Source organism: Hordeum vulgare, chromosome 7H (genome assembly GCF_904849725.1).
Source record: "Hordeum vulgare subsp. vulgare chromosome 7H, MorexV3_pseudomolecules_assembly, whole genome shotgun sequence".
NCBI lineage: Eukaryota > Viridiplantae > Streptophyta > Magnoliopsida > Poales > Poaceae > Hordeum > Hordeum vulgare.
The window spans coordinates 312980699-313052787 of NC_058524.1; the positions used below are offsets into that span (position 1 = coordinate 312980699).

Genomic DNA, 72089 nt, shown 5'->3' on the forward strand with positions numbered 1-72089 from the left:
TCATATTTACTATCCCTCTGGGTACTCGAGTAATGTCAGGATGCTTTATTTCTCCTCGTTTAACTCATACCCTACTAAACTATAGAGGTGTTCATCAAAATAGTTTTCATAGCGAAACTTATGATGACAACAAAGAGGACTAATTTCTCTTGACCATATGCAAAGGATATGGCAAGCACATTCTCTATGTATCATTTGGATTGTACTACACATACTACAAACTCGTAGCACATGTTGCGTACGAGATAGTTTTCCAGAGTGTCTTGTACATGACAAACTTGGCATACTCGCCTTGATCATCGAGACATTGGGTTGAAACCGAAACTATCAGCAATTCCAATAGTTTATGATTATTTTCATGCTAAATTCTAACAATATTTGGATTTTGTGTGCACTACATGTGACACAGGGAAGCTAATTTTAAGGCCCGCACACCTTAAAGTCTATGTTGAACCACTCAGACTCCTTGAATGCACCAAGTCAAGGTAAGTGGCTCTTCCCATCCATATTGACTAGACTATTCAGGTATTCCATGGCTCTCAAAGACATATCTACATGATGGTCTTGAGTGTGTGCTTTATTCACACGAAACCATTGACTCATTATCCTGACATCGATTTTAAGCAAATCAAATGGATAACATTGCCGAATTCTCCTTGAGTGCCTTCTATATGGCGCTTGGATTGAAGTTTAGCAATTTGTCCTAATGTCTAGAGCCAAAATGGTTTGGTAGAATCCTTTATCCAAAGAGTTAAGCTGATTGCATTATCTTTACTTTGGAATTGCAACTTACCAACTTTACGTTGGAGTCATGCAATTTTACACGCTCATGACGGAACTGCATAATATTATTCCCCTCTATCTTTGATACGTGGAAATCTACCAAGTATTTCCCATCTACGATAATTCGTTTGCATACCGATATCACCACCTGACATACATCATTGGCCCCTCAATATATAGTTGGGATCTATGTGAGGAATAACTTTATTTCCGTCAATACATCAAGCCCCTCACAAGGGGAGTTATTCAAGGCCAGTATGTTGATTTAATGGAGAATATTTCCAGGCATTAGGGGGAGAATTCAAGTACCATGAAGAATGCCAGGAAATTAGTGGAATGTTCAACACATTTCTGCCTCAAATCCACGTACTCAAAGATGTGAACCATGCATTCATAAGGTTTGCAACACATTGCAAATAACCTGCCAGACTCATTTACTGACTATAAAGGTGTCACGCAATCCTAGCGCAATCCTACAATCCTACAAAAATACATTGGAAAGAGTGGAGGTACCAATTAAAACCACTCAACTCCCCGTTCAAAGCAAAAGGGGGAGAAGTACGATGATGGTATGTCAGGATTCAGCTTCTCGCAAGCAAGGATATCAAGGCCTGTGAATCAGTAAATGCAAGTCAACTTCACGTTGAGAGACACCTAATGGGTAGTATATACCCAGTGGATGGGAAACCTCCACAAACCCAGGTCATAGTGCACACAATGACCGGGACATCGGAATACCTGACTCAATCGCATTGGGAACTCGCGAGTAGTCACCATGGGTAACGATATTTCCATCAACTATATATTGATATATAGATTCCGGAGAATCATATAACCAGAAGTCTACAATTGTCGACATACATTTCTCAACTAGATTGCAAAACCTTTCACATGATTCAGGTCCAAAGACCATGGCCATGGCAAAGTGTGAACAACACTCGGACTGAACTCAAGCAAAGGGTATAATCTAGGTAGAAATAATCTTGCCCAATAATGGAAAGGTATTCAGAAATACCTACACCAGTTTTCTTCTCGAAACAGAATTGAGAACAACAAGGTGGTGAAACATAGAGCAATTATTGTAGCACAAGGGTTCACGCAGATACCCAACTATTCTCCACAGGTGGAAACTCTTTCCGATAAATTATATCATTGGCAGTGCAAAATCATCTACCTATGTAGTGGATAGATGTAGTGATCGCATATCCATGTGGATCACTAGATTCGGACATATATGATGGTTTCCCGATGGAATCTCACTTCTGAATCGAAATGCAAAATGCAACATACATTGTGTAAAAATCAGTTAGTCACCATACGACTTATTGTTGTCGGTACATATGGTACAACCGACGTAGTGAGTTCCTTATACACAAGGATTACTCCTACAATGATGATTATCCATGTTTGTGTGACTGCAATGATGACGCATGTAATCATCTAAATGACGGAGTTTAAAATGAAGGATTTTGGTAAACCAGAATATCGCTCATTAGTACAACTTGAGCACCTTCATTCATACATTGTGGTATACTATGTTGTCTATTTCCAAAATATATTGGAGAAATTCATTGTGGACAAATCTTATCCATCCTTATTCTCATGGTAGTTCATTCTCTAGATGTAGAGAAAGATCTATTTAGACCAAGAGGCGATGGAAATGAGATATTGGGACTCAACGTTCCATAATGCCATTGAATCCAACCAATGCAATTGGTTGAGACTCAAGAATATCTATCGATATCTCCATGAGAATCAAACATCTTGTCCTCGTTTTTCAAGTTTCAGAGAAATCTGAATGTCAATACCATTGGATACATTGATCAGATCCCCACTATGTGAGATCATAGACAAGCTTAGTATTCCTACTAGGTGTGGTAGCCCTCTCATGAAGAGTCTTCAAAATATACCTCATGGCTAATCCACTAACCATTATCTCAACGATAATGTTTCTTGTGTTGCCCAGATGCAAATAGGTTATGTAATAAGCAACATCGCTATATTGCATATCTTGCAAATCAAATCATGTGACCGATTTTCTCACGAAGTCTCTACCAACTTTTACATTCTAGAAATATGTTCATGGAATTGGTATGTGACGACTTCGAAATTTGCAAAAATCAGGGGGAGTATCTTCCCGAATTATTCCTGTTCAATGCATCATATTATACTATTTTTCCCTTCATGAGTTTACTATATAGGTTCTCATAAAGCTTTTTAACGAGGGTTTTTGGAGGAGTTTCTATCAAGATGATGACGCTCACGAAATACAAGCCGTGATTAGGGGGAGTGTTAGAATTAATTATGGGTTAATCCCTGCTTTATACGAACTGCCGGCGGTTGTCTTTTGACAACAGTCGCGACAGTTGCTCGCATCTTTTGGTGTGGACGTCTATTGAGAAGCGTTCCTTGGCATTGTATATATATTAGCAGTCTCATCAATAAAGATTAAGGATTTTCATTATCACTTCCGTTTTCATCTTCGAACAGGCACCACCCTCTTGGCCCGATCCATCCCGGTTACGATCTGCTTCCCCTGCTCTTCTTTATTGGGTATCTATCGACAACAACGAGGCGACAGATGCACCGCCACCTCAAGCGGCTCAACGGACAGACAGAAAGGAGGACATGTTCAGCGATAACTATTTTGAAGGTGGGAACCCATTTAATCCCACATAAGTTTTATTTGATTGTTGGCTATCGTCCACCAAAGTGTTGGGATTAAGTGGAATGTGATGGGACGCCCGCTACGAGTCCCACCTGCAGCCTGAAGCGCCCTCCAGTCTCAATCGCTGCGGCGCTGCCTCGTCAACCTGCAAGAGCCGCCTCTAGACTCCATGGGGTTGAAGACACGTGAGAGTCGCTCCGCTTTCTGTTACAGGAGATTTTGAGCGGTATCGAAATTGCACTGAACCGGTAACTGATACCATGTTATCTGATTACAACCCATACAAACCAAACAGGATTTAGCGTCATCGGATACCGCTGTAAACAGGTTACGTTACAAACTCACAGACCAAACACCTCATAAAGTTTAGTACGGTTACTTATTCGTATGTACCCCGTGGTTGATAAAGTGGCTCACGAACTCGCTGCTGTGGGGAGTCGTGACCCTGCCATAAGCCGGCTATGGCTGTACGAAGTACCATGTGATGTAAGTGACCTGGTGGCCACTGTTCTCCCTGTGCCAGATTAAGCAGTTGAACCCCAGTGTTCCCAGTTCAAAGGGGGGGGGGGGGGGGGGGGGAACTTGTTATCCTGGCAGTGGCACCTCCAAAAAAATCCTCATTTGTAATTTCTGCCAGCTTGACTGATTGTTTGCCACTATATAATTTTTTTTAAAGATTTTACTCCCTCCGTTCCTTCCTAAATATAAGACCTTTTAGACATTTCACTATAAACTACATACGGAGCAAAATGAGTGAACCTATACTCTAAAATGTGTCTATATACATCCGTATGTAGTTTATAGTGAAATCTCTAAAATATCTTATATTTAGGAACCGAAGAAGTACTAGGGAACTACATGCGTATGTATATAGTCACTCATTTTGAGTTGTACGTAGTCTCCTGGTGAAATCTCTAAAAAAACTTATATTTAAAAACGGAGGGAGTAGAATGGATAGGGGAAAAGTTCCTGACAACAGCTAATCGTTCAATTGGCACATAAAAAAAAAGACAACAGCCCAGAGGGCAATGACACATACATATAAAATTTCCTAAGTTGAAGCAAGAAAGATGTACTTTATGACTAGCTGCAGCCCAAGAACCACATACTGCCCTTTCCCTTCTATTCCCTCACTCTGAAGAACCTCGGTATGTGTCCATCTTGCCAGCTCCAGGGTTAAAAATAGCAAGAATAACAAGAGCTCCTAGTAGTATCAGCATCATCCCCAGTGTGTTCATCAACATCGCTTCTGTGGAGAAGCGCCCGATCATTTTCGCACTCTGCATGAAGATTGATTTCTCCAGAAGTCCTGTCACGCTTGTGGCGATGGCAAGAACATAGAGAAATACACCCAAGAACACATGCCAGGGGAGTAGGGATGATCTGTCGCTTCTAGATCCTCCAGGGTACCAGAAGGTCAAAAATCCAGCAGCCCACTGTGGAGATTCAATGACGAGGAGGAGAATAAATTATAAAAGACCTCTTTATATCTCTATACAATTTAATAACGAAAACAGCATGACTGCACATGAGATACCATCTCTTCTCTACCTGCAAGCTGAAGATGATGATGCAAGAAAGGCCCAACCAGGAGTGAAGTGTGTACAAGTGGTCAATTTCTTTTTCATCGTGGAACTTCCAGACAGCCCAGAGGCCAACTAGACTCATGAACATGGCAAGGAACTGCAACGTAAGGTGTACTAACTTCTTCAGTTTCTTGGTTCCTGGAACTGTCTTGTACGCCAAAAGAGCTGCATGAAGCACCATAACTGAATTCAACGCTAACAAGAATTTATAAGATATATACCCACACAAACAAAATAACTGAATTCAACGCTTATGGTCTGATCCTCAAACCTCGTTTTGGGGTTGTATCTGCTAGGTCTCAGTTCAGATTTTACTACTCAAACAAACAAACCTGGTGTCATGTGAGGCCGAACTTACAGGCGCAAGGGCCGTGCTGTGCCAAGACTGCCCTAGTTCATGTCCAACTCGGTGCTTGCTGAGTCCATCTAGAGTTAGAGTAGGAGTCAGGTTTCTAAGTCGGAAAGGTTTAGTCCCAAAGAAGGTTACCCTGCCGATTGGATCCAAGTTCAATTAGAGTCCAAGTCTGTTAATCTAAATTAGAGTCCCAGTCTGTTTCTTCAATTGTAATTGGCTATTTATAGCCACCCCCGCATGAGGTAATAAGGCGAACAGAAAAGTTTATCTTTTCTCAGCTCTTGCTCCTGCTGTGTTCCTCTCTCACCCTTGCTACACCCACAGGCCACCGGGACTACCATCCCCGGCCACCGGTATCTCACGACTACCCCTTACACTCAAGGTCCCAGCATGCTGATTCCCAAGCACGTGACATCTTGGTATCAGATTCATCCATGATCCCGGCGGCCACCATGAATCAGCCTCCGGCTGGGGATGGTAGTCCCGGTGTGGTTACCACCCTCCACAGCCTCACCGATGACTTCCAAACCACCGACAACGAGCGGCGCACCAACCGCACCAACCTGGACACAGTGCTACAGCAACTCTCCACCATGCTATAATCTGTCCAGGACCAAATTACCAAGACTTCGCGGGAACAACGCACCCAGCACCTCACTATCCTTTGCCTCGAGCAGGGCGGCTCGATGCCGCGCCTCGGTGGCTTCGGCATCTTGTCATCACTAGTAACGGACAGAAACAAGGGGTTGCCAATGGCAGCCCGTACGGACGAATCTGATCTGAGCGGGCTCTGTGCCTCTAAAAGATCGTTTTTCCCACGTTCGATGGGGAGAGTGATCAACGTCTATGGTTGACCAGATGCAATCTATTCTTCCTTGGTCAGCTCATACAAGAGTCAGACAGGACATGGTTGGCTTCCTACCACTTAACTGGCATCGCCGTGCTGTGCTACGGCCACTTGGAAGAGAAGATGGGTCGACCATCATGGGGAGAGTTTCAGCAACTCATCTCGAACCACTTCGGACCACCGACACGCACAAATCCCTTCGGTGAATTGATATCGGTTCACAGCTACAGCATTGTCGCAGACTACAACAAGCGCTTCCTCGAGCACCTGACGTGGAGGAGCGGGGCATCTTCACCAACAAGCTCACCGATACAACATTGTCGCAGACTACACCAAGCGCTTCCACGAGCACCTAACGCGGAGGAGCGGGACATCTTCACCAACAACCTAGGCGAGCCCGTGAGACGTAGGTTGAGATGGCCGGCCTCTTTGGAACCAGCCATGGATCTAGCTGTCTCCTTTGAGCACCTCCACAACGTCCCTACAGCTGCGTTGACCGCTCAGGCTCGTCCGGTCCGCCAGCCGTGGTCATCGTTAGGACCGGGCCGGGCGCCATCTGACGTCACCGGATCAGCTCCGGCACTTGCCTTCAAGAAGCTCACCGGCGCCGAGATGGACGATCGGCATGCTAAGGGGCTATGCTTCAATTGTGATGAGAAATTCATGTGCGGGCATCATTGCAAACGCCTCTTCTACATCCAAACTGTCAATAATGACAACGAGTCCATTGAGGATTGCGAGGACATTCAGATCTCCCTCTTAGCCGTCACTGGCGTTCCTATGAGCGACACCATGCAGGTCGTTATGTGCATCGGCGGCCGCAAACTCGTCCTTCGATTGACTCTAGTAGCACCCATAACTTCATCAACGAGGATCTTGTCGTGTCTGGCAGAGCACTCTTCTCAGATACATGCCAAAGGAGACCCCTGGATGGCCTCCTGAGCCTCCTTTGCAAACACTTTCACTAAGCCCAAGGGGCTTCCTCCACCGCGCGCACACAACCACCACATACGATTTTTGCCATGGTCTCAACTGGTGGCCATCCGGCCATACCGATACCCGACCATCCAGATGGACGAGCTTGAAAAGTAGTGTGTCGAGATGCTCGAACGTGGCCTCGTCCGCCGTAGCTCATCGGATTTCTACTCGCCAATGCTCCAGGTGAAGAAACACGATAGCACTTGGCGATTTTGCATGACTTTCGGGGACTAAATAGTGTCACCATCAAGGACAAGTACCCCATTCCCGTCGTTGATGAGCTTTTGGACGAGCTAAAGGGCGCTCGCTTCTTCACAAGACTAGACCTTCGCTCCGGCTACCATCCGTAGCATGGCTCCGGAAGATATCACAAGACGGGCATTCCACACTCACGAAGGCCTTTTGAGTTTGTGGTTATGGCATTCGGTCTAACCAATGCTCCGATGACATAATAGGCGTTGATGAACGATGTGCTTCGGTCCTTCTTACGTTGATTTGTGCTTGTATTATTTGATGACATTTTGATCTGCAACGCCTACTAGTCGGACAAACTTCATCACGTCAAGCTCGTAGCACATAAGCTTTTCCTTCAAGTGCTCCAAGTGTTCCTTTGGTGAGCAGTCAGTGGCATACCGCGGCCACGTTATCTCCGCCCATTGCATCGCCATGGACAGCGACAAGATACTCGTAGTAATTGACTAGCCTGTTCCACGGACAGTTTGTGCGGTGCGCAGCTTCCTGGGACTATTAGGCTACTATCGGAAGTTCATCCAGGATTGCGGTGTCATCGCGGCACCGCTCACGGCACTTCTGAAGGAGGTTTTTCTATGGTCCGAGGACATAGGCCGCACCTTTGATGCCCTGAAGACCGCCCTCACCACTGCACCAGTCTTGCAGCTTTCTGACTTCACCATATTGTTCATATTGGACTGCGACGCGTCAGGCTCAGGGTTCGGTGCAATGCTCCACCAAGGTAGCGGCCAATCGCTTACTTCAGTCAGGCAGTCGCTCCTCGACACGCCTCCTTGGCAGCTTACGAGCGGAAGCTTATCGGGTTGGTCCAGGCAGTACAACATTGGCGGCCATACCTCTGGGGGCGCGCTTTTGTTGTCAAGACCGACCACTACAACCTCAAGTTCATCCTCAACCAGCGGCTTGCGACCATCCCCCAACATCATTGAGTCGGCAAGTTGTTGGGTTTCGACTTTACTGTGGAGTACAAGTCGGGACACCAGAATGTCATGGCCAACGCCCTCTCTCGACGCGGCGTGTCAGGTGCCCACATGTGTGTTATCACAAGGCCAGCTTTCGACCTCTTGCAAGACCTCCGGCATGCTACGTACACCGACCCAGCCTTGGTGGGCATTTTGGGGGCAGCTAGAGTCCAGCGAGCACCCTGGGCCCTTGTCGATGGCATCGTCACATTTAAGCACCAGGCATATGTGCCACCGACATCCCCGCTAGTGGCCGACCTATTGGTTTCTGTCCATGATGGGGGCCATGAGGGTGTTCAGAAGTTGTTGCATCACCATCGCCAGGATTTTCACCTTCCCGAGGCTAGGGTGCACCTTCACCGGGATTTTCACCTTCCCGAGGGCCGAGGCTAGGGTGGCGCTCCAAAACTACATCCGCTCCTGCACCGTGTGCCAGCACAACAAAACAGAGCAGCTTCACCCAACAGGCTTGCTTTAACCACTGATGGTGCCATGAATATTGCCATGGACTTTACTGAAGGGTTGCCTAAGGTGGGTGGCATGTGTATAGTACTCACGATCATCGACCAATTTTCTAAGTATGCACACTTCATTCCCTTGGTGCAACCTTATACGGCAGAGTCAGTGGCCAAGTCGTTCTTGTCCAACATTGTGCGCCTACATGGGTTCCAGCTTCCATAGTCTCCGACCGGGAAGCGTTTTCACCTCGACATTTTGGAAGGCCTTATTCGTTGCTGCTGCACCCCCCCCCCCCCAAAATAAATCAGGTGATCGGCGTGTACTTGCGATGCCTCACGGACGATCGTCCTCGCCAGTGGCTCCACTGGCTTCCTTGGGCCGTGTGCTGCTACAACACCTCCTATCTCTCGGCGCTCAAGGATACTTCCTTCCGGGTGGGGTATGGTCATGATCCTTCTTTCACGCCTAAACTTCAAGGGAGATTCACAATCAAACGGTGGAGCGACAGATTGTTGATCGTGGCCAGTTCCTCGGTGACTTCCACGAGCGGCTTCTTCAGGTGACATAGCACTACAAACACTACTACGACAACAAACATCATCATCTGTCCTTTGACGTTGGTCAGTGGGCTTGGCTACGCCTTCATCACCGGCCAGCAACATTCTAAGGCTCTAGTGCAAAAGGCAAGTTGGCGCCTAAGTACTATGGGTCGTTCAAGATTGTTGCCAAGATTGACTCAGAGGCTTAGGCATTCAAGATTGACTCTAGTGCAAAGTGGTGGAAGCTGAAGGGGGAGGTAGCTCAGGCGTTCAAGGAAAGAGTCATTAAGGAGGGCAATTGGGAGGAAGGAGGTAATGCAGACAACACGTGGATGAAGATGGCGACTTGCATTCGTAAGGTGGCCTCAGAGGAGTTTAGAGTGTCCAAGGGAAGTGGAAGCGAAGCTAAAGATACCTGATGGTGGAACAATGATGTCCAGAAGGCAATTAAGGAGAAGAACGATTATTTCAGACGACTATACCTGGATAGGAGTGCAGACAACATAAAGAAGTACTAGATGGCAAAGAAGGCTGCAAAGTGAGCTGTGAGTGAAGCAAGGGGTTAGGCGCGACCTCTACCAACGGTTAGACACAAAGGAAAGTGGAAGGAACATCCAATAAGATGGCCAAGATCCGAGAGAGGAACATGAGGGACGTTGACAAAATATGAAGAACGAGGAGATTAAGCATAGGTGGCCGGAGTACTTTGACAAGCTGTTCAACGGGGAGACTGAGAGCTCTACCATTGAAATGGACCACTCCTTTGACAGTACTAGCAGACGTTTTGTGCGGGGAATCCAAGAGTCGAAGGTAAAGGGTTCCTCTTTACCCAGAAAAAAAAAGAACCACTTAGAATAGCCAAACAGATTATATTTGTCAAGAAATGCAAATTGATATGGCGATGATTCACATTATTTATTTTGGCCCTGATTGTATCCACATTGAGGTGTGGAGAGGCCTCGGGGACATAGTGATAGTATGGCTAACCAAGCTTTTCAACCTCATTTTTCGGGCAAACAAAATGCCAAAAGAACGGAGACGAAGTATATTAGTACCAATCTTCAAGAACAAGGGGGATGTTTAGAGTCGTACTCATTACCGTGGAATTAAGCTGATGAGCCATACTATGTGTTAAGCTTCATCCACTAGCCAACGCAACCAAAAGTCCAAACTAATGGAAAGGGCTAGTGCAATCCGCATATACTGTAACACCCCCTCTCACGTGTGATGGGAAGACAAGTCAACACGTGCAACCGAAAGAGAGCGACAGTGCGCGAAACTCACGTATGACTCAAGAGGCCTCTACGTGGACTCAAAGGGTGTGATTGCACTAGCCCTTTCCATCAGTTCGGACTTTTGGTTGTGTTGGCTACTGCATGAAGCTTGACATGGTATCGGAGCTAAGATCTTGAGTTCAAGTCATGGCTTTCACAATTTGTCCAAAAATTGTTGATAGCCCCCTTTGTGTCCACGTACAGGCCTCTCGAGTCATACATGAGTTTCGCGCGTCGTCGCTCTCTTCCGATTGCACGTGTTGACTTGTCTTCCCCGTCACACGTGAGGGGTGTTACGGTATATGTGGATTGCACTAGCCCTTTCCATTAGTTCGGACTTTCGGTTGCGTTGGCTAGTGCATGAAGCTTAACATGGTATCAGAGCTAAGGTCTTGAGTTCAAGTCCTGGCTTTCGCAATTTATCCAAAAACTGTTGATGCCCCCTTTGTGTATAGGCCTCTTGAGCCATACCTCTGAGTCTATCCACGTGTTGACTTTCCGCGTCACACGTGAGAGGGGTTGTTCAAGTGTATATGTGGATTGCCTAGCCCTTTCCATCAGTTCGGACTTTTGGCTGCGTTGGCTAGTGCATGAAGCTTAACACAATGAAGCTATGGGAGTCATTGAGCACCGCTTAAGAAGAATGAAAAGCATGACCAAAAATCAATTTGGTTTCATGCTTGGGAGGTCGACCGTGGAAGCCATTTTCTTGGTACGACAACTTATGAAGAGATACAGGGAGCAAAAGAAGGACCTGCATATGGTGTTTATTGACTTGGAGAAGGCCTATGATAAGATACCGCGATATGTCATGTGGTGGGCCGTGGAGAAACACAAAGTCCCAGCAAAGTATATTACCCTATCAAGCACATGTACAATAATGTTGTGACAAGTGTTCGAACAAGTGATGGTGACACTGATGACTTCCCGATTAAAATAGGACTGCACTAGGTGTTAGCTTTGAGCCCTTATCTTTTTGCCTTGGTGATGGATGAGGTCACAAGGGATATACAAGGAGATATCCCATGGTGTATGCTCTTTGCGGACGATGTGGTGCTAGTCGAAAGGTTTTAGACTTAGTAGAACCAAAACCGAATACATGAGGTGCGGTTTCAGTACTACTAGGCACGAGGAGGAGATTAGCCTTGATGGGCAGGTGGCGCCTCAGAAGGACACCTTCGATATTTGGGGTCAATGCTACAGAAGGATGGGGATATCGATGAACATGTGAACCATCAAATTAAAGCTGGATGGATGAAGTGACGCCAAGCTTCTAGCATTCTCTGACAAGAGAGTACCACAATAGCTAAAAGGCAAGTTCTATAGGACGGCAATTCGACTCGCAATGTTGTATGGTGCTAAGTGTTGACCGACTAGAAGGCGACATGTGCAGGAGTTAGGTGTGGCGAAGATGCGCATGTTGAGATAGATGTGTGGCCACACAAGGAAGGACAGAGTCAGGACTGATGATATACGAGATAGAGTTGGGGTAGCGCCGATTGAAGAGAAGCTTGTCCAACATCGTCTGAGATGGTTTGGGCATATTCAACGTAGGCCTCCAAAAGCTCCAATCCATAACGGATGGCTAAAGCGTGACGATAATGTCAAAAGAGGTTGGGGGTATACCGAACTTGACATGGAAGGAGTCTGTAAAGAGGATTGGAGTATCACCAAAGAACTAGCCATGGACAGGGGTGCATGGAAGCTTTGCTATCCATGTGCCAGAACCATGAGTCTCTAGCCTACCCCAACTTGTTTGGGACTAAAGGCTTTGTTGTTGTTGTATTGACTAAGTGGCTTACCGTCTAGAACTTCCAGCTCGCGCTCGCATTCATCGTGTTTTTCATGTTGGCCTGTTGAAGAAGTATCATGGGTTACCGCCTGAGGGTCCTCCGGTTATGCCTTTGATGTTCCAGGGGCGAGTCCATCCCACTCCGGGCATAGCGATGTGTGCTCGCATATCTCGTGGTCTTTAGCGAGTGTTGATTCAATAGGAAAGCCAGTAAGCGCCTGATGCCTCTTGGGAGGATGTTCCTGCTTTCCGAGATCGTTATCCGAGCTTCCAGCTCAAGGATGAGTTGTTTCATAATGGAGGCGAAGATGTCATGTAGGGCCGAACTTCAAGGGTCGTGTTGTGCAAGACTGCCCTAGTTCATGTCCAAGTCTAGTGCTTGCTGAGTCCATCTAGAGTTAGAATAGGAGTCAGGTTACTAAGTCGGAAAGGTTTAGTCCTGAAGAAGGTTACCCTGCCGACTGGATCCAAGTTCAGTTAGAGTTCTAGTCTCTTGATCTAAATTAGAGTTGATCTAAATTAGAGTCCCAATCTGTTTCTTCAATTGTAATTGGCTATTTATAGCCACCCCCACGTGAGGCAATAAGTCAAGCAGCAAAGTTGATCTATTTTCTCACCTCTTTCTCCTGCACTGTGCGCCTCTCTCACCCTTGCTACAGCCACGGGTCGCCGGAACTGCCATCCCCGGCCACGGGTATCTCACGACTACCCCTTATGCTCAATGTCCAAGTACGATGATTCCCAAGCACGTGACACCTGGTCTTGGGGTTTTATCTGCTAGGTGTTCGCACACGAACACGTCACCATGTACCCTTGACGCCGGGATGATGCACTGCAGCTCACGTCGAAGGAGACCCGTCCGACAGTGCGGTACGCAGGCAATCCAGCGGGCGTTTTTGTACACCCGAAACCCCACACGCCCGGGAGGGACCCCGTCAAGGAGGGCGGCGGCTATGGACTACCCTAGGTCGACCTAATCGCCCCTAGGGCCTCGTGGATCGCTGCCCTCCAAGAGAAGAACAAACGAAGAACGAGGAAGAAGATACAAGGGAGAGGGATAAAAAATAGATGAACACGAAAAAGTAGTAGATAGATTGGTTCAATTGTGTGTTGTTTCAATCGGCCATCACCTCCAATATATATAAGAGGCGGCTGGACTTCCCGTACAAGAAAATGATTCATCTAGGCTTTCCTTCCAAGAAAATTACACCAAATCACGTCCTAGAATCCTAATTCTAGTCTAACTCGGATTCAACCCGAATCTGGCCCAAACTCCTGTCTTGCTCCTTGCGCGGGCCACATAATCTGCATACGATCTCCGATTGAGACGATTTATATATCAAAATCGACCGGCTCGACGGTACGAACAATTCTTCTGTTGATCACTTTTCCAAATAAGGCCATCTTGAATACTCCACGAGGTCATCTTTAACTTCCAATCAGATTCGTTCCTGTAGTTGACTACGCTGTCCGAGTTTTGTAGAGATTTTACCGGCCGTATATTATCTTCAAATGATGATGACACCAAAAGCAAAGTTGACCGCTTCGATAATATACACAACTTTCATGTAGAACACTTTTGCATATAAGGTCATCCAGATAGTCGTTTGAGCCCGTCTTTAGCTTTTGGCCCAGCAAGCAATCGATGGGGTTACCTATCAACATGTGTCTGATTGGGCGCGCCACTTTTGGCTTCATGATAGGGTCACACTCCGATGGCTCTAACCTTTGCATACGAACTCGGATTGAGATGATTTTTATATCAAAATCGATTGTTTCGACGAGACGACAATCTGTGATGAACATTTTTCCATACGAGGCTTACTTGTGGGCTTAATCGGCCGAACAATACTCTAAATATGAAATCTCAGCACTTTGAACACAGTTTCGGCCTTCAAGATGAGGTCGGACAGTGATGGCCCAAACTTCTAAGATGTTCATGTCAACACCACGAAACTTTTCATGTAGATCACTTCTTCATTTGAATCCATCTTAATAAGGTTTTCTTCCGTGTCAAAATCTGGTGTCAACACTAGGTGCCAATCGGAAAGAGACTACTTTGGAGTTTCAATCTATCTAAATCTGGCTACGAGTTGGATTGGGTTTCACAGACATATAAATAGGTATGTATGTTATTAGTTTTGCTTTGTCGTCTTTCCCTATATTTCCAAAGTATACTACGTGAATAATAATAATAATAACAACAATAACAACAACAACAATAATAATAACTAGCAAAGGTTACCCGCGCTTTTGCGCGGCTAGATTCAGTATGTATTATTATAATTGACACTTATCCTTTTATTGTATTATATCTAATACCATTATATTGCATATTGTGTTTGTGACCATAGTTATATTTTTGTGCATCTTTAACATGACTATAAGTCTCATGACATACGTATTGCTAAAAGAATCTCACTTCATCATACTCGGGTATGGAGTGAATTCTCAATGTTATTACCTTGATTGAATCACTTTCTCGTGGAGTCAAATTTATGTTCCTAGTTCTTATAAATATAAGCGCCCTCACTATATATTCCTTCGAAAAATAGCAAAGAGACAAATTATAAATTCCAATACATCACCTTTCTCTATGTAAAATTGATAATTCTCCTATGCATATATTCCTAAATTGTGCTAAGATTATGGAATCTACATGGACATGGTATAGAAACCAATGCCATACTTTCCTTATATTTCTTGTTTCAAGTCAATATAAAAAACCACTTTATTGTATCCATGTAAAAAAATTCACTACAAACTTAAATATCAGTGTTTTTATGCTAGCTATATGATTTCAGAGGTACTGAGTTCAAATTTTTGTGGCATACAAAATAGAGTTATGTTCTTATTCACCATATAAGAATATTTTGCAAATATTTTTTTTGAACTTTGTTATTTATGATATCGTATGGAGCACATACAATGTTTTTTAATCATTTCAGTTTGTAATTTTGATTGCGCTATACGAAAGTCATGGGTTGCTTACCCGGAAAATAAAAGTTCTATTCCGGTAAATAATGTGGATTTAAAATAATAATTTCGTACAAATAACAATTTCTTTCCTCCATTATAATATGTCCCGCATAGTCATTGCCTCGTCGACTTAGATATTGAGCCTATATGGGTTTAGGCATTATTAGGCCATTAATTTTTTATTATTGTTTAATAGTTACATTTGCTTGCCCCACCTCAGCTATTGCTACTTTGGATGCTATCCCTTGTAGCCGTCATGTATATGGCCGTTCGGTCTTTGCAAGCTTGTATGTACAAAGTGGTCATCATGATTACTTATAATATTACTGGCTTACTTGCTTGCGAGAGATTAAACACGCACATGCGTGTTTATATTAGTAGGATGGCATAACAGTGAGTTGTTAGTTCAATTTTCTATATTTTAACTTTGAGCATATATAGAAAATATTAATTTAATTCATATTTGAAAATTGTTTATTCTATATAAATCCTGCAAAAAAAATTGGCATATGTAAGATGTTCTCTATTTACGAAAGGATGTGTACTTAATATTGATGTACTAACATATTGTGATGCAATATTTTCACAATTGATCAGCTTTATACAGGCTCATTTGGTGCGACCTAGCATGGTGCATGTTGAGTCAAAGGGAAAAAAAGAAATCTAATTTTATGTCCGTTAGTTTATCCAATTCAAAGAGAGATGGTGAGAAAATACGTATCTGGCCTGGATTCTTTCCCACTAAAGTTCTTTCTCTTGTAGCACGTACGGGGCAACACTTAATTTTTTTCTTTCCTTATTTTCTGTCCGACCACATGTGTAGCCGTTCCTTCTCCTACGTGTATTGGATTCATAGATGTGTATTTTTTTTTTCGAGAAAACGCAGAGAGTGCGTTTCTTTGTATTGAAAAGGTAGAAAGTCAATCTCAGAGGAGACGGTTACAACAGATTACACTCAATTCAGTGGACATCCCAGGATGGGGGCAAAACTACCCTAAACCCCTTGTCCCCAGCTCTAGCCCAACATCTCATCTCATCTTTGATCCCCTCCGCGAGCTCGGGGAGCGACGGAGTGGCATGATCAAATACACACGCATTCCTATGTTTCCAGATCATCCATGGGACTAGCAGTGTGGTGGACCTCAGCGCCTTGCGGAGTGATGGTGGTGTTGCATCTCTCGCCCTGATCCACCAGTCCTGAATGGAGATATCCTGCTCCGGTGCGGGGGCTGGTAGGCGCAGCCAGGAAAGAGCCTCATGCCAGGCTTGCCGCGAGAAGGGGCATGCCAGTAGCAGGTGGTGAATGGTCTCTGGCTCCTGATCGCAAAGCAGGCATCGAGTGTGGTGAGGTAGGCCGCGGCGGGCGAGTCTGTCCACGGTCCAGCATCGGTCTAGGCTCACCAGCCAGTGGAAAAACTTGACCGTCGGCGGAGCCCATCCCTTCCAGATTAGCTTCCAGGAGTGGCAAGCGAGGGATCCGTGGAAGGTGGCCTGATAGCATGATCGCGCCGAGTAGTCTCCATTAGCAGTCCATTTCCAGACGAGCCTGTCTGGCTCGGCGGGCAAGGCGGTGTGCGTGACGTGCTGCCATGTCGTCAAGTATTGGTCAATCTCTTGCAGCCCCACTACACCGCGGATGTCTCGAGCCCACGCGTTGCCGGCGAGGCCATCCGCCACCGTCCGCACCCTCCTCCTGTTCTTGGGAATGCATCGGTACAGCATGGGAGCTAGCTCGCGGATCGACTACCCATGCAGCCATCTGTCTTCCCAGAACAGCGTCGTGCGGCCATCGCCTAGCACCATGAAGGTGGAGGCATAGAAGAGGCCGAGCTCCTCACTGGAGAACTGCAGGTCCATACCTTTCCAGGCCTTGTCGGCGTCCGTCTTAGATAGCCAGAGCCACCGCAGCCTAAGTGCTAGCCCAGTCCGCTCCAAATCTCGGATGCCCAGCCCTCCCAGAGCGAGAGGCCGGCTGACCGTGCGCCAGTTAACATGACAGTGCCCTCCCTGAGCAGCCGCACGGCCAGCCCAGAGGAAGCCGCGCTGTATCTTCTCTAGTTGTTTCAGGGTCTTCTTCGGTGGTGTCAGGGTGAGCATCTGGTGGATTGGGATCGCGCTGAGGACCGATCTGACCAATGCCAACCTCCCAGCTTTGTTCATGAGCCATGTTTTCCATGTCGGGAGGCGGCCAGCCACAGCATCGACTAGCGGCTGCATCTGAGCTGGCGTGGGTCGTCGGGTGGTGAGCGGTATGCCCAGGTAGGAGATGGGCAGGGTCGCCGCCTGGCAGCCCAATGCCTCTATCAGGGCATCGCTCTCCTCGTCGCCGTGTAGGGTCGTGGCCGAGCTCTTGCCATAGTTTACCCGCAAGCCCGACGCGGCCTCGAAGATACCTAGGATGCCCTTCACCGCGAGCACCTCATCCATCTCAGCATGGCAAAACAGCATCACGTCATCGGCATAGAGCGAAACGGCCGGAACAGTACGTCGGGGGTGCAACCGCCGGAGTATGCCGGCCTGCAGAGCCCGATGCATGAGGCGGCCCAGCGCGTCGACAGCGAGGACGAATAGCTGCGGTGATGTGGAGTCCCCTTGACGCAGCCCGCGACGGTGCCAAATCGGGGGGCCAGGCACGCCATTGAGCATGACCTGCGTGCTGGCCGAGGAGAGTAGTATGGCTATCCACTCCCTGAACTTGTCCCCAAACCCATATTGGCGCAACATCTCGAAGAGGAACGGCCAAGATATGGAGTCGAAAGCCCGAGTGAGATCGAGCTTGAGCATGATGCACGGGGCGCCCAAGTGGTGAAGCATCCGGAGAGACTGCCGGACTAGCATGAAGTTGTCGTGGAGGGAGCGGCCGGCAATGAATGCGTTCTGGTTGCGGCTGACTAGGCTGTCCAGCTTGGGGGCGATGCGCAATGATAGAACTTTGGCGAATAGCTTGGCCATGATGTGGATCAGGCAAATAGGCCGGTAGTCGCCCAGTTTTTGTGCATCCGCGCGCTTAGGCAGCAGGGTCAGGAGGGCTTGGTTGAGCTTAGCAAACCCTCTCCCACGCAGCAGGAATAACTGGTCAAAAACATCCAGGATATCCTGCCTAATAACGCCCCAACAGGCCCGTAAGAACTCAGCAGAGAACCCGTCTGACCCTGGTGCCTTATGCGCCGGCATGTGCTGCACCGCAGCCCAGATCTCCTCCGGGGTGAAGGGCGCATCCAGGCTGCCAAGGTCATCAGCCGTGACGAGCTGCTCGAGGTCCAGAGTGTGCTCACGGTCCACAGCAGTGCCCAGCAGCCCGTCAAAGTGCGTGAATGCCGCGTGGGCCATCTCGTCATGCTCACATAGCACATGTCCGTCAACTAGGAAGTTGTGCACGCGGTTCTTCTGACGCCTGAACGTACACTGCTTGTGGAAGAAGCTCGTGTTGGCGTCGCCCTCGGCCAGGAAGGAAATGCGGGCACGTTGCCGTGCGATGGTGCGCTCCAAAGAAGCCAGCCCAAGGTACGCCACCTTGAGCTGCTTGCGGAGCCAGTCCTCTGCCGGGGCGAGCAGGCGACTCTCCATCGCATGGTCGAAGCGGGCGATCAGCTCTCGGCATATGGCCAGTTTGTCCCGGACATTGCCCGTGGACCTAGCACTCCAACTCGTCAGGGCGCGGGCGGTGGCCTGCAGTCGCCGGACCAGCCGCTGGAAGGGGTCGGGGTCATTCACCGAGCTCCAGGCTGTGGCGACCGTGTCCTGAAATCCATCGCGGCTGGGCCAGAAGGCCTCGAAACGGAAGCGTCTGCGGGCCGTGGGCATGGGGGAGCAGTCCAACAGCAGTGGGCAGTGATCCGACACGACAGATGCAAGGCATCTGAGGTGGCACTCTCCGTGGTAATCCTCCCAGTCCGAGGTGCAGAGAACTCGATCGAGGTGCACAAGCGTCGGCGGGGTCTGCTCATTAGACCAAGTGAAGCGGCGCCTATTCAGGTATACCTCCTTCAGGGCAAGATCGTTAATGGCGCGACGGAACCTTCCCATCATGCGGCGGTTCAGGGTACCGGCGCTCTTGTCGGCGTCCCGGTAGATGAGGTTGAAATCGCCGCATAGCATCCAAGGGCCCGGGCAAGCAGCCCGGATGTCCCGCAGCTCTTGCAGGAATAGTATCTTGTCTGGGTCGCTTTGAGGGCCATACACTGTGGTAAGCCACCACGGTACACCACTAGGTGCGCACACTTTAACCGTGATCGCGTTTTGGGTGAATAGGGGATCGGAGATGGTGACAGCCCTACTCTTCCAAGCGATGAGAATGCCGCCGCGGGTGCCGTCGGCCGGGAGATAAGTAGAGCCATCGAACTCGGACCCGAGGGTGTCTAGCACAATCGACGAGCAGACCAACGTCATTTTAGTTTCCTGGAGGCATACAATGGACGCACTGGTGGTACATATCAGAGAGCGTATGGCGCAGCGCCTAGCGTGCGAGTTCAAGCCCCTGACATTCCAAACCACTATCTGGGGTCCTGGATACATGAGCACGAGGTCGACAACATGCACCACCAGCCTAGCGCGCGCAAGCCATGGCATCACCAGCCGGCATAGACAGGCCTGCAAGGATCGCACGGTCTACGAGGGCGGCTATGGCATGCAGCGCTGGAAGCTTGATTGGCGCGGCGAACATGTCGTCGTATGCTTTCATCTCGACGGGGGTGATCTGCTGATGCGCGCCAACGATCCCTAGAGTGCGAAGAATCTGCACCACCGCCCTCCTGTCCGTAGTGCAGGCCGCGGGTGCCGGAGCAATGACGGCGGCGGAACGCCCCCTCCTGGGGCTGAAGTTGAGAGGGGGCCGCTGGCGTTTCCCGGGAGATGGCAGCATCGCATCAAGCTGCTTAGTGGCTGCGGACAGGAATGCCCCCAGCGTCCAAGTCTGTCCGATGGCTACACATGGTCGGCGTCTCTGCAGAGTAAGCGGCGGCGACGCAAAGCGCCCTGGTAGCGAAGACTGCGCCCGGTTGCTGATAGGGGTCGCCCCAGGGTCCGGCTGGCCGGCAGGCCTCGGCAGGATAGAGATGTGGCCGCGACCGCGGGGTGACTCCTCTCCTGGTCTCTGCTCTTGTTGCGCGTCCAGGGGCTCAACAGATCGAAGAACAGGCGGGCCCTCGGGCGAAGGCGTTTCTTCTACTGTGTACGCCTCTTCTGCCGCGCGCGTCTCTATAGGAGCAGGCGTGGCCTTAGTGGGCAGGAGATCGTTGGCCAGCGCCCCAGAAGCAGCGACGTCAGCCACCAGCACATAGGCCTTGGTCCCAGCGGCACCTAAGGGCGCTGGCACGGCGATGGCAGTCACGATGGCCGCGGGCCCCACCTCCAGGGAGCAGGCTGGTAGGGACGGGGCGTCGTCAGCAGGGCTGGTGGGGGGGGGGGGGGGCGATGCGCGTCCCACCCTCTCCTCAAAGGCGCGGGAAAGGAGCCGGGGGGGTTGGTCAAACGTGGGCATCGTTGGTGCGGCAGCGGCGAGGGGTGGGATCTGCTCTATTTGCCCCTACCGGGGCGCAGGCGGTGACCTCACGCGCTGCACGGCAGGCCCCAGGCGCAGCAGGCACCGATCCCGACAGGGCATAAGATCAGCCGCTGCAGGAGTGGCCCCGTCCGTATCTGCTTCGGTCGCGCGCGAGGACGACGCCCCGGCCGCATCGTGACCCTGAGCGACGAACGGGGGGGTGCCAACTGTCCCAAAGCGAACAGCCGAACCGTCCTCCCCATCTTTGGTCGCCACTTTACGCGAGGGACCCATGGACAAAGCCGCTTTGGTCGTCACGGCTCGCGTCTGCTGGTGTCCTCTCCTGACGCCGTGACGGGGGCGTGCTGGGCCCTGCTGCCCAGGCCAGGTCAGCACGCCGTGACGGGGGCGTGCTGGGCATAGATGTGTATGTATGTCAACATTATTTTTATCGGACTCTTGTTTTCTAGGGCACACTACGACTCTTGACATCTTGTATAATTGAGTAATATATTTATATCTTTTGCCTTCCTGGCCAGGAACGCACGTGTGAGGTGTCCCTCTTCAAATTCCAGCAGGATTCTCAGGTTGGACGCTTGTTTTCTAGTGTACGAAGCATGATCTTTTTTTTACTTATTACAATATATACATGTCTAGTCGATTGATTTTTTCAGATGGGATGGATAAATCTAAGCCATTCAAATAACTTAACTTTAGAGTTGTAAATCATCACCGTTCGTTTTCTATCGTTTTAATAATATAATAGATAATAACAATAACAACAACAACAACAACAATAATAATAACAATAATACCAATAGTAATAACAATAATAATAATAATAACAATAAAACAATAAAAGTAACAATAAAACTAACAACAATAATAATAATACTCTTTACCTAATAATAAAGCGGCTACTGCTTCTACCCGCTCATCATCGTGGCAATTTTGCAAAAAAGTCCCTCTATTTTTAAGAAATCAACCCGCGGTCCTATTTTAAGTGGCTATGAGAGAAAACATTTCATTGTTACAAAAAGGACCCCGGATTTTGGTGTATTCAACCCGCGATCCTGGCTCTGATAACTGGCTCTGAGATAAAGTTGCAAAAAACACCCGTGCATAACGAGCGTTGGGGGCGGCGGCTGCTCGATGCGGAACAACGGCGGCGGCTGCTCGACTGGGGCCGGATCCGTGTGTTGTAAAGGATTGGGAGGCCGATTTGGAGGCGGGTAGCGAAGCGGGGGTCGTCGGTGACTACGAGGAAGGCTGGAGCATGGTTTCCTGGGTGGATCCATGGCATCTGCAGCTCCTGGGCAGCTCATGGTCTCGCTTCACCAGGCCACACCTAAAGCAAGCGGCGCGCAAGGCAGCCTTGATCCCTCTCTCTTGTGGCCAATGGGGGAGTCCACGCAGGGGAGCAACATGCCCCAATGGAGTTCCGGCAAATACGGAGAACATGGTGGCCGTCACGGTCGCCGTGACCGCTGGCGCCGGATTTCCTCCTCCGGCAGCAAGAAACGGTACGCGCGCACCAACTCCTACAGATAGTGTGTGGGTTCCTTGGATGGAGTACAGATTTGGGAAATTGGTTGTGGATTTTGTGAGATTGATATACTGAAGGCATAGCCATCTGCGCATTTGATTATCCATGAAGCTGCTCAATACAAATGTGTTTTTTCCCTCTGGATGGATACATGCATCAGTTCCTCCCAGGAGTGTACTGATTCATACTTTCGAGGTAATTTAGGAGAAACCGGGAGATTAATTTTTGTCGTACTTCTAGGATAATGACTATGCGCGTGCTATGCTCCCCCCTCTCAGTTTCTCTAGCAATGTGCTGCTTCTGTGTTTCGTTGGTGGCACCAGACCAATTCATCTGTACCACATGACCTGATGCTCTGTACTTTTGGGGACTTATTTGTCTTCTGGAAGAAGCTAACTTTGACGGATTTAGGTGTGATTTCTCTAGAAAAGGAAACTGTACAAGGCAAACCAACTGCAAGAAAGACAAACAGGATGACACCAGACTGTTGGAGCTGGCATGCTGGATCCATGGCGGGCTGGTGCTTTGCAGATGAACCGACTAAGAGATTTGGGCACTGGCCCAACAAGAAAGTGCATCGCTATTCTACACTCTGACGTTGCAGCCTCCCTCTTCTTCTCAAAGTAATAGCTTATTGGATGCATACATCATCTGTTTTTCCTCCATTGTCTAAGAACTACCTATTTATAGTAATGCTTTTCCATGTCAAGGAGATGTCGCTGACCTCTATGAGCGAGCGATGGTGGTAGGAGTCTGCTATAGAGGACGGACTTGAAAACGGCGTCCACAAATTGCATTGTCAGGGGCGGCACCTGGCAGAGGCAAGGCCTATGGGGGCAGCATCTGCGCCCTGATGACGGCAGCAGTGAGGTGTACATTAGGTACAAAGCTATACAAGCTTACCTTCTATTGGTTTGGCCATTTCAGTCACTAGCAAGTTGCATAAGCAAGAGTGTGGCCTTGCAGAGGGGTGAATGAAAAAGTTATCTGGTAGACAAGTATAGTTGTGAGTCCCTCAATTATAGAGCGGAGCCAAGTGAAATTTCCTGTACATAGAAAGTCATTTTGCTCTAATTTGGAGCATCAGCTACAAACTCATCCAAGGAAAGGAAGGGTGTGATGACAAAGGACATTCATTATGGGAGGATCAAATTCATTGGCTAGCTGCACTAGCATGGCCCCAGTGCCGGTGCTGGAGCTACCGCTGTGTGCACCTCTGGCCATGCCAGCCGTGATGCTGTACATGCTGATCAACGTGATGTTGTCAGCCACCCAGATTTTATGCAGTTAGCTCCGCAACTTCCAGTGCCCCGCCGCCTTTCTCGACAGCCACGGCACCCAGTGTTTCATCTATGCCTGATGCACTTCTATCGTATATAATGTTAGATATATACAATCATAGATACATAAATGATCTTCCACCTCGGCTCCTGTACTGATAAGATTTGTGTTGATAAATGATTCTCAACAAAGTGTAGTACCAATTTCTTTCACGAAAAGTGTAGTACCAGTTGGTGTGATATCATGCTTCAGTTTACATCATGCAGAGCAATCTTTCCTACTGTTTTGTTGAACAACTTGTACAGTTATATTTCTCTTCCTATTTGTTATGAAGGAAAAACAACTTAACTATTTTCTTTTCTTCATCTGTTTTTTTTTCTAGATGTGGTAAGTTCTGTTTCCAAAATAAACAGTAGATGCGAGCTTGCAGGCATGTTATGTATCAATAACAGTAACTTAACAATTGCGTAGAGATCAAGAGAGCGGAGGTACAGTTTACATAACATAGCCAAAAAAAAATTTATGATCCAGAGCTTACTATTTAATTCATCAGGCGATAAATTGATTGTAGTTTGAGACTTTCTGCATGGTTGTTTCTTACTTTTTTTTAAATGTTTTTTTCGAGAAAACGCACAAAGCATTTGCGTTTCGTTTCATTGAAAAGGAGTTCGGGTACAATCATCCTAGGACATGAATTACATTACGATCAGTGCACATCCCAGGTTTGTGGAATCACCAGGCGGAGGCCAGGTGCCCCGGCGGCCGCCCAAGAACGGGCCTCGTCCTTGATCCTATCTAGAAGCGTATACATGGATGGTGTTGCATTGTCGAAGACGCAGCTGTTTCTGTGCTTCCAAACCATCCAGGGCACGAGCAGCGCGGCTGATTTCAGGGCCTTGTGGAGTATCCGTGGCATGTTCTCCTTGGCGTGCATCCACCAGTCCATGAGTGATGGCTCACGGCTGGGTATAGGTGCTAGGTGCTGGGATGCGGAGCCAGGCCAGGGTCTCATGCCATGCCTCGCGGGCGAATGGGCATTCCAACAGCAGGTGTCGTAAGGTTTCGGGCTCTTGATCGCATAGGAGGCAGCGAGGATGGTGCTGCAGTCCATGGCGGGCCAACCTCTCGGCAGTCCAGCAACGATCCTGGCTGGCCAACCAATGGAAGAATTTGACCCGCGGTGGCGCCCAACTTTTCCATATGAGCTTCCATGAGTAGCAAGCCGTAGATCCATGGAATGTGGCCAAGTAGCATGACTTCGCCGAGTAGATGCCGCTCGCTGTCCATTTCCATATCAATTGGTCTGGGCCAGCCGAGAACTCGATGTGTTGCATGATCTGCCAGAGCTGCGGGTACTGACCGATCTCGTGCAAGCCTAATGTGCCGTGGATGTCGCGTGCCCAGGAGTTGCCGTTGTGTCCGTCCACTACAGATCTGGTCGTGCGTCGGCATTTGGGTATGCAGTCATACAGGTGAGGCATGAGCTCGCGGACGGAGCGGCCGTTGATCCACCAGTCATCCCAGAGCAAGGCGGTAGTGCCGTTCCCGATGACCATGTACGAGGATGCCCAGAACAGCGCATGCTCCACATGCGAGAACTAGAGGTCAAGTCCTTGCCATGCACGCTCGGAATGAGTTCTTGAGAACCATAACCAGCGAAGCCGCAGTGCGAGTCCGGCGCGTTCGAGATCGCGTACGCCCATGCCCCCAAACTCGATGGGGCGGCAGACGCGGTTCTAGTTCACGTGGTAGTGCCCACCGTTGGCAGCAGCGCGCCCGGCCCATAGGAATCCTCGTTGGATCTTCTCAAGCTGCTTGATGGTCTTTTTGGGGGTGCGAATGCCAGCAGCTGGTGCACCGGTACGGCGCCTAGGACCGATTTTACCAGGGCCAGGCACCCGGTTCTTGACATCAGCCAGGCCATCCAAGTTGGGAGCCGCGCAGCAACAGAGTCGACCACGTGACCACGTGCTGCAGCTGGGCGGCCGACGGTCAGCGTGTAGACAGGGGGATGCCGAGGTAGGTGATAGGCAGTTTCACCACCTGGCAACCGAGGTGCGCAATCGTCTCCGTGGTCGTCTGGTCGCCATGCAAGACGGTGGCGAAGCTCTTGGCGATGTTCACCCGGAGGCCGGAGGCCCTGCCAAAATGGGCGAAGATCTCTTTGACCGTTGTGAGGTCGTCAGTCGTGACATGGCGGAAGATCATGACATCGTCGGCGTATAGCGAGATCGGCGGGATGTGTCGCCGTGGATGCAGTGGCTGCAGCATGCCCGAGTTGTGGGCGCGTCGGAGGAGCCAACCAAGCGTGTCGACGGCAAGCACGAACAGTTGTGGGGACATGGAGTCACCTTGGCGGAGTCCCCGTCGGTGCCAAATGGGTGGTCCTGGCTCGCCGTTCATCATGATACGCGCGCTGGAGGATGATAAGAGGATGTCGATCCACTCAAGGAAGCGGTTCCCAAATCCGTATTGACGCAAAACCTCAAAGAGGAATGGCCAAGATAAGGAATCAAAGGTGTTAGGAATAAGCAACTTGTATTCCCATGAGGCCATAGGCCGGTATATATATACATGTATAGGTGGTGGACTATATGCAGGAAACCCCTTATATATTGGGATAAATACAAAAGGGTACATGGCTATATTATATATACTGTAACACCCCCCCTCAAACTCATGGTGGATGAACAACACTGAGTTTGAAGAGATAGAAGCCATGTTATGCTCTAGTCTGGGCCTTCGTCAGAAAATCCACCAACTGTAACTCGGAACGCACATACTGAAGAGCAATAACCTGATCCTGCACACCAGCACACATAGAACGCATCAACACCAATATGCTTGGTGAGCTCATGCTTCACAGGATCGCGCGCAATGCTAATAGCAGTTGTACTGTCAGATAAGAGCAGAGTCGGTATAGTGACAGAAACACCAAAATCCCGAAGTAACCACCATAACCAAGTCACCTCTGCCGTCAAAAGAGCCATCGCTCGCAACTCAGCCTCTGCACTCGAACGGGAAACTGCAAGTTGTTTCTTCGTCTTCCACGCAATGAGAGAACCACCAAGAAAAACACAGTAAGCAGAGAGTGAACGGCGATCGGAAGGATCACTAGCCCACGTAGCATCCGAATAGGCCTGAAGCTGTAAAGAACTAGAGCAAGGAAAGAATAGACGGTGAGAGATCGTGCCCCGAAGATATCGGAGAACACAAAGGAGATGACTATAGTGAACCGAGGTGGGAGCAGAGACAAACTGACTCAGAATATGAACCGGATAAGAGATATCCGGACGAGTGACAGCTAGATAGACAAGACTGCCAACAAGATGACGATAACGCGTCGGGTCAGGCAGGGGATCACCATCAGTATCACGGAGGTGAACATTGAGCTCCATGGGAGTCTCAACAGTGCGATCGTCAGTAAGAGCAGCACGAGCAAGAAGATCCTGGATATACTTTTCCTGGGATATAAAAAAGCCATTAGAGGTAGAAGAGACTTCAATCCCAAGAAAGTAGCGAAGAGGTCCAAGGTCAGACATAAGAAACTGCTCGCTAAGAAGGGCCTTTACAAAGGCAATATACTCGGGGTCATCCCCAGTGATGATCATGTCATCAACATAGAGAAGAAGAGTCCGACCACGAGGAGAAAGGTGAATAAACAATGCTGGATCATGAGCACTTGCTGAAAAACCAGCGGCAGTCACCACAGAGACAAAACGCTCAAACCAGGCACGAGAGGCTTGCTTAAGGCCATAAAGAGAGCGACGAAGACGACATACCATGCCATCAGGAACAGTGGTTGCATGTACACCTCCTCACGCAGCTCACCATTAATAAAGGCATTCTTAACATCAAGTTGAGATATAGACCAGTGGCGGGCAGAGGCCACGGCAAGAAGTGTACGAACAGTGGTCATATGGGCCACATGAGCAAAAGTCTCGTCGTAATCACAACCATGCTCCTACTGAAAACCACGAGCCACAAGACGAGCTTTATAACGCTCAAGAGAACCATCAGAGCGAGTCTTAACCTTGTAGACCCACGTACAAGTGATGGGACGGACTTCGGGAGGAAGGGAAACAAGATCCCACGTACCAGTGCGTTCAAGAGCAGCAATCTCCTCTGCCATCGCAAACTGCCATTCAGGATGAACAACAGCCTGACGATAAGAAGTCGGCTCAAGAACAGCAGCACCAGCGGTGGGAAATCCAAAGCGATCAACAAGCGGACGAGGACGAGAACGCAAGCCATAGGTAGGCTGAGACGAGGATGGCGACACATCCATAGAGGCATCCACGGGACGTGAACGACGAGTGTAACACTGAGGAAAAAATGGAACAATACAAGGACTCGCCAATGTAGAATCGGGTGGTGGCGACGAAGAAGTCACCGGAGATGAAGGTGCGGAATCTGGTGACATGCTAGGCGAGGAGACCGTGGAAGATGGTGGTGGCAAATCGACAAGAGGTGGAGAAGCAGAGGGAGCGAAACGAATAGGCAAAGGCTCGATGGGGATGATAGGTGTGTCAGGGAAAGTGAGAAAAGAGATATCCTCCACGGAAAAAATCGAGGAAGATGGGCGTGGGTAGAAGGGACGAGACTCATGGAAAGTCACATCCCCAGAGATAGGCATCCGGCGACCGATAGGATCCCAACAATGATAGCACTTATGCTCATCGCTATAGCCTAAGAAAACACACTCAACAGATTGAGCGGTCAGTTTGGTGCGTTCGCGAGGAGCAAAAAGAACATAGCAAACACAACCAAGCAAGCGAAGCATCGAATAATCGGGAGAACGATCAAAAAGACGCTCGAAAGGAACACCACCCTGTAGAGCACCGGAAGGCTACAGATTGATGAGATAGGTGGAGGTGGAAACGGCCTCAGCACAAAAATGAGGCAGCAATCATCAATGCACGAGCCGTCTCAAGAAGATGACGATGCTTTCGCTCAGCCACGCCATTCTGAGCATGAGCACCAGGACAAGAGAATTGAGAGAGAGTCCCTTGCTCAGCAAGAACACCACGCAACATCTTAGAGATATACTCGCCAGCGAAGTCAGCATGAAACACACGAATGGGTGAAGAGAACTGAGTATGAACCATGGCAGCAAAACGCTTATAAATAGACAACACCTCACTACGAGAAGTCATGAAATAAAACCATGTGTAATGAGAGAAGTCATCTATGAAAATAATATAGTATTTATGACCCCCTTTCGAAGCGAAGGGAGACGGACCCCATACATCAGAATGGACTAAATCAAAAGGACGCTTAGACACTGACTCACTATGTGAATATGGTAACTGAATCTGCTTGCCAAGACGACAACCCTGACACTCTAAAGAGACATCTCCTGAGACAGACCCCAGAAGACCTCGACGAACTAAAGACGACAAACGAGAAGCACACAGATGACCAAATCGATGATGCCACTGCTGGAAGGAACCAGTAGCAGAGGCGACTGAAGCGGAGTAACTGGCGATAGTGGTGGCAACGGAAGGAACATGAAGCCAGTCCAACTTCCAAAGACCCTGAGGAGGGCCAGCCCCAACCAGAGTGTGTGTGCGATGGCCCTGGACAGAACAAGAGTCAACGTCAAGGATGACGCGACAACCAGAATCAATAAGTTGACCAGCAGAAAACGAATTCATGTTAAGTCGAGGAACATGAGCAACATCAGGAACAGAATAAGGAGTGGTAAGATTGCCTCTACTAACAACAGAAAGAGGAGTACCATCGGCAGTGAGGACATGAACAGGAGAATCAAGCAATCGAAGAGAGGACGGAGTGGACGAATGAGAAGACATATGAAAGGAAGCTCCAGAGTCCAGAACCCATGGGGATATACCTGACTATGTAGAGGGTGGTTGCTCAGTGCGGGAAGCATCAATCACAGAACCAGCAGTACCCGTCGAGGAAGAACCTGAAGCCGCGAGCAGACGCTTAAGTCTCAGAATATCCTGCTCAGTCAAAGCGATGGCTGAAGCTGTCGAGGTAGATGACGAAGTCTCTGTAGATGATGATCGGGCCTAGCGCAGATGTTTCCTCTTTGTGTAGCACTGGGACTCAATATGACCATCATTGTTGCAGTAGCCGCAATGTGGACGGGGGCGACCGGAGCCTCCAGAAGGAGTGGGCAAGAGCGGCGGAGCACTCGAGCGAGAAGGGGTCGGTGCAGCAGGTGACGTAGAAGGAGCCCGAGCAGCGAGCACAGAAGGAACCTCCAACAAACCAGCACCACATAAGTGAGCCTCCTCAGCACGAATCTCAGAAAGCGCCTCCATGAGAGAAATGCGGCCACGAGCAAACAACTGAGCACACCGGGGCTCAAACTCCTTACGGAGCCGAGACAGGAACTCGTAGACGCGATGAAACTTCAAATTGGCCTGGATAGCCTGGCAACAGGGGCAAGTACGACAACCAACACTTCGGAGAGAATCAAGCTGGCGCAAGATAGCAGAACTCTGTGCATAGAAGTCATCAACAGTAGAGTCACCCTGCTGAAGAGCATGCTCCTGACAGACCACAGAGAGGTATAAGGTATCACCAGAGGGCTCATAGCGCTGACGAAGACGGGTCCACATCTCAAATACAGTAGGAAAGCCCAGAAACTCAGAAGCAAACTGAGGCAGAACACTAGCAATGAGAACAGTTGCAGCGCGAGCATCATCATGAAGCCACTGAGTGTAAACAGACAGAGCACCATGATACACCTGAAGAGCCTCCTCATAAGTCAAAACCTTCTCATCATAAGCACGGATGGCGGCCTCATCAGCAACCTTAGATGCATCCTTCGTAGCCAGAGTAGCATCCGCAGGAAGAGCCGGAGGGATCGGCGGAGTGGGAGCCACAGGAGGAACTGGACGTGGCGGACAACAGACCTCGCCAGAAAGAACACCCCGGAGACAGATGCCACGCATGTGAATGCGCATCAAGCCAATGAACTCGGTGTAGTTAGTACCATCGAAGATCATCGGACAGCGAGGGACGGCAACATATAGCCCGATGCAGTAGACATTTTTTTTCACAGGAACGAACTGACGGGAGTACAGAGCAGTTCAAGACCTGAGCAGCAGGGCCGGCGGCGAGATCCAACGGAATAAGGCTGGATCCGGCGGGATCCGGCGAGATCTAGCGGCTGGAGGCGGCGGCGGCTGGAATCAGCAGGACAAGCCGCCCCTGCTTCGATCGAGAAGAGATCGAGCGGGACGAGAGCGGCGGCGGAAGACTGGGGCGGTGGAAGACGGGATCGATCTCCAGGGCCACGAGAGTCTGGGACGAGGCAGGAGAGACGGGATCGATCTCCAGGGCCACGGGAGTCTGGGACGAGGCAGGCGCTGGCACGAGGAGGAGTCGGCTGCCTGACGAGATCGAGGCAGACGCTGGCTGCCTGACGGGATCAAGGCAGGAACCAGCCAGAGAGGAGAGCGACGGCGTGGAGCGGATCAACAGCACGAGTTGCGGCGTGCAAAAGTAAACCTAGCTCTGATACCATGTTAGGAATAAGCAACTTGTATTCCCATGAGGCCATAGGCCGGTATATATACATGTACAGGTGGTGGACTATATGCAGGAAACCCCTTATATATTGGGATAAATACAGAAGGGTACATGGCTATATTATATATACTCTAACGAAAGGCACGTGTGAGGTCGAGCTTAAGCATGACCCTCGACTGTCCCAGCTGATGCAGCATCTTGAGCGACTGCTTGACAAGGATGTAGTTGTCGTGCAAGGTCCGTCCTACGATGAAGGCATTTTGGTTGCGGATGACCAGGCGGTCCAACTTGGCGCCCAAGCGAAGCGATAGCATTTTGGTGAAGATTTTTGCCACAATGTGAATGAGGCAAATCGGCCTGTAGTCGCGCAGACCATTGGCAGCGGCATGCTTCGAAAGGAAAGTCAGCAACGCTTGGTTGAGCTTGTAGAATTCCCTTCCACGTAATTCAAACAGCTGTTGGAACACATCGATGAAGTCCTGTCTCACAATACCCCAGCAGGCGTGAAGGAATTCGGCCGTGAACCCGTCTGGCCCAGGCGCCTTGTGCGCAGGGATGCGCTTGACAGCCTCCCAAATCTCCTCGGCGTTGAACGGTTCGTCGAGGTCGGCGAGGTTGGTCGGCTCAATGAGGTGGGACAGGTCGAGGGAGTGCGCCCGGTCGACGGCAGTGCCCAATAGGGCGTCGTAGTGCGAGAAGGCCGCCTGCGCCATCTCGGTATGGTCCGTGAGCACCCTGTCATCCACGGTCAGGCTGAAGATATGATTCTTCTGTCGACGAAACGAGCATTGCCGGTGGAAGAATCCCGTGTTGGCGTCTCCGTCCTTCAGGTTGGCTATGCGGGAGCATTGGCGGGCAATTGTGCGCTCCAAGGACGCGAGCCCAAGGTAAGATACCTTGAGCTGCTTGCCCAGCCAGTCCTCCAGGGGCGAGAGATTTCGCGATTCCTGAGCCTGGTCTAAGCGCGAGATGAGTTCACGTGAGATCGCGAGCTTGGCCTTGATGTTGCCCGTGGATTTGGCGCTCCAACTCATGAGCCTCGTCGTTGTCGCCTTGAGCCGTAGCATGAGACGCTGGTAGGGATCGACGTGGTAAGTGGAACTCCAGGTTGCGGTCACAGTATCATGGAACCCATCCAACCGAAGCCAAAACTCCTCAAAGTGGAATCGTCGATGCGCATTGGGCATGGGCAGAGAGTCGAGCAACAGCGGGGAGTGTCCTGACACGACGGATGCGAGGCACCGAAGGTGGCATCCGCCATGCTTGTCTTGCCAATCCGAGGTGCATAGCACCCGATCAAGGTGTACCAGAGTCGGCGGGGATTGCTCGTTCGACCATGTGTAACGCCACCCATTGAGATATATCTCCTTAAGCGCGAGGTCGTTGGTGAGGCGACGGAATTTTCCCATCAAGCGTCTGTTGACGTTACCGTTGTTCTTGTCCTCATCACGGAGGATGAGGTTGAACTCGCCACAAACCAACCAAGGCTCCGGACAGACTGCCCTGATCTCGCGAAGCTCCTGCAGGAATGCGACTTTCTCGTCGTCGTCTTGTGGTCCGTAGACCACCGTTAGCCACCACGGCGTCCCAGTGACCATGGAAACCTTCACGGTGAGCGCATTGGTGGTGAGCATTGGGTCCGTGATAGACACGACCCTGCTCCTCCACGCTAGCAGGATGCCGCCTCGCGTGCCATTGGTCGGTAAGTACGCATAGTCGTCGAACTCCGGGCCGAGTGCGTCGAGGACGACAGCCGAGTAGATCAACTCCATTTTTGTTTCTTGCAAGCATACAATGGAGGCCCCGGTGGTGTCCAAGAATGACCTGATGGCGTGACGGCGGGCTCGCGCGTTAAGGCCACGCATGTTCCAAACAACTATCTTTAGGCTGTGATCCATGCAGACGGGATCGACCGGCAGCAAAATCTAGACTAATCTAGTCCTCTCGCACGACGTCGTCGTTTGCCGCGGCGGTTGCCGGAGACGCCATGCAGTCTGGGATCTCACGATCAACCAGTGCAGCGATGGCCTTGATGACCGTCAGGGGGAGGGGCGCAGCCAACATGTCGTCGTAGGCCTTCATCTCTGCAGCGGTGATCTTCTGACCGAGCCTGATTATCCCGAGCGTGCGCAGAACCTGAACTTGGGCGCGTCGCTGATCCTGGACTCTATGTAAGCACACACTAGGTCGTTGCAGATATTTTAGAACTCTGCATTTTATTATATAAAATTATTTCTGTTGTTTTTCAGCTTAGTGGAAAAGTTCTTTGAAGCTTTGACTAGCATCCAACCAGAGGAATAACATGAAATATTAACAGTCTTACAAGTTTAAAAAGTGTGACAGGTGTAGGAATTTAGTTTTTCCTGGTAACATGGTACTTGGTCAGGTTTTAGAGTGTGCTCCCAGTTCTCATAGTTGTGTGTTTGATAATACTGCACCATTAGAATATTTATGCCTTCGAGCCTGATTCTAAGGCCTTGCATTCTCCCGTTGCAACGCACGGGCTCTTTTGCTAGTAATAATAAAGGAAGGTGTGTTTCTCTGATTTTTTCTGTTCACCGCTGAAACAGAAAAAAAAAACTGATTTTTCTCTGTTGAAGGTGATACTAAAATTTTCTGCGTCCGCCCGCTAGAAAATATGTCACCTCCCTATGCTTGTATGTCCGGCTGGGCCTTGGACCAAAGAAGCATATGCAATGTTTCGTCCATCATGATCCTTGCTAAAATAGCTGTCGGTGCCTGACTCGCATCGATGGCTTCACGTATTTAAAAGACCACCTCGGTCCTTCACTTCCACCTAGACCAGTTACTATACCTCTAGGAAACTAGCACTCACACAAGAAAAGGCAAAACATTCATAAATCGGCGGGAGCCAAAACACCCATGCATGCATCGGCCAATCAAATAGGGAGATGCGTGCCTCAAGTATACGAAAGAAAAAAGGAACACATGCAGGATCAAAGATGTGCCACATGCATGATTAAGTAACAAAAAAGAACAAAGTGCTTTAATTAAGCCGTTGGAAAGGGACACGACTTGAGTGGGAGAGAGAGAATCAATAAAATCGAGGGCTAGCTAATTAAATGAAAGAGGAGCACGCAATGGGTAATTAAACAGGGATACTTTGAGACGCGCATAGTACGTATATGCTCAATGCACGTGCATGATGATGCCATCCATATATGGTGGGGTTAGCTCTTAAAATCCCCTTTATTTTTCCTAATTAAACAGTGGCCTTAGGGCGATTGACCGCATTAGGTTGATATGATTTTTTTGTCAGCTTGACTATATTAGTTTTCCAAGTTTTAAACATTTTCTTGCTCTAGAATGATTCAGCCAGCTCGGTGATATTATTTTAGATTTTAAACATTCTCTTGCGCTAGCGCGGTTCCGCGAAACATGTGTCGTGCGATGGACATGCTCATTGCGTTGAGATGATTGACCACGTTCTGTGACCACTACAACCACCGTTGACGTGCGCGAACAGGAGGATAAACAACAACATGAATAAGATGGGTCTTATAGGATACTGCGTTAAAATATAAGACATGGATCCGGGAGAATCGATCCATGTTTATTGGTTAGGGGCATATGATGTTTTATTCTCCCGTTGCATCGCACGCACGGCACGGGCTTGTTTGCTAGTACATCTAAAATATTAAATTATGTTTTATGCACATGCCAGAAATAGCCAAAGCAACAGCATGAAATTGAGTGAGTTCATACAAAAAGTTATATGCCACAATACCAAGGCCATTCCTGAAACTGAAGTGTTTTCGTCGATATCACTGACCTTCACCATTCAGGACAACCAATCCAATCAGCATGAGCACAGGGTGCACCTGAAAAGATGAACATGGTACCACAAGAAGATGAGATAGGTATACACAATAATAATTATGCAGTGAACAAAATTATAATCACCAGCTTTGGTATTGTATGCAAAACCTGTACAAAGGCATAAACAACATGGTTGGTTATTGGTTGACGAAGTGACATGTTACAAGGCTGGATGTTCATTCATGCGTATCCATGTAATTTTCAAGACCCATGACACATCAGGTGCACATAGGTTTCTATCCCAGACTAAATTATCACTCTGCAAGTGGAAGTCTACCACAAAACAAGTTTATCTCATTATACAGAATTGTTAGTTAGGTAATTGCGACTGTCGTGGCAGTGTTGCTGACAAATGGCATGCACTGAATCCTTGTCTGATGGTCTTAATACACAAACATGACCGAAATAAACCAACTTTCATTCTGAGTGCACAGATAATGTGCACAACTACACATAGATGTGTACAAAATGCAGTTATAGGATGTATGTTTCCTCCCAACCAGCATCCCATGTGAAGAATTGCTACGTGAAACCAAGCAGCAGCACAAAAATATAAAAGAAATTCTAGTACCAATCAATTTGTAAAATCAATCCCTCCAAAGAAATATCACCCTGTTTTCCTGAAATCTTGTCATTTAAAGGTAACTGTTGAGATAAAAGAATTGTCAAATAACACACAAAGATATGTAACAGATAGATATGTTAGGAAGTATTAGTATTAGTCTAGGAGTCCTTATCAGTCTATGTTTACTTTCCTTGCACCTCAAGTCATATGTAATATATATATGCCCTTTGGGCCTTCAATATAAATAAGTTGCTTTTCTAACATGGTATTAGAGCTTAGGTTATTTTTTTCGGGCGCCGCAACTTGCCCTCCCGATCCAATCTTCTATTGTGCCGCCTTCTCTCGCTGGCCGTTGTCTCCTCCTCAAACCTCGGTGCTGGATATCTCGCGCCTGTGTCCTAGCCGTCGCGCTCCAGGGCGTTCCAGACCCTGGCCCGCTCCTCCTCGAGAAGCGCCTCATCCGGCCGCTCCTCTCCCTGCCGTCGTGCTCCAGGGCGTTCCAGACCCTGGCCCGCTCCTCCTCGAGAAGCGCCTCATCCGGCCGCTCCTCTCCCTGCCGTCGCGCTCCAGGGCGTTCCAAACGAAGGGCCACCAACCCCCGGATCCAGAGGAGCACCAGCGCTGGCCAGATCGGCAAATCGAATCCTCCTGCTGCTGGCTCGCCGGCCTGCTGCCTCAGGCCCGCAGGTCTTCTGCAGCCGACACCGCCGCCCCACCACCGCCCCATCCCGTCACCGCCGCCCCATCCCGCCACCACCGCTGCAGCAGGTGCTGTCCGCCGCCTGATCTCGCCCCCGTCACCGGATCTCGACCACGTCCGCGCCAGATCGAGGCTGCTCATCCCGCAGCCCCCAGATCCGCTGCTGACGCGGTTCAGCCCCCAGATCCTGCTGTTGACTGCTTTCTAAAAAAAAATCGCCGCCCCAGTCATCGTCGACCCCGTGCAGGTCTCCCATGCGAGCCTGCGCTACCTTTGGCCGCTCTCCAAGTTTGCCGCCGGGGCGATCGGCCCTCCCGCAAAGGCCGTCGCTGTCGCGTGATGACCAGCGAGTCATCGGCCGCTGCTCTCTGAACATGTGTTCCCGTGTGCAGCCGCTTCTCACTCGCGTGCGTCAACTCGTGCAGCCGTACATGCGTATTGCTCTCCTCCTACTATCATGTGCAGCTTGCCTACATGCTTGCTGCTTCGTGTGTTAGCTCTTTCTGCTAGCCACTTCCTGCTGCTGCTACTTTGCTGTTTTGGCCTCTCTGTCATTTTCCGCTGCGTCCATCAAATCCGTTGATATTTTGTGTTTTCTCATGCCATGCGAGTCCACCATACCTTAGTCCGTCAGCCTTTCTTTGGTCCTGATCCTTTCTATGCAACTTTTGTGGCCTATTTACTCTTGTTGTTTTCTATAGGAATTTCTGGACTTCTTTTGCATTGTCGATCTACGTCCATCGTGCCTTATCCGCCGAGCTTCTTTTGCCGAGGTTGTCGTGGACTATGATTTTCTGCACAATGTTTTATTCTCTTGATGTGGCATCTTCTTTTGACAAACCATCTTCTCTTGATACTTATCTTGTATCTTCAAGTGATGCGGGGTCTACCTCTGATGTGCCATCTCTTCGTTCTCTCCTTCGGCGACTCGACAAGTTTTGAAGACTCTTCATGCTACGACGACACTCTCAAGACGCGGATTTGGATTTTCATTGTTTTTTAGTATTACACTTCTTCAAATGCAATGCTATTGCATACGCTTTGCATTTGAGGGGGGGTGTTAGGAAGTATTAGTATTAGTCTAGGAGTCCTTATTAGTCTATGTTTACTTTCCTTGCACCTCAAGTCATATGTAATATATATATATGCCCTTGGGACTTCAATATAGATAAGTTGCTTTCCTAACAAGATAAACCCTACACTCAAGCACTCACTATTGCATGTCGAAATTCACAAAAAAAAATCACGGTAAAAGTAAAACTGATGTTTCAAAATGGAATGAACCAGAAACAGCCCCCTATTTTTCCTCAGAGATTCGTCCATCAGATCACATGGTATGCAGCATAACACTTCCCATGAAACGCTCCTAAGATGCTTATATGGATGATCTGGCTGCATGAATTTGAGAAGTGAAGTACACAAAGAGTAATATTTTCCAAGCGGATGTTTTCTTGTCTATTTCTCAGTTGAATATCAACTGATAAAAACAATGTTTAAAAAAGAATGCCGACTTGCCATTCTACACGCAGACGTTCAAAAGTTTCAGTCATCCATTATGCAAGTGTAAGCCCGGCACATCCCAAACACAACAACTACTATCCAAAAAATTACTAATTTCTACCTAAAGGATTAGAAACTACTCCCTCCGACCCATAATATAAGAGCATTTTTGACACTACACTAATGTGAAAAACGCTCTTATATTATGGGACGAAGGGTGTAAGTCTTAGCAACCACTAGTCATAAATGAACCTATTGGCCCAATCATAGTATCACGTCCCCATCCTCTACCGTCCTGACATGGACAGACACAGAGGCAGACGCCTCGAGTCAAAGACGAGGTCAACAAAGTGGTTGCTGGGCTGAGTCAGCAGCGGGGTGTGGCCTGTGAACCGTTGGGTTTGTGTGCGCTATTTAAGTGTGTGTGTGTGTGTGTGAAACCTGACTACATGAGGGGGCATTCTGAATAATGGGAAGTATCGTATGAATCTCACCCTCTTCAGTCGCTCCTCTCTCTTCTGTACCAACTCTCATCCCCTACTTCAAATCCCTTAGCTACCATGCGCTTCCCCTGCGAGATCCTAGCTGGTGCCTCACAATTGGTATTAGTCGCCACGATTGCTTCCGTCTGCCTCGCTAATCCTCTCGATCGAACGGTTAAATTCCACGACAAAGGGTGTGGAATTGCTTCAGCAAATCCACCCAAATTTCCAAGCAGGGTTCGTTTGATATAAAGACGCATTGCAACAGCACCATCGTAGGCTGCCGCTCCCACAGCCATCGCTGCTATGGGGGAAAGCACCAACCAACTTTAGTCGTTCACGGCAATGTTGATCGCCAAGTTCGACAATATGACCGTTACACTCACAATTTTGGTAAGCAACCCATCACCACCCAAGAGAGTGTGGATGAGATTCGTGATAAGCAAGCAATGCTCGAAGCCATGCCAGCAACGTCCGCACTCACGGCAACCCAAGCGGCTCCTCTGACGTGGGTGGTCCTTCGTTTGGCGAATCATTGGTTGTCGTTATTGGAGACGCCAGATGGTGTGACGCCAGGTACCGGATTCATCGCGGCGCTAAATTCACCTCAAGAAGGCGTCAATGTTCCAGGGCATGGACAAGTTCAAAGCGCGAGTGGCCATGGGTACATCTGCCCGCGCGGGATCGACCGCGCAACCACAAAAACCGTTGTGTCAAGTCGCCAACGCATGACTTTCCTCGGCTGTCTGGTGACAACCCCCGGAAGTGGATCGATCTCGCTCACACTTACTTTGACATGTGTCAAGTTCCTACTCATCGGTGGGTGTCTACCGCAACCTTGTATTTGGATGGCCATGCGGCACCGTGGTGGAAGGCATCAAACGGCGACAGCTATCTTGGCCTTGGGAGGGATTCAATTTTGTTATCGAATAGGAATTTGACCAGGAGGAATATGACACTCGGATGTCGCGCAACTACAGTTTAGGCGAACACATTCAGTGGCGGAATACAGGACAGCTTTCGAGTCAGCAATGTACCACCTGGCCGCTCTCGATCCCACTCTTAACACAAAGTTTTTGTGTCCCAGTTTGTTCACGGCCTTAAGGATTATATCAGGGCTGCAGTCTGAGTTCAGACATCTACAAGTGTAACGCGTGCCATGGAGCTTGCTCGGATTCAGGAACAAGAGCTGGCCTCACATAGCTTTCATGCACACACTTATCCAGTTGCCAAGCAAACGCAACAGGTGGCTGTTCCCAATACTGTAGCCCTTGTTCCTCCTCAGGGACAACAACGTAAGATAACTGATGATTGCTTCACACAGAAAGAGCTACTAGTAGTGGGAAGCTTTATCAGATATCTCAATTGCTACAAGCTTGCCTATTACATATGGTGTGACCCTCCTTATAAAAATATATATATATATATCTACAGTAACCGAGATTTCTACAGTACCATGGCTCTAGCTAGTTCATCTACTGCACAACTCATACACGAGTAGAAGAAACTCATATAAAGTTAGGAATAACTACTGAGTGATGACATATGCCATGACATCATATTGTTCTTAGGTAAGGTTTCATGATGTCCCTCGACATCCAATTCGATGTGACTCCTTCCTTCTCATGCATGCATCTCTTTGGTATATGACAAGATTAATTCAACAATCCCCCCCCCCTATCTTGTCATACCAAACACAAATTGACTTCTTGCTCTTTCATGCATGCATCTATTTCGTATATGAAAAGATTAACTCTAATAATCTCACCCAAATCTTGTCATATCAAACTCACCGGTATGGATTGTCTTCTCTTCATGTTATCCTGGGATCTTCTCATACTGCATGATCATAGCTACCGCGTACGACATCCCCTTTGACGAATTCACACACTGTTAGACCATATTTCTCTGTATGTGCCTTTGATAATTGATGACAATCCCTATGGACTAATGGTTGCATTGAGTTATATTCGAAGGATTTGTCCATAGAAACTTCTTGAAGTCCATCTGTTGGTTTCAAGGAGTTTATTTGATGACCAAGGTGGTATTCAAAGTATTATCCAAAGATTGGTCATAAAGACACAGGTTGATCTAGACTAAGCAAATAGTAAATCAAGATGATCAACACACAAAGTGTACAAGATGTACCAAGAGGGATCAAGTCCATAACGCTTTTGTGTACGAACCCATGGTCTTCATGAGAGTTCTATGTGGGGTTAGGTGTGTTTTCATGGGTTTGCGTCAAGAGGAAGATCTCATTCAACCTATGAAGGATGACATCGGGTGGTGATCGTCACCAAGATTGCGATGTGCAAGTTCAAGTGGAGCATCACGAAGATATCATGCTTGAAGCTTGCCGTCCATTGTGGTGGCAATGGACTTGTGAAGATGTGCTGAAGAATGACTCACCCATAGTGAGCATGGGGGAGCAATCAACTAGTCTTCATCAAACCAACGCAATCAAGAAAGGTGGTCCATCTTGAGGAAGCCAAGATCATCGTCATCTAGCTCAAGAGGACTAGGTGCAAGGTATAGGTTTGCCCTTGATAGGTTTTTCTATTGTAGGATAGTTTGTCGTACTGTCAAGGGGGGCTCTCAAGTAAGTAACTTGATCGTATCGTTCGTTGAGAGCTCAAACCATTTGCATCCTTGCATCATATCTTGGTTCTTGTTTGGTGTTTCTCTTTGTGAGTTTTAGAGCTTATGGTCAGCTTCATGACAAGCTCGAGTTCATAGAAAAAGGAGTCCATATGCATCTTCTATGATGTTTTTGATGTTGGAAGTTTTTGCCGGTTCTTCATTCATAGAGGTCTCACATCTCTATATCATTGGCATTTTCATAACTGCATGTTCTTAAGATTTCCAGTCGCTGTTTGAATAGCTCTTGTCGTCCTGAATCCAACAAGCTTGAGATTGCTCGTATGCGAAAGTTACGGCAGTTTCAATGGTCTGTGATAGTACCACAGGTGCCAGTGGTAGTATCGCTCTTGGAGCGGTAGTAGTTTTTTACTACCGCTCTCTGGTGGTAGTACCGTCCGGTACTACCGTGTCGTCGGACTTTTGCACTACCGCAGCCTCAACGATGGTAGGCACGGAAGTAATTTTTTACTACCGTGGTTGGTGAACCTACCGTGCGGTAGTACCGCTCCTAGCAGTGGTAGTACCACTCTGCTCGGGCTGTAAGTGGGGGTAACGGTTGGATTCTTTCCCCACTATATAAAGGGGGTCTTCTTCCCCATTGGATCTAATCCATCCGTTGAGCTCGTGTTCTTCCCCCATTGTTGACCTTCTTAGAGCTTGCTAACTCTTAATCCCTCCAATGATTCTTGCTAGTTCTTGAGGGAAAAGAGAGAGGAGATCTAGATCCACATCTCCACCAATCACTTTCTCCTCTATGTGAGGGGAACCCCTTGGAACTTGATCTTGGCGTTTTTTGTGAGCTCCTTGTTCTTCCTCTCATATTTCTCCATAGCTTTTGTTGTTGTGGAGGGATTTGAGTGTGAGGGACTTGACCACTTCGTGTGTTCTTGCCATTACATTAGTTGCATCGGTTTGAGTTCTCCACGGTGATACGTGGAAGTGAAAAGTTTGAGAAGCTTATTACCCTTGGGTACTTGGTACCCTAGAGATTGTTCTTCGTGGATGCTTTGGCATCCTAGAAGCTTGGTGGTACCTCGGAGCTCAATCATTGTGGTCTAAAGCTCTGGGCAATCGTCGGGGTCTCCAATTAAGTTGTGGAGATTGCCCCGAGCATTTGTGGTCACCTCGAAGCCATATGCCATGGTGGTGAAGCTTCATGGTGTTGTTGGGAGCCTCCAATTAAGCTGTGGAGATTGCCCCAACCTTGTTTGTACGGATTCGGTGACCGCCCTCAAGGGTCCCCTAGTGGAATCACGGCATCTTGCATTGTGCGGGGGCATGAGGAGATTACGGTGGCCTTAGTGGCATCTTGGGGACCATTGTGCCTCCACACTGCTCCAAACGAAGATTAGCATCCGCAAGGGTGTGAACTTCGGGATACATCGTCGTCTCCGCGTGCCTCGGTTATCTCTTACCTGAACCCTTTACTTATGCATTTTACTTTGTGATAGCCATATTGTTTCTTGTTATATATCTTGCTATCACTTAGTTGTTTATCTTGCTTAGCATAAGTTGTTGGTGCACATAGGTGAGCCTAGTTGTTTTAGGTTTTGTGCTTGACAAATTAAACGTTAGTTTTATTCCGCATTTGTTCAAGCCTAAAACGTAATTATTTTAAACCGTAATTATTCACCCCCCCCTCTAGGTGACATCCACGTCCTTTCAATTGGTATCAGAGCTAGGTCTCTCATTATTAGGTTTAACCACCTAGAGAATAAGGATGTCCACTAGGGGTTTAGGATTCTCTGACACTCTTAGTTTCGATGGCACAAATTTTGATGTTTGGGTAATTCGCATGCTTAATCTCTTTAAGGTCATGGACCCAATTTAGAGCGAATTGTAGATATGGGTTTTTTCTCCTCCAAAGGACTCTCAAATATCTTATCTCAATGCTCAAGCTTCTAATGTGCTTTTTGATACTTTGAGCAATGTAGTTATATTTCAACTCATGCCATTCCTGGATGCTCATGAGTTGTGGACAAAGCTTCAAGATAAATATAGTGTGTCCAAGATTTGTGGGAATGTTTGTTCTCCCTCCACCTCCGGTCGTGTGGTCTTCTCAACTTCATCTACTTCACCTACATGTGGATTGCCACAAGGTAATGATATGGTGAGTAGTGGTGATCATTGCAATGATGATAGTGGGCTTATTGTTGATAACCCTTCATCACTATATTATCACAATGCTTCACTTTTGGGCGTTAACACTTCGAGCACTCTAAATGTTTTACATGCTTGTGTTGATAGTCCTTGCATATCATGTAAAAACTGCTTGACTGAATTTCACGATGATATGCTTTCTATATCTTGTTGCCATGATAAAAATGTATCTATTTCCTCGAGTTGTTGTGCTAACAATGTAGAGGAAATCCATCACTCCATGGAACAAGATGTGGCCTTGAATGATGCTTCAAGGGATCCTACATCATCATCTATTGTTTTTCACTTTTGCTTTATGGCTAAGGCTTCAAAGGTATCTCCTACCTTGAATCCCAATATATCTCTTGATGATGATGATGATGATGATGATGAGGACGATGATAATGATGAAGAGAGTGATAATATTGCATCCTTAAAACTTAAGGGTGAAATGATTTTTAAATCTCTTTATAAGAATAAACTTGTTGGTTCCAACTTCCTGGAAATCATGTCTATTGCCACTGAGGGCAAGAAATACATTGAGGAGCTGGAAGCTCATCTCGAGGAGCATGAGGCCACCATTGAGACAATGGAAGGTCATGAGCGTGATTACGCTAATGAGATAGCGGAGCTATCCCAAGCTCTTGAAAATGAACAAACCACCAAGGAATCTCTTGAGACCTTTGCTCTAGAATTATCTAGATTAAAGGAATCCCATGATAGAGCCCTCGAGGTGGCTAATGATTTTAGAACTAAAAATGATAAGCTTGAAGTTGCTCATGCTAAACTTCTTGAGGACTATGAGAACCTCGAAAATGGCTCAAGGGCTATTAAGAGTTCGCTCATCGAACTCACCGAGTCTCATATCCAACTTGAAGCTTCTTATGCTAAAGAGCTTGCCAAGTTGCCTTCTCCTCTTGTTGTTAATGATGATGCTTGTGCTACTAACTCTCTTTTTTGTGAAGCATCCATATTAAAGGAGAATGTTGAGCTAAGGACTCAACTTGAGTTGCTATCTAGCAATTATGGGAAATTGCAAGAAAGTCATGTAATGCTCACAAGCTCTCATGAGGATCTTCTAGTATCCCATAATGTGTTAAAATTAGGTCATGAGGCTATTACTACCAAGGTAACATCAAGTGAGCCTCATGTGGACATTAGCACTACTTCTATTCAAAATACTATATTGCCATGTGCTAGTCCTCGTAATTCATCTACTCATAATGTTGCTACATCTTGTGATGAATTACTTTTCTTGCCTTGTTACTCTAATAATGATGCTTATACTTCCTCTAGTACTTGTGTTGATACTAACCATTTAGAGGAAAACGAAGAGCTCAAGGCCCAAGTCACTTCCTTAAAGAAAGACTTGGAAATGAGTCATGAAGGGATGTACACACTCAACAATACCTTGTGTTGGCAAAAATCCCCAAATGATAAAGGTGGACTTGGATTCAATTCCAACAAGAAGTCTAAAAGAAGAAGTCCAAAAGCTTAAAGAAGAAGGGCCAAGAACAAGTCAAGAATTCGGCCAAGATTGTTTGCTTCAAGTGCAAAATTGAAGGGCACCATGTTAGATCTTGCCCAATAAAGAAGAAGCTCCAAAGTCACAAGCAACAAGGGAAGCGGCCACAAGTTCAAGCACATACTCAACCAGAAGTTGAAGAAAGGACAACACTCCTCAAGTTGAGAAATCAATTGGGAAGAAAGTAAATGGTAGATGTTGCTACTTATGTCATGAGAAGGGTCACTTCGCTTCTTCTTGCACGAGAGGTAATTTATCCAACTCAATCATTACTGATGATATCTATTCTCTTGGGAAGGATAAGATTGGCAATGTGTTTGCCAAGTTTGTTGATACTCAAAGTGGTGTCAAGAAAAGAACCATTTGGATAGCCAAGCCTATTGTGACTAACCTCTTAGGACCCAACATGGTTGGGGACCAACAAGCTCAAACTTGCTCAATAGGTGATATTGGAGGACATTGGAGACTTGGATACATAATGAAGAATTAAGGGGTCTTCATCATTCATATTATCCCAAGCCAAGTCATTTATATTATCGAGTTTCTATCTTATATCCAATGTGCCTCGTTAAGGTAACTTGTACTTAAACTGTTTACATTGTTAGTTACTTGCCCCTTTGCATGTTGTGGTTTTGTACCGTGCTTGTGTTTGAATATGTTGTGCTTCCAACTTGCTTATCTTGACTAATCAAGTATGTATATTGGTTTACACATCATGTATATGTGAGTCTTGTATTGAGCCTTTTTGCATCCTCTTTGCATCTATGTTGGCTCTTTTGAGGGATTAATGGATTATCCCATTGTGGGGGAGTGATGTGCTTTGCGCACCTCACAATCCTATAAATGTGTATACATGAGTAATACAACTTAATATTGATAGTACAAGTTTATCTAGTCTCTATGTGGTATGTCCTACTCATGAGAAATTCAAATTCTAAATGGTCCATTAATTATCTTTTGTTGGTTTTAATTTGCCACTTGTTAATAAATGTTGGGTTATCACATTATGGGAGAGTAATATGCTATGTGCATATTACAAGCTTAGAAAATATGTATATTTGATGTATTGCCACTTAGTGTTGATATTGTAAATTATCTTATTTCTAGGTGGCATGTTAACTCTACAAGTGTCATTTGCTTGCGTTTTAGGAGTAAAGATGATGTTGGATACTTTTGCAATCTACCAAAGAGAATTGTTTCCAAATACTTCTTGTCCTTTGACAAATTGTATTCCCTTCATGTGGTAGAAATTGCTAATCATCTTTACATTGGATTTTATGTATCGTTTGTCTTCCTTGCCACTTGTGGATTGGTTTGAACATGTCCAGTGTTTCTACAGATATAGATAAACTGATGACACCATCTTGTGCATTTTGTATTCAAATGCAAATTTTATATAATGCACAAATCTTGGGGGAGCTATCCTATTTTCTTTAGAACACTCTCTTTATGCGTTTATCATAAAATATTTTGATCCCCATCAAGAGTGTGTTGATGGGAGGCATGTCCTGCTCTTTATGATGCTTTGTGCCATCATTAAAATTTGTCGAGGGTTTGGTTTGTTTGGAACCTTGCTCTCTTTTGGGAACTAGATACCTCGTGTTTGCTTTCCTTCAATTGGTATCTTGTTTCCTTTTTATTTGGATTGTATCAATGGATATCATTCCTTGATGTATCTTTTAATTGATATCTTTCAAGTGATAGTTTTTCGTTTGGTATCTTATTTATCACTTGATGCCTTGTCTTTTGGTGTCTTATCAACTATGTGTTGATTTGATTCTTGGAAGCCTTGAGCATGCATATTTACTATATATAGTTTCTTTTGCATGCTTTCTTTCTTTGACCCGATATATAGGGGAAACTCTACCTTGTCATAAATTGGCTAAATTGTGCATGAAATTCAAATTCATACCTATATACACATATTTATGTGGAGTTTGTCCTATGTATTTTTTGTTATCTAACTCTTTGGTCCCAATGAGTTTGGCCACCATTTTGTTTGTGTTGTTGTTCTAAGAACAATTGGAGATGCATTGGATCCTCGGCTTACCTACAAGGAAGGTGTTGACAACATGGACTTATTGGAGCCAGGCTAGGATGATCGATGAACCGTTATCTACTACATCAATCCGATGATATCTCGGTAACAAGTATCTACTTTATGCATACATTTCTTGCATTCAACCTTTCGTAGGTTGTATCATGGCATGAATTTCTTGATTCGTTCTTGTGGTACTTGTTTCCTTTCTCAAAGCATCCGAACGATGATGTCTTATTGCTAGTTGGGATGTCTTTGATGTTCGTAAGTTGGAAGTTCATATTGTACAATAAAAAAATATTAGGCCATGTGCTATGCTTTCAAGCAAATATCTTATTGGTATAATTATGACTTCCTTTTGAATATCTTGTTTGTTCCTTCTTGTAACCATTTCGTGTGTACATCCTTCTTTGTGGATATATATCATCATGATTGTATTCTACCTAGAATCTTTTACACATGAGACAAGCTACATCTCTAGTTGATATCCTCTTTTCTTTCGCGGCCACCGTTGCATTTCCTTTTTCAGTTTTTGGTTGCTTCGTGAAAGGATTTGTCTTGAGTGCGGATCTTTTATCCTTGCATCTTGATGCACTCATTGGTGGTGAAGATTATTTTTCCTCATGCCTGTCTTGACGAGGGTGTTGACATTTTGGTTGGTATCCCTTCTCTTGACAAGGTTATTATTTCCTTTTTTCATCATGGGTTGTCATAAGCGTGGTTCTCAATTTGTTTATTAGTAAGCTTGTGAACCCATTTGCTAGCAGTGTGTGTGGGAAGGATATATCTTGCACTTTGTTTCTCATTTCTTCAATACTATGTTGATGAGTAATGCTCATCCTTATCTTAGTCTTCTCAAGTGCCTTGCAGTGACTCACACACATCAATTTGGTTGAGCCTATTTTTAAGTTGCCTCTTTTACATGTTGCTCAACCATATGTTTTGTGTTAGTGATATGCTTATTGTCTCATCTATTTTCTTGCACTTGTTGTGTGTTTTTATTAATTTTGGGGGAGCAACGATCTTATTTTCTACACGTGCATCAATACAAAATTCTTATTTATGCACAAATCATGGGGAGCTTCTCTAGTTTTGAAAAAACACTCCTTTGCCCTTATCATAAAATCTTTTATTCATGTGGTTCGAAGGACCATATGATTGCTTGTTCCTATAGGTATCTTTTGATTGCTTGCTTCTCTCTTATGTATGTCTTTGTGACATACGATCCTTCTTGCAATCTTTGGGTCCTCGATATAGTTTGTTTTCCTCCAACATTTATCATTGTATTTGTGTATTTCTTTGCACTAATTTATTAAGTACACACTTTTTGGAGAACCACCTACTATATTGGTTTTTTTAACTTTTTGTCCATTTTGGCAATCGATGCCAATGGGGGAGAAGTTTAGGGAGTTTAGTTTGATGATGCTTAGAGGGTTCTGCTTTTATTGCTTAAGCATTTACATCTATTACGCATGCATTATTGCTTTGTATGTGTGCGCTTGATTATGCTCATTTCCTTATATAAACTCTCTTGTAGTGATTGTCATCAATTACCAGTGAGGGAGATTGTTAGAGCATATTTCTCTTAATGTGGTTTTGTTAATTGATGACAATCCCTATGGACTAATGGTTGCATTGAGTTATATTCGAAGGATTTATCCATAGGCACTTCTTGAAGTCCATCTGTTGGTTTCAAGGAGTTTATTTGATGACCAAGGTGTTATTCAAAGTATTATCCAAAGATTGGTCATAAAGACACAAGGTTGATCAAGACTAAGCAAAGAGTAAGTAAAGATGATCAACACACAAAGTGTACAAGATATACCGAGAGGGATCAAGTGATCCCATGATATGGTAAGCATTGTCCATAACGCTTTTGTGCACTAACCAATGGTCTCCGTGAGAGTTCTATGTGGGGTTAGGTGTGTTTTCATGAGTTTGCGTCAAGAGGAAGATCTCATTCAACCTATGAAGGATGACATCAGGTGGTGATCGTCATCAAGATTGCGATGTGCAAGTTCAAGTGGAGCATCACGAAGATATCAAGCTTGAAGCTTGTCGTCCATTGTGGTGGCAATGGACTTGTGAAGATGTGCTCAAGAATGGCTCACCCATAGTGAGCATGGGGGAGCAATCAACTAGTCTTCATCACACCAATGCAATCAAGAAAGGTGGTCCATCTTGAAAAAGCCAAGATCATCGTCATCTAGCTCAAGAGGACTAGGTGCAATGTATAGGTTTGCCCTTGATAGGTTTTACTATTGTAGGATAGTTTGTCGTACCGTCAAGGGGGGCTCTCAAGTGAATAGCTTGATCGTATCGTTCGTTGAGAGCTCAAACCATTTGCATCCTTACATCATATCTTGGTTCTTGTTTGGCGTTTCTCTTTGTGAGTTTTAGAGCTTATGGTCATCTTCATGACAAGCTCGAGTTCATCGAAAACGGAGTCCATATACATCTTCTATGATGTTTTGGATGTTGAAAGTTTTTGTCGGTTCTTCATTCATAGAGGTCTCACATCTCTATATCATTGACATTTTCATAACTGCATGTTCTTAAGATTTTCAGTCGTTGTTTGGATAGCTCTTGTTGTCCTGAATCGAATAAGCTTGAGTTTGCTCGATTCGGAGCTCGTATGCGAAAGTTATGGCAGTTTCAGTGGCCTGCGATAGTACCGCAGGTGCCAGCGGCAGTAGTTTTTACTACCGCTCTCTGGCGGTAGTACCGTCCGGTACTACCGTGTCATCGGACTTTTGCACTACTGCAGCCTCAACGGTGGTAGGCACGGAAGTAATTTTTTACTACCGTGGTTGGTGAACCTACCGTACGGTAGTACCGCTCCTAGCAGCGATAGTACCGCTCTGCTCGGGCTATGAATGGGGTAACGGTTGGATTCTTTCCCCCACTATATAAAGGGGGCCTTCTTCCCCATTGGATCAAATCCATCCGTTGAGCTCGTGTTATTTCCCCATTGTTGACCTTCTTAGAGCTTGCTAACTTTCAATCCCTCCAATGATTCTAGCTAGTTCTTGAGGGAAAAGAGAGAGGAGATCTAGATCCACATCTCCACCAATCACTTTCTCCTGTATGTGAGGGAAACCCTTTGGATCTTGATCTTGGAATTCTTTATGAGCTCCTTGTTCTTCCTCCCATATTTCTTCATAGCTTTTGTTTATTGGAGGGATTTGAGTGTAAGGGACTTGACCACTTCGTCTGTTCTTTATGACCCATGATGGAGTTCTTGACCATGTTAGTTGCATCGGTTTGAGTTCTCCACGGTGATACGTGGAAGTGAGAAGTTGAGAAGCTTATTACCCTTGGATACTTGATACCCCTAGAGATTGTTCTTCGTGGATGCTTTGGCGGCCTAGAAGCTTGGTGGTGCCTCGAAGCTCGATCATTGTGGTGTAAAGTTCTGGACAAACGTCGGGGTCTCCAATTAAGTTGTGGAGATTGCCCCGAGCATTTATGGTCACCTCGAAACCATATGCCATTGTGGTGAAGCTTCGTGGTGTTGTTGGAAGCCTCCAATTAAGCTGTGGAGATTGCCCCAACCTTGTTTGTACGGGTTCGGTGACCGCCCTCAAGGGTCCCTTAGTGAAATCACGGCATCTTGCATTGTGCGAGTGCGTGAGGAGATTACAATGGCCTTAGTGGCATCTTGGGGAGCATTGTGCCTCCACACCGCTTCAAACGGAGATTAGCATCCGCAAGGGTGCAAACTTCAGGATACATCGTCGTCTCCGCGTGCCTCGGTTATCTCTTACCCGAACTCTTTACTTATGCACTTTACTTTATGATAGCCATATTGTTTCTTGTTATATATCTTGCTATCACTTAGTTGTTTATCTTGCTTAGCATAAGTTGTTGGTGCACACAGGTGAGCCTGGTTGTTTAAAGTTTTGTGCTTGACAAATTAAACATTATTTTTATTCCGTGTTTGTTCAAGCCTAAACCGTAATTATTTTAAAGCGCCTATTCACAACCCCCCTCTAGGCGACATCCACGTCCTTTCACACACATTTTCTCATGGACACAATTAACACGAGAACTTTGTTCGAACCATGTTGTCTTGTAGATGGCTAGATGCACCTATTACATGACCATATTATCTCAGTAGAGGCAGCTAACACAAGAATTCAGCTTCTTGTGGACGCAACTAACATAAGAAGTATCTTGTGGACGCAACTAACATAAGAAGTATCTTGGGGACACAACTGACACAAGATCTTGATCACATTCGCGATTTTGTGGACACAACTAGCCCAAGAACCACACACACAATTAACATGGAAATTACCAGGAGCACTACCTCACACCTTACCGGGCAACATCTCCTTGCTCAATCAGAGCAAGGCTGGTTCATCTTCGGTACATGTTGCATTGTCTACTTTCTTTGCTTGATGCATTGCCTTCTTTCTTTGCTTGCAACATTCCCTAAGAAATGCCCATAGTCATCACAATTATAGCAACGAACCTTTGCCTTATCGAACTTGCGGTTTCTCATGCCGGATGCGTTGTCGTCTTTGTACCCTTTGAACCTAGACTCCCACTCAGTGCGGGTCAGCAACAAGTGCTCCTGGACAAAATCACCGATTCCTCTTAGACGCTCCTCATGTGCCTTCAGTCGCTGAGTAACCTCTTTCCACCGCCATGGTTTTGAGGTCACCAAATTGTTCAATAGTCGAAGCAATTTGGAGAAACTTGTTGGGGACGGCACGAAGGAACTTCTTGATGGCGTAAGTCTGCTTGAACTTCTCGCCAAGTAACCTAATCTTTCTGATGATGGTTATTTAACCGCACAACGAAATCAACCAATTCTGACTCGTTCATGCACAGACCCTCAAATTTTCTCTTGAGATTTTGTACCTTGGCATCCTTCACGCGCTCAACACCTATGTGCATGATCTTCAAGGCCTCCCTGATCGCCTTGGTTGTCTCCTTCTCGGACACCATGAAGAGCATGTCCTCTGGTATCCCTTGGTCAATGGCAGCCAATGCCATTTGATCCTTCTCCTCCGTTGGCACCTTCTGGTCTTTTGGCTTAACAACGCGTCCCAAACACCTTGGGCACACAGGGACACCTTCATCTTGATGAACCACGCCAAGTAGTTGCACTTTGTAGGAATAGGATAAACGTTCTTCTTACTCCGTATCAGGTGCGGAGCACCCCACGAACATCCTCATGGACTCTACACCAACACCCCAAGTGCCAAGTGGACCGATGATAGAGCACATGCACATGCCATCGAAAACAAGGTTAACTCGCTCCTCTTTGAACTACCCTTACTCTCATATGAGACATGGCTACCACCACAAGGGGAGACCCTATGTATACTCAGGTACAAAGAAAGAACCCATGGAGAAGCAAAGGAACAAGGCCAAAACCATGGCAAAAGAGGAGCAAGGAAAGAGAAGAGGAAGGAACCGTTGCTCACTGGCCAGACGTCCATCCAGCTAACCGAACTTTCGAACGAAAATGCTCTTTGGACACTTGCTCGACCTCCCGCTTTCGGCCTTGGCGGGCCGCCCGGACACCTACCTAAACATCCGGCCCCTAGAGCAGCCTCTTCGACACTAGCCAGCAATCCATGGACCAGATACCGCACCTAGACATCCGACTAATTGTCCGGTCATCTGGCCTGAGCCCGGACCCTGCATGTATGCAATACAACCCAAGTGGGCATGTATCTCTCTTCCGCCCCTCTCTCGTCTTGGACTATAAATAGTCGTCCCCTACCTCCTCAATAGGGTTAGCAAAGTATAATTAAACATATTGAGAGAGCTTTGCTCCTTGTACCTCCTCCTAGAGGAACAAGACCTCCATATTGGAGAAGGATCTATCTAGATCTGAAATCCCGATCTCGAAGAAGGATCTCTTTGGATCTCAAGACCTCCTAAGAGAGAAGGATCTCTCTAGATCATCAAGCCCTCATCTCCACTTGTGGATTTGGGAAGAACTACCCTAACTACTCCCTCTCCCTCCCTCCCTCTCTTAGTTGATTGTGGATCCTGTGGCACTTGTGTGTGGATTTGCTTAAAGAAAGCATATGTGATTATGTCTTCTCTTTGAGTGCCTGTTCCCCTTGTGTTCTTGTTTGTTCCTCTTTTGATCCATCTCCAAGAGTTAAACATTGGGCCACCTAAAGCTTTGCCCTACATCAATATCTCACTCAACCTAGTACGAGTGGCTCTAATACCAATTGTTAGAATCACAAGCTTCTCTAGATGTCACCTAGGACTCTCTCTAAGGAGATGTGTTTGCTTCACACACACACACACACACACGAAGAGCTACTACTGGTGGGAAGCTTTATTAGATATCTCCTTATAGAGAGGCTTTAGGTTGATGCTACAGTAACCGACATTGCTACAGTAGTGCACCCATAGCTAGTTCATCTATTGCACAACTCTACACAAGTAGATGACAACTCATATATAGTTAGGAATAAATATGTACCATGGTGTCATATTGTTCTTGGCTAAGGTTTTATGATGTCCCTCAAGATCATATGCATGGTACCATTTGACCTCTTCCTTCTAATGCATGCATCTCGTTGGTATATGACAAGATTAATTGTAAGAGAACGACAACTAAGAGATTTCAGACAAGCCAATGGACTCTATTTCCATTGTGGTGACAAGTACAGCAAAGAGCATCAATGCAAAAACCCTATATGCAACTTCTAACAATTCAAGTGTTCTGAACCTGAAGGAGCAGAATGTTGTCAGTTGTCAGTAAATGCAGCCTCAGGAGCTGAGGCAGCAGAAACAATTTGTCTCAGGGCTATTGTAGGTGATCAAGTCATGCTCATGCTAGTTAATTCTAGAAGCAGACACGGCTTTATTGATGCAAATTTTGCTCAGCGTGATGCATTCTCCCTGCAACCTGTACCTGCAGTTCAGGTTACGGTAGCAAATGGACATCCGATGCAGTCAGTGCAACTGGTGCAGAACTTGAATTGGTGGACACAAGGCACTACTTTCAGTACTACAATGTGAGTGCTTTGACTTGGGGCATATGACGCTGTGTTAGGTATCGACTGGTTGAAGTTACATAGTCCTATGACCTGTGACTGGGAAGCCAACTCTATGCAGTTCCTGCATGCAGGTGTGCTTGTTACACTGCATGGCATACAGTCAGTTACTCTAACCACACTCCAAGCAATTTCTATTAAGCAAGTTAACCATGCATTGGGTGGGCAATGACATTTGAGCCATGGTTGTGATTGCTCAAGAGACACCTGACTCTCCTGTAGCCATTTCTCCACTAGAGCCTGATATGGAACAGCTGCTTACTGAATATGTGGATGTTTTTGCTGAACCAAAAACAGTAACGCCGCATCAACTGTATGATCAAGCATTAACATTGGAACCTGGCCATCGCCCTCCCAACTCCCGCCTTTGTCACTACTCACCACAACAAAAGGATGAAATCGAGCATCAAGTGGCAGAGATGATCGTAGCAGGCATTGTCAACGACAGTATGAGTCCCTGTTCATCACCTGTGCTGCTTGTGAAGCAGGGCAGCAGTTGGAGATTTTGTGTCAACTACAGGAAATTAAATGAGGTGACAATTAAGAACAAGTTTCCACTGCCAATTGTTAACGAACTGTTGGACGAATTGGCGAGCTCTAAGTTCTTCTCCAAACTGGATTTACGAGCTAGTTATCATCAAATACGGATGCATGCTTCTGGAGAAGATAAAACCGCATTTAAAACCCATTCTAGCCACTTCCAGATTCAGCAATGTCGTTTGGACCCAGAAACGCGCCGGCTATGTTTCAGTTCCTAATGATCTCGATATTTGAGCTCCACATGTGCAAATTCGTCATTATGTTCCTGTATAACATATATATACTTATCTATAGCTGCATTTGGGCAAAAGCATGTGGAGCACTTACAGTCAGTGATGCAGATTCTGCCCACAAATCAACTGTTTGCAAAGAAATTCAAATGTTCATTCGCCGAATCCAATATACATTACTTGGGGGACATCATATCTAGCGAGGGAGTGGCAACTGGCACAGAGAAGACAGATGCAATGCTCAAATGGCGCCAGCCTACAAATGTGATGGAGCAACGAGGATTTCTCAGGCTCACGAGTTACGACCATAAATTTGTCAACAATTATGGTATGCTAGCTAAACCCCTGATGCCCCTACTTACTAAGGTTTTCTCTGGACTCCTCAAGCACAAATGCATCTGAAACACTGAAGCATGCTATGTCTAAAACCCACTACGCTGGGCATGCCTGACTTCAGTCAGGCTTTCACAGTGGAAACTGCCGCCTGCAATTCAGGCATTGGAGATATGCTTTCACAACACAATCATCCTATTGTGTATTTAAGTAAAGCATTGGGGATTGCTAACTGCATGCTATCAGTTTATGAAAAGGAATTCTTAGCAGTGATTATCGCAATTCATAAATGGCAGCAATATCTGCAGCATGGGCCATTTATTATCCTGACAGACTACCAGAGCCTTTGAAACTTGCAGGATCAACAGCTCACATCTGATTTGCAGCGCAAGGTGATGTCCAAAATGGTGGGTCTACTATTTCAATTCAAGTATCGCCGCATAACTGACAACACTGCGGCAGATTCTCTCTCTCCAGTCAGGCATTTGTATACAATTATGTTTCCAGTTGTCAGCCTATTTGGGTGCAGGAGGTGTTGAATTCCTATTAGATAGATGTTGTGGCTACTGCACCGTTGCAACAATTGGCTATTGCAAGTCCAGATGAGCAAGGACACTCATTGGAGGAAGGCTTGATCAAGTATAATGGCAGATTATGGATAGGCAATAATTCAGCTCTGTGAACCAAGTTGATTTAGTGCTTTTCACTCGAGTGTTGTTGGTGGTCATTCTGGGGTCTGGGCAACTTATCAGCGGCTTTGCAAATTGTTCTACCGGTCGGGCATGAAATGCCAAGTTGATGAATGGATGAAACAATGTGTGGTGTGTCAGCAAGTGAAACATGAGAATATTGTCCCAGCTGGTCTTCTGCAGCCTCTGCCAGTATTAGTTCAACGGTCGACATTACTATGGATTTTATTGATGGCTTGCCGAAATCAGACAGATTTGAGGTAATTTTGGTGGATCGTTTACAGAATAAGCTCATTTTGTCAAACATGCTCGTTTTGTGACATTGAAACATCCCTACACTGCTTTATCTGTGGTCACTGCTTTTATTGATAATTCTGGTATAATTCTTCATTCCATTCATCACTGGGGTGTTCTCCATTTAAGGCTATCAGCAGAATTAACCAAACTTCGGCACAATGCTGTTGGTAGGTGGCATCTACTTCTCTAGCAGAGCTCGCAGCAGGACATCAGGATTTTCCGGAATTGCTTCATGAGTAGTTGCGCTGCGCGCATGAGCACATCAAGGTTCAGGCGGACAAGCGCCGCAAGGACAGCGAGCTCGCCGACGGCGAGGATGTGCTGCTCAAGCTGCAGCCCCATGCACAGTCCTCCATCGCCAACAGACCATGCGCCAAGCTTGCACTAGAGTTCTATGGGCCATTTCCGGTCACTGAACACATCAACAATGTTGTCTACCGCCTGGACTTGCCGCCGGATAGTCATATCCATTATGTATTTCATGTATGACAGCTCAAACCCTTCACCGCCAACTACCCACTGGTTTTCTCCGAACTACCGCCTCCGGTCAATTTCATGGCGGGTCCTTTGATTCCACATGAGATTTTGGAGCAACGCATGGTGAAGAAGGGCAACACAACCATTCCGAAGATCAAGGTAGCTAGTCTTCTGTTCCGGTGGAGCATGCCACCTAGGAAGATTACTATGTGCTCCGTGGGCATTTTCCGGCTGCCATTATCTAGTTAGGAGCTGAAGCTCGGGAGGGTTAAAGTGTCACGTCACGTCCCCATCCTCTACCGTAGTCCTGACATGGACGAACACATAGAGGCCGACGACGCTTGGGCCTGAAGACAAGGTCAACAAAGTGGGTGGCTGAGCTGAGCAAGCCGTGAGGTGCGGCCTACAAGCCGTTGGGTGAGTGTGTTCGTTATTCAAGTGTGTGTAAAACCTAAGGGGGCAATCTGAATAATGAGAAGTGTCGTCTGAATCTCACCCTCTTCTCCTATCACATCTCTCTCTCTTCTCTCCAACTCTCATTCCCCACTCAAATCCCTAGCTACCATACGGTCCCCATGTGAGATCCATAGCTGGTGCCTCACACATAGCTGGCAAGTACCCAGATCGATCGGGTTTAGAAACGAGGATCAGGGGACGAGGATCGCAACGATTGAAACCGAGGGTCAAGGGGGGGTACTATTCCTCAACACTTTATTTTGGGTCAGGGGATGTGAGCCCGACGAAAACGGGTCAGAAAATCCGGATGGATACTCCAATCAGAAAATATATTTCAAAGAAAATAGAGAAAAAAGACCATTCCTTTTTGCTTGTTCTAAGTTGCATCCCTCCCAAAACTACCAGACTCCACTAAAGGCAAATAGCGGCCGTCCAGTCCCCTAATTCAACTCTGTTATTGTACTCGTAGTACACCGCCGCTTCTGTTTCATCTACCTCTTGTTGAACGCACGCACCTCCATGTTCTCAAGCAACTACTCATCTCTACCGATGAAGAAAGCTGCCAGCAGGATAGGGAAGGATTGACAACTGATCCACCATCACACCATGGCAACACCAACGCAGCCGTTGAGTAACTAATGATGATGATACAACCCCCCCCCCCCCACACACACACACACACCACCACCACCACCAAGTTTTTTTTATCCAGACTCTAACCCGACCCTTGATTTGGGCTGATGACCCCATGCCACTGGAAGCGGGACCAACCCACGTTCCAGGCTACTTTCCAATTCAAAATTGATGTTGGAAACTTTGGAAGCACCGCAACGCAGTGGTCTTTCAGGGGTTGCCGCCATCGCTTCCTCGGCTACTGAAGCTGTGCAGGGAAGACGTCATGCTTTGGCGAGTGCGTCTGCCTGCTGCTCTTAAGCAGGCAACGGATGCATGGCTGGATTGCTTGGCAGACCCTCTATCTGATATTGTTTTAGCCTTGCCCCACCCCCCCTCTATCCCTCTCCCCTTTACCTTTACCTGTGGGTTTGGCCCCCATAGCCCCATAGCATTGAAAATTCAAAAAAAAAAAAAAAACTGGCAATTAACAAGCTTTTCACCAAGTTCCAGTGGTGATTTGCTGCTGGAAATTAAAACATCCCTTGGTCACATACTCCATATTCAGTAGTCAATACGAGATCACCCCAAGCCTTGAATATTCCACCATCCTAAATCCGACAGATTCGCTACAAAAACTATCACATTGTTATTTTTGCAGGGTTCAGATGCAAGAGCTAAGAGCATCTACAGCCGGAACTTGCAAAAATGACCCTTCAAACGCCCACGAACACGCCCGGGCACGTCCACGGGGAGTGATCGGGCACGCCTTGAATAAACACTACTGCAACCGGACATCTCATACTAGATTTTCAAATCCATACAAAACGGAAAAACCTACGTACTGCATACAAACAAACTACTCCTCCTCGGAGATTTCGACGATCTTCGTGCCCTCCGGCAAATAAATGTGCGGCAGCTACAGCTCCGCCCCCTCCGGCTGCTTCGTTGCGGCTTCCACTGTCGTTATCTCCGCATGGAGCTCATCGAAGAGGGCGTCGACCTCCGCCTGCCTCTGCCGGATGAGGCGGCGGTTGGCCTCAAGCTCGGCCTCATCCCGGATGGAATCCAGGATAACCTGCTGCTCTACCATCTCCTCGGCTTGGGCAACGACGAAGTCCGCATCCGCCTCCGCCATGTTCAAGCCCGGAGCATGGATCTCCGTCTCGTCCTCCTTCTGCACGTCCTCCTCCATCACCTCCTGCAACTCCTCCTCCATCACCTCCCGCAACTCCTCCTCCAGCTCCTCATCCTCCTCCTCCTCCTCCGTCTCCGACAAGTCCGTAGGGAGACCCGCAGCAATGTGGGCGGCGCGTCGAGCCTGGATCTCTCCTCAATCTGCATCTGACGCTCCGGCGTAAGCATAGTGTAGGTGGTGGTACTAGGGGGGAGGGGGCATATTGACGCCGGAGAATGAGGGAGAGAAGGCGGATGGGATCGGGTGGCGGCGGAGGGAGGGAGGAGGTGGATGTGCTAGCCTAGGGGACGCCGGCCAGCATAAATAGCCGGCTATGGCCTCGGGCGGCAAGCCGGAGCGACCCCACGCGGCGTTCACACCGCGACAATGGTTGAGGCGCCCGTCGGGTTTCCGCGTGGGACCTCGCGGCGGGTGTGCCCGGGCTCCCCTATATCTGCCCCATATTTAGGCTGGATATGAGGGGTGTCGGTCAGCTCAGAAGTTTGACACCTGTTTGATCGATTTTTTGTGACCTTGAGACGGGTACAAGGGGTCCGGCTGTAGATGCTCTGACCGCACTAAACCCATCGACTCCATTTTTTCTTGTATGATACTGTGAACAAACCTGCATTGGACTGGTTTTGGTGGGTTGATCCGTGCATAGTAGTGGAATCCAAACCCCTCAATCCTGATCTCATGATCGAGCAATAAAACTTTTCCACGCTAGGCGGCAGCAAGATCAACAGGTGATCCGTGGTCCGAAACAAGATATGCGACAGAATAGAAGGGAAACAAGAGATATTTTTTCTGGATTACGTTGAAGATGAGGAGCTTGTCTTTCTCGGCGGAGAACGCCATACCGCCGCGGAAGTGGACGGCCCAGACGAGGATGACCGCCGCCGCGGCCACGCCAAGCAGGCGTACGAGGCCGAACATCGGGAACCTCACCGCGGGTACCGCCGCCATCGCCTCGGTCGGCGAGATCGAGCGTGTAAGAGGGAATGACGGTTAGGGAAACCAGAGCAAAGACGCCAACCTGTGCAAGTCATCTTGCGACCCGGAAGTGGGAGAGTGTTCACGGGCTTCAGCAAATAACGTTTTCATCACTATGTAGGCGTATTTACGGAAGTAGCTTTAGGCTGTTTTGTTGGGAACCAACTGTTATGGAATGGTTTATTCGAGAAGAATGACTTCCTTTCATTTCTGTGTTTGGTTCGAGCAAAATAATAGAATGAATTGGTTTTATTTTGATGTTTGATTGGAAGCATAGAATAAAAAATAAAACGACATAAAACTCAAAATTTTAACACCAAAATAGTTTACGTATGGCACAAAGCAATATAGTTCAAAAGCCTCATCATTATTCATCTTGTCATTAAATAAACGACATCAACGAAATCTTTTCCTTTTCACACGTAAGAGTATTTTATATTTTAAATAAATAATCCGATTAAAAAATTATTTTAAATATTAAACCCTTCTCTACGAGATCTTCTAAATTAGATATTATATGTTTTGATGACTTGTTTTTGCCCAAAAATTATCATGATGTTTACACTGAAATAGTCATAGCATTTACATTAAAGTTGTCATGATATGTTTTATCTATTTTATCTTCTAGATTTAAAGCTACCATTATATTTTAACTACTTTTCACAGCAAATTTTATTAATTGTTCATGGCAATTTTTTATAATTAACCATGACAAATTTAATTTAAGATCATCGTAAATTTTAGTAATTTATCATGGCAATTTTAGTATTTTGACCATGGCAATTTTAGTATTTTGACCATGCAAATTACTTTTTGTATGAATGATATGTTTCTATATTATTTTATATCATTTTGGGAAATTAATTATTAACCCAGTGCCCTGTGTGAGTTGTTGTTTTACGCTAATTTTTTATATTTCGGAAAACGAGTACCAAATGAAATCCAAATACTACGGAACTTTTTAAGGATTTTTTATGGACAAAAATAAGACCTGAAAGCTTCAGCGGGAGCCTGGTGGCCGCACAAGGCAATGCCAAGGCAAGAGGGCGCGTCCCCTTGCCTTAGGACCACCCCGTGGCTCCGTTTGACCTAACTCCGCAACTATAAATTCTTTAAAACCGGGAAATCAACACAGAGCCAGCCAAAATACTTTCTTCACCGCCGCAACTCTCTGTTCCCCCGTGTGCCCATCAGGATCCCCTTTCGCGTGCCTTGTCAAAGGGGGGATCGATCACGGAGGGCCTCTACATCAACCTTGCTACTCCCATGATAATGTGTGAGTAGTTCATCATAGACCTACGGGTTCATAGCTAGTAACTAGATGTCTATTTCTCTCTCTATGCTCTTCAATATAAAGTTCACCATGATTCCCGTGGTAATCTATTCAATGTAATCTTCTTTGCGGTGTGCTTGTTAGGATCCAATGAATTGTGGGTTTATGATCAGCTTATTCATGAAAACTATTTGAGTCATCTCTGAATTCTTGTATGCATGATTGTTATAGCTTCGTATTTCTCTCTGATATATCGGTTTGGTTTGGGCAACTAGATTGATTTATCTTCAGTACGAGTGGTGCGTTGTGATGGTTTTAATCTTGCGATGCTCAATCCTAGTGACAGAAGGGGACATGACATGTATTGTATTGATGCCATCAAGGATAAAACTATGGGGTTTATTCATATTAGTTCAGTTTACTTTGTCTACATCATGTCATCTTGTTCAAAGCATTACTCTATTTTTACTTAATACTCTAGATGCATGCTGGATAGCGGTCGATGAGTGGAGTAATAGTAGTAGAAGCAGTCAGGAGTCGATCTACTTGCTTATGGACGTGATGCATATATACATGATCATTGTCGTGAATAAATATTTCATAACTATGCGCTTTTATATCAATTGGCCAACAGTAATTTGTTTACCCACCATATCCTATCTTCGAGAGAGAAGCCTCTAGCGAAAACTATGGCCCCCGGGTCTACACAAATATTATTACTAAAACCTAAAAATAGTGTTGTCATTTATCTTTTGTTATTTTATTTTCTATTTATATCTATCAACCATCAGTATTTAATCCTTGCAAGAAACGAGTTCAAGGGGATTTACAACCCTCTTACCCGCGTTGGGTGCAAATGTTTGGTTGTGTGTGTGTAGTTGTTGACGACGAAATCTTATATGGTTATCCTATTGGTTCGATAACCTTAGTTCTCATTGAGGGAAATACTTATCTCTATTGTGTTGCATCTTCTCTCCTCTTCGGGGGGAAAACCCAATGCAGTTTACAAATAGCAGGAATAATTTTTGGCACCACTGACAGGGACACATCATCAAATTCTTATCATGTACCTACACACACGTTATCATTCACTTGTTCTACTTTCTACTTGCCTGACAATGCTATCTTTATATTTGTCACACAAAAATAGAAAATAAAACAAAAATTTAAGATAAATGGATCCTCATCCACTTGCTAATCTCTTCAAATGACCTGATTATGTTGAACCAATTGCTAGTGAGAGTGCACTAGATTATCTTTATGATGTATTGCTTGAAAATAGTGAATCTAAAAATTGTCATAAAGTGTTAAAAGAAATTTATAAAGTGATTCATGATAGTTCCTTGAATGAAAAGCATGATTGCATTTTTGCTAGTATGAATTCTATGAATATCAATTGTGCTAATGATCATGTTTGAGTTTATAATCATGATAATTCTTGTGATCTTGGGAATTTTAAGCTTCATGTTGAATCTACTATTGATAATGATATTTACAATACTACTAAAAGTGGGTTTGGAAGAGCATTATATTAAATTAATAATGGTCCCACTACTTTGGATAATGATCAATCTTATGAATTTTTTGATAAAAGTGGGTTTGGAGAGGCCATGACTTTAATTAATGTTAATCATACTATCTTGGAAGATTCTAAAACTTTTGTGCATGTGGATCATGGAGAAAATATTTTCTACGATAGCTATATTGTTGAATTTGAATATGATCCTTAATTATTATGAGAGAAACAAATATGGTTATAGAAATTTTCATGTTACTCACTTACCTCTATTTGATATTCAAATTGTTAATGCTTCATTCTTCCCACTTGCATATGCTAGACACTTCTTGTCGTGATAAATTGTTGCTTATAAATGTCTACGCATAGGAAGTATGTTAGACTTAAATGTGCTTGTCACATGTTTTATGATGCTCTCTTTGTGCTTCAATTCTTGTCTTTTATGCAAGCATCATTATTATCTTGAGTCTATCTTAATGTCTATAAAGAAAGAGCTTGTTGTGAGATAACCCAATAATTTATGTTCTTGTATGTTGACATGATTATTTCTATTATAATGATTGTGTTTTTATGGTTTAATTAGTGTTTGTACCAAGTAAAGCCTTTGGGATTGATTTGGATGATAGTATAATTGATACGGTGCAAAAACGTTTACGTCTAGTGCATAATATTTCACATTTTATTAGAACGTCTTTTTATTTGAATTTTTTTACACATAATTGATATACAAAATTCCCAAGTTGTCCTAGTTGTTTAGAATTTTTGGAGTTACAGAGGTATGATTTTAGTGCAAATCATTACAGACTTTTTGATTTTAGACAAATTTTGTTTTCGCTTGCATAGTTTGCTTGTTTTGATGATGTTATGGATTGTATCGGGGGGATAAGCAATGGAGAGTTAGAATATTGTACCTTATGCAATAATTAAGTATGAATCAATTTATAACAGTACCTAAAGCTTATGATTTACCTATTATACTAACAGATCTCACGAGGTTTCTGTTGAGTCTTTTGTGTGCTGAAGTTTTCAAGTTTTGGGTGTGATCATGATGGATGAAGGAATAAGGAGCATCGAGACCCTGAGCTCGGGGATTCCCAAGGCAACCCAAGGTAGTTTATGGGAAGACTCAAGCATTTAAGCTTGGGGATGCCCTGGAAGGCATCCGCTCTTCCTTCTCCATTCCACCGGTATGTCATTCGGAGCTATATTTTTATTCATCACATGATATGCGTTTTTCTTGGAGTGTCGTGTATTACAATTTGCTTTACTTTTATTTTGACACAATAATTGTTTGCTGGACACACCTATTTGAGAGAGATACATGTTCATCGTGATTGTTAGAATACTCTATGTGCTTCACTTATATCTTTTGAGCTAAGTAGTTGCTCCAGTGCTTCACTTATATCTATGAGAGCACAGCGGCGTGTAGATTTAGTCGAAAAAATTGAACTCTCATGCTTCACTTAAATTTATTTGAGATTTTATTAAATAGTAATGGTAATTTTCATGGGTTATAACACTAGTCCAAAAATCATAGGTATTCAAGGAGTGTATAATTAAAACCTTTATGTAGCTCACCATATAAGAGAAATTGTGGGTTAATGGTATTGATGTAGTAATTGGAAAGGGCATGAGTACATGATTGTTGGTTAGTAGAAATATCGGTAGTTAAAGCATGTTACATGTTGCTCATCTAAATATTGGTTATGTCATGATGATGATGTGTGATCATTCTTATTCCTCGTTGAAATCCTAGTGTTGTCTGAGTCGGGGGCTCACGATGGTTAACTCCTACCAACCTCCTCCCTACACTAGTGGAATCAGATTCTTTGCCATTAGTCCATTCCTTGACGTCTGCCAGCAAACGACAAAGAGTCTAAAGGCACACGACCAAGAGACTAGCTGGCCCCACTAAACCGTGGGGATGCCTAGGTCAACGAATGTCGTTCGCTTGTGCTTTGTCGTCTTCCTTTAGGTTCTTTGCCGTCTGCTCGCAGACGACAAAGATCTTCCCTATCAAACGGGTGTTAGCCCCCATCTCTCTCTCTCCCTCCCTCTCCCCCACCCCGCAACCACCGGCGTCACCTCCTCCACCACTGCGGCGCCACCCCCTCCTCCCCCCACCATTGCCATCTCATCCCTCCCTTCCCCCATTGTCGTACCTCCTCCCTCCCTTCCCGCACCTCCGTCCCCACCGCCATCAGCTACTCCCTCCCTTCCCCCATTGCCGGCGCCACCCCTCGGCCCCGACCACCTCCGTGCAGCATGTGTCCGGGATGGATCCACGAGGCAACGCCCCACCACCGGAGCCAGGCCGCACCCCCCTCCCTACGGCCCTCCTCCACCACTGTGGTGCCACCCCCACCCCGCTCCCCCCTCGCTGGAGCAAGGCAGCGGCGCCCCCCTCTCCGTGGCCCTCCTCCACCACCACGGCGCCCCCCTCCAAGGTAGTCCATTTTTTTTACTTTTGGCAGATACTTTTAGTTTTACTTTTGTTAGTTAGTGGTTGTGGTGTGGCATAATAACCTTCTTCATGATCTTGAATTTCCTCTGTGTATGGTATGTCTTGGAATGGTATGATCCACACACGCACACTCATGGAAGTTGAGTTAAGTTGAGGTGAGTAGTAGTAGAAATTTGTGCCCATCCTCATCCGTGCAAAGAAATAATCAAAATAAGATGGCTTAGTTAGTGTGGTACTAACTCATGGTGATGCACGCTCATCGATGTCTACTACATAACTTGTTCTTGTAGACTCGTGTTGGGCCTCCAAGCGTAGAGTTTTGTAGGGTAGTAGAAATTTTCCCTCAAGTGAATGACCTAAGGTTTATCAATCCGTGGGAGGTGTGGGATGAAGATGGTCTCTCTGAAACAACCCTGCAACCAAATAATAAAAAGTCTCTTGTGTCCCCAACACACCAAATACAACGGTAATTTGTATAGGTGCACTAGTTCAGCAAAGAGATGGTGATACAAGTGTAGTAATGATAGTAGATATAGTTTTATGTAATGTGAAAATATAAAAACAACAAGGTAGCAAGTGTAAAACAGTGAGCAAAACGGTTTTGCAATACTTGTAAATGAGGCCTAGGGTTCGTACTTTCGCTAGTGCAATCTCTCAACAATGCTAATATAATTGGATCACATAACAATCCCTCAACGTGCGATGAAGAATCACTCCAATGTCCCTATCTAGCAGAGAACATAAGAAGAAATTGTTTGTAGGGTACGAAACCACCTCAACGTTATTCTTTCCGATCAATCTTTCCAAGAGTTCATACTAAGATAAACAATTTTCCTTTCCGATCGATCTATCAAGAGTTTGTACTAAAATAACACCATAACAAATTTAGATTCATAATACTCAATCCAATGCAAAGAACTTCAAGGATCACACCAATATTTCTATCAAAGAACATAGTATGAAAACATGCAATCAACCCCTATGCCTAGATTACCCCAATGTCACCTTGGGAATCCGCGTGTTGATGGCACACCATATATCAAAGTGAATCACTTGAATACCCCAATGTCACTACAGGTATCCGCATGCAAGACATATATCATGTTCTCTCAAACCTGAATATTCAATCCAGCATAACGAGATCTTAAAGTGAAAGACTCAATTCATCACAACAATAGCATGGGACAAACAACATACGATCCAACTATATTAACAAGGCACGTGATATATCAAGATCATGACATCTCAAGAACACAAGAGAGAGAGATTAAACACATAGCTACTGGTACAAACCCTCAGCCTCGAGGGTGAACTACTCTCTCCTTGTCATGGCCTCCGTCGGAATGATGAAGATGGCCACCGGAGATGATTTCCCCTCTCTCGTAGGGTACTGTAACGTGTCCAGATTGGTTTTTCGTGGCTACAGAGGCCTGCGGTGGCGGAACTTCTCGTCTAGGGTTATTTCTCGAGGTTTCTATAGTTATAGGATTTTTGGGCGTTGGAATCATGCCAAGATGGGCCACGAGGTGCCCACTAGACATTAACCCACGTCAGGGGGCTCACGCCCTGGTGTCTAGTAGTCATCAGCCACCCTCTGGTGGTTCTTTGCTCCAATATTTCTCTTTTTTTCCAAAAAATCGTCAGAAAGTTTCGTCCAATTCCGAGAAGTTTAATTTCTGCACAAAAAACAACACCATGGTAGTTCTGCTAAAAAATAGTGTCAGTCGGGGTTAGTTCTAAATAAATCATATAAAGTGCAGCAAAACCATATAAAAGTATTGTAAACATAGGCAAACATGGCATGGATACTTCATAAATTATTGATACATTGGAGAAGTATCACTCATCACTCAACAATCACACCAAAATGTCATGCTAATTAAACTCCCAACTCGTACATTATACCCGAGGCCCAACCTACTAAGGATCGAAATAACACCAGAGCTAGCATAGCATCCTTGTGGTTAAGAGAATTCCCCATATTTAGTGCGTGAGGTGAGTGACCATCCTACCATTACCCATGATCGATCAAACGATACCAAACCCAAAACCACATCTCAATAGGGCAGTGCCCATTCAATCGAATTGATCCCATTAGGGAGTAGGAGGACGAGTCGCTTAATGAATGTATGAATTCATCCATAAGTAAATGGCCTTGCTCCTTATTGACTGACTAGTAGTACTATCGAGTAAATACAACCTCTGTTTGGTTGGTTTTCACTTTTTTTTGTAAAGAGTAGATGCATGACTTCATTTTACAGCTGCCTTGTTCTACTCTAGTACTCCCTCGGTCCCAAAATAAATGACTCAATTTTGTACAAAGTGGACAGTTTTGGAAGGAAAAAAACTTCCTCTCAAGAAAAATGTCATTCCCTTCTCAAGAAACCACAAGCAAAAACATTTGCAAATACCACCTCTTCGAGCGAACCTTGTTCTAAAATGACATAATTAGCTTAGTTAGGTCAAAAATGGCATAATAACCTTGGTTATCTCATAAATGTCATATACTTAGCTTTTTTCCTCCAAAATGAAACAATTATCTTAGGTAGGTCAGAAATGACATAATAACCATGGTTAGCTCATAAATGTCATATACTTAGCTTGTTTTCCTCTAAAATGACATAATTAGCTTAGTCAGGTCAAAATGGCATAATAACCTTAGTTAGCTCATAAATGTCATATACTTAGCCTATTTTCCTCCAAAATGACATAATAACCTAAAAATATCACAAAAAGAAAAAGAAAGAATAGAAGACGAAAGAGAAGAAAAAGAAAGAATAAAAAAAGAGGCATGAGCTTCTTCTTTCTTTCTTCTTATTATTTTCCTTCTCTTTCTTCTTCTTCTTCTTCTTTACTACTACTACTACTATTGTTGCTGTTGCTTCATGTTCTTCTTCTTCTTCTTAGTTAATTATCCCCCAAAATGACGTAATTAGCTTATTTAGTTCATTTATGACATAATTAGCTTAGTTAGGTCAGAAATAGAATAACAACCTTGGTTAGCTCATAAATGTCATATACTTAGCTTGTTTTCCTCTAAAATGACATAATTAGCTTAGTTAGGTCAAAAATGGCATAATAACCTTGGCTAGCTCATAAATGTCATATACTTAGCTTATTTCCTCCAAAATGTGATAATAATCTAAAAAATGGCATAAAAATAAAAAGAAAGAATAGAAGAGGAAAGAGAAGAAAAATAAAGAATAAAAGAAGAAGAATGAGCTTCTTCTTTCTTTCTTCTTATTATTTTCCTTCTTCTTCGTCTATTCTTCTTCTTCTTCGTCGTCTATTCTTATTCTTCGTCTATTCTTCTTCTTCTTCTAGTCTTCTTCTTCTTCTTCTAGTCTTCTTCTTCTTCTTCTTCTTCTTCTTATTCTTCTTCTTCTAGTCTTCTTATTCTTGTTGTTGATTGTGATCTTCTTAAGGGTGTCGATAATGAAGTCCTCTAATCTTGTTGAAATCTGCATCAAGCAGGTTGAACCCTAATGTGAGTGCAAGTACCATCATGGGTGGTCATGCGTGGATGTACACCGGTCACACTAGTCAGAAAGAGATGACCAAAGAATGGTTAACAAAAAACAAGGGGTTTGTGAAAGCCGCATTTGCGAATGGCCAAATAAAGACCTGGTGCCCCTGTCATTGGTGCGACAACTTTAAACATATGAGAGAGGATGAAATGGATAAACACGTGCAGAAGAGGGATTTTACATCTGATTACACGGTGTGGACATTTCATGGTGAGTTTGCCCAACGTACTAGAGCTGAGGTGGTTCGTCGTTGCACTGGTGAGCATGGTACCGGGATCGAAGACATGGTGCAAGACTTTGATGATGCTCGGGATTCAGATGATGAGATGGAGGAATCTGCAAAGGACTTCTATGAAATGTTGGAGTCTTCAAAACGTCCTCTCCACGAGCACACTGAGCTTTGTCTGCTGGATGCCATCGCACAAGTAATGCCTCTGAAGGCTCAATTCAACTTGGGCAAAAAGAATGCTACGACATGATGATGACACTATTTGGACGCTTTCTACCCAAAGGCCATGTCATGCCTGCAAACCCGTACCAATATGACAAAATATTATGTGTACTTAAGATGCCTATGAGAAGATAGATGCATGTGAGAAAGGATGTGCCTTATTTAGGCTGAGTATGTGGACTTGAACTATTATCCCATTTGCAAGTCTTCGAGGTATGTTGTGGTAGACAACGGTATGGGTGAGAAAAGGAAGACCAAAATCCCCGTTAATGTTCTTCGGTATATGCCCATCATATCAAGACTTGAATGTCTTTTCATGGTCAAAGAGACGGCCAGATAGATGACATGGCACAAATTGGGCAAAAGAACTGAACTAGATGCAGATGGGAATAAGATGTTGGTACACATATCAGATGCTTTTGCGTGGAAGCACTTCAATACATTACATCCGGATAAAGCGACAAATCCAAGGCATCCTCGAGTCTACGTCACCACGGATGGGTTCAATCCCTTTTGGTATGATGGCAACCCAATACAGTAGTTGGCTTGTATTTGTCATTCCACTCAATCTCCCCCCGGACTGATTATGCAAAGAAAGAACATATTCTTAACACTGATAATTCCAGGGTCCAACTATCCAGGGAAGAATATGAATGTGTACATGCAACCACTTAAGGATGAATTGCAAGAAGCTCGGGATAATGTGTTCAAGACATACAACGTCACTAGAAAAATAATATCAAAATGCATGTCTGGTACATGTACTCGATGCATGACTTGTTGGCGTATGCGCTATTAGCTGGCTGGTGTGTGCATGAAAGGTCCTCGTGCCCCACATGCAAGGCAGCTCTTCAGTTTCATTGGCTCCACGCGGGTCGGAAGTATTCTTGCTTCAACTTGCATAGACAGTTCCTGGATCCTCGTCGTTAGTTCAGAAAAGACAAGAACTTTATCAAAGGTATAGTTGTCAAAAACTTAGCACCACCTGCTTTGATAGGCCAACAAATCCTGGATCAGTTAAACGCTCTCGAGCCTGATCTAGAGCGTCTAGGGTATTTCAAGGGGTATAATTCGGAACACGCTTGAAAGGACGTGTGATGGGGTTATAGTCCTAGGGTAGGGTCATAGGCCTGTCCTGTAGGTCCTACCCAAGGACTACCCCTCATAAGGGACAAGGCCCTTAGTCAGTTCCGACTGAACTGAGGACTTCCCATCATCCAGTCGGTAACGGACGCTCCACCATCTAGTCGGAGGTGAGCATTCGGAGTATATCAAACTAACCGACTGGATTCGAGTCTGTGCATCGTAACCCCCCAGGAGGGAAACGGTTGTACGTTTACATGTGCCTTTATTAGCATTTAAGACATACGTTACCTGTAACGTAGGCATTTATTCGCCACTACTCCACCCCTGTGCACCGAACCGTTGTGGAGGGCAGCGCACTCTATATAAGCCGCCCTCCCCCACTGGTGCACGGGTTAGCAATTCACTGTATTCCATATTCCACTCGACAGCAAGCTCCCAGAGCACTGATACGTAGGGCTATTACCTCCACCGCAGAGGGGCCTGAACTCATACAACCTCGCCGCAGCTAAGGCTCTACCCATCCTTTCGTACCCTACACATCTACTGTCTGACTTATACCCACGACAGTTGGCGCCCACCGTGGGGCAGGCGTCTAAGCGACTTCCGGCGAGTTTGCTACTACATATTTTCGTCATGTCGTCCGGCGGAGATTCGAGCATGGGTCACGAGATCCTCTTCGGCGCTCTCTCCTTCATCGTCGACGATTCGGCATGGCTTCGGGACGCACCTCTCGACGTCGAGGCGCTTCCCCGTCGCGGAGCTACGCACTTCCGTGCCGACGCCCGCGGCATTCTTCTTCTCCAGCAATCGGCTCCGGTGTCGGCCTACGCCGCCGTCGCGCGCCGCAACAAGTGGTCCCGCCGTCCTCGGCTCCAGCGTTGGGTGCAACACGCCCAGGCGCGCCAGAACGAGTCTTCGCAAGTGGCGGTCCTAGAGTCGGTTGTGGTTGCCCCGCCGTCCCAGCGCTCGGACTCGGTTCCGCTGAGATCCCTTCCGAGTACTTGGGTCGTGGGCCTGCAGCAGAAGTACACATGGCCAACTCCCATGAAAGTCCCCGCCAGGCTGGCCGGAACGACACGAGATCGGCGAAACATCCGGCGCTCGCCGTCCACCTCGCCGTTCTGCCAGTCGGCACACTCGGCGGAGCAACGTGGAGTTGTTCCACACGCCCATCCTCAACTTGGTTGCCGCTGCCAAGATAGCCGATTCCCTTCAGCCGACTGATTCAGAGGCTGGCAGGGGGTCGAGCAAATCCGCGCCCTGCTGCACACGGCGCAGCAGCAAAACTCGGCGGTCTCCCAGTCGCACAACAGGATCCACAATAGTTCTGTTCGTGCGAACACGCATCGGTCAGTTCATAGCCCTGGTTCTCATCAGCGACACAGGGGAGGCAGCCGTTCCATAAATCCCGAAGATCGTCGACGTTCACGCACCCCTCCGCGGGGTGGGCCCTACGGGCCCCGACATCATGATGATCGGCGTTCAGTCGGTGACACTTACGACCCAAGGCCCGACGCGAGAGGGCATATCGCCCAACGGAGGGTCGACAGGGGCCGAGCCCACCGCGATGGTCACGATATTGATCGTCCGAGTGGGAGCAGGACCATCGTTTCTGGTCCCGAGTGTTTCAGTCGAGCCATCTGTTCAGCTGATATCCCTCCCAACTTCCGATTGGCGACGGGGATCAGCAAGTTTACAGGAGAATCCAAGCCAGAAACGTGGCTGGATGATTACCGAGTGGCAGTCCAGATCGGAGGAGGGGACGGCCACGTCACCATGAAGCACCTCCCTCAGATGCTCGACGGCTCGGCGCGAGCGTGGCTGAACTAGTTGGCCCCCTCAAGCATCTACAGCTGGGCAGATCTGGCCCGAGTGTTCATCAGGACCTTCGAAGGGACGTGCAAGCCCCCTGCTGGCCTCGTGGAGCTCCAGCACTGTGTCCAGAAGCAGAATGAGCCCCTTCGCGATTTCATTCAGCGTCGGACGACCCTCTACCACACGGTGGAGAACGTCACAGAGCATCAAGCAGTTTGCGCCTTCAAGGCAGGCGTGCAGTACAGGGATCTGTACCTGAAGTTCGGCCGAACAGGCGACATCTCCATGAGCAAGATGATGGAGATAGCGACACGCTATGCAAATGGTGAAGAAGAGGACCGCATTCGAAGCGGCAAGCACAAAAGAGTCGCCGATGGAGATGGGAGTAACACTCGGAA

The 72089-nt window shown here is 46.4% G+C and overlaps 1 protein-coding gene across 1 annotated transcript; it reads right to left on the reverse strand.

The window, feature by feature from the left end:
- Positions 1-4357: 4357 nt before the first annotated feature.
- LOC123413567 (transmembrane ascorbate ferrireductase 2) lies at positions 4358-59594 on the reverse strand. The gene is made up of 4 exons (XM_045106500.1): positions 59383-59594; positions 35083-35131; positions 5003-5202; positions 4358-4887 (listed from the first exon to the last, which is right to left on the reverse strand). Exons 1-4 carry the CDS (start codon positions 59530-59532, stop codon positions 4582-4584), a joined length of 705 nt encoding a protein of 234 aa, XP_044962435.1. The 5' UTR covers positions 59533-59594; the 3' UTR covers positions 4358-4581.
- Positions 59595-72089: the final 12495 nt, after the last annotated feature.

Bases quoted from the DNA above. Each gene is read 5' to 3' on its own strand.
- LOC123413567 (XM_045106500.1), bottom strand. From the start codon at position 59,532: ATGGCGGCGGTACCCGCGGTGAGGTTCCCGATGTTCGGCCTCGTACGC. The intron at 35,132-59,382 runs GTAATCCAGAAA...TCATCTTTTCAG, and splicing joins ACAAGCTCCTCATCTTCAAC to GTGCACCCTGTGCTCATGCT. The intron at 4,888-5,002 runs GTAGAGAAGAGA...GAATCTCCACAG, and splicing joins TCATCATCTTCAGCTTGCAG to TGGGCTGCTGGATTTTTGAC.